Below are 72089 nucleotides of genomic sequence, written 5' to 3'. Positions count from 1 at the left end.
ATTAAATGCAAGACTAACACAATAATCCTTAGAAAATTTAAATAAACCTATTAAATTTATTATTAAATCGGAAAATTAAATTGGGGTGTTACAGATTTCATCTCCGACATCATACATCGGTTTGGTTTCCCGTCACACTATCATTATAGATCTGGGTTCTAACTTTACCTCGCAGTCTTTTTGGTATTTCTGTGAGAATTCATGCATAGAGGTCAAATATGCTTCAGTGGCTCACCCACGAGCAAATGGTCAAGTGGAACGCATCAATGGCTTGGTACTTGATGGCCTAAAAAAGAGACTCTACGACGCCAACTCTAAGAAGGGTGGCAAGTGGATTCAAGAACTACCCCATGTGGTCTAGGGGCTGCGAACGCAGCCCAGCAAAGCAACTAGACAATCTCCTTTCTTCCTCACTTATGGATCAGAGGCTATGCTGCCTGCAGATATCATGTGGAAATGCCCAAGAGTAGAAGCCTATCAGGAAGGAGAAGCAGATGAAGCTCGACAACTTGAGTTGGATATAGTCGAAGAAGCCAGGATCAATGCTTTGACCCAATCGGCTAGATTTCTTCAAGGAGTCAGACGCTATCATGATCGCAATGTCCAGTAAAGATCTTTTAACATTGGAGATCTAGTCCTACAATGAATTCAAGATGAAATAGGACTGCACAATTTAAATTCCAGATGGGAGGGACCTTTCATTGTGTCTAAAGTTACAAGACCCGGATCATACAAAATTATTGATGCTGATGGTAATGAGGTACCCAATTCCTGGAATATCGAGCACTTGCACAAGTTTTATCCTTTATTCAAGTTGTATGATGGTGTCAGTTGAACTCTTTAATAAAGCAACGGTTTCTATCAACTCTCGACTACATTAAAGGCAGTTATCAACCTGACAGCATCAAGATCGACTACTTTTTAAAGGGTTTTCCAACTAGGGTAATCTTTAAAGATTCATACGACCTAGATGACTCAATTAGGATAGCCTACACAGTTTTTTCCGCTGGGGTAACCGATCAAGGTTCATTTGAACAGGAGAACTATATGGACCACATCCTTGTCCTCAGCACAGGATAACCTATAAAGATAACTCCAGCCTTGCGTTAAAGGCACAACTACTCGCTCGCTCGAGTATGTTTTGGATACTGTTAAAATTTGTCCTACTAGGGAAACCCTACGTGGTTCATCCTAACTGGTCAATCTTAATGGTTACTCCAGTCTACAAGCTAGACACTCTACTCGCTCGCTCGGGTAGATTATGGATATCTCTATACAGTTTTTTCTATCTGGATAATCCGACAGGATTCATCCTAACTGATGAACTACGGAGGTTACTCCATGGAAACACTCTACTTGCTCGCTCGAGTAGTTTGTATATCGACTACTTATCCTATGGTATCAGACCAAGTTTCTGAAGATACACCAACAGGATAAAACATCATATATATACAAATACAAGTTTGTACAAGATCCCGGGAGCTATTACAAACATATCATTCTGCCAAGTTCTTCAGGATCTCCTCAGCAATTACTTCTGTCTCCTTACAATACCCCCAGAAATCCTGATCTGAGCAATCAGCGGCTATTCCCTTGGCCACTGGGGCTAAATTGTGCTGAGGCCAGTAAGACTTTACAATTCCAAGCATATCTGTCAGGTAATTCTTGGAGGTTGCTGTCATAAAATTAATAATCTTTCTGGGAGCTTATTTTAAGCGCTTGACCAAAGATCTACTACTCGACGCTTCTCCTTCAGAATCAACCATGTCCATAATAGCTTGAGCTGCAGCTACCAGTCGAACTTGATCGCTTGACACTACGTGGTTTTCCCCCTATAGCCATGAAACGTTTAGGCATCACCACTAATTTGGGTGCAATAGGGGGGGTTCTATGGCACTGAAATAGTGATTCGGTTGAAATATGTGTGCCTATTACGACACATAAATTGTGTTGCGATAGTTATTTTTTGTGTTGCAACAGGGTGATGCTAATGCAGCCATTTTTAGGTTTTGTGTTGCAATTGGTTGGGAATTCTGCTACATCATTTCTAAGTTGCATTAGCATGTCGTGTGTTGCAATAGAAAGGTGCTATGGCGACCATTCTAGCGTTGGTTGCTTCTGAACGGCAATATAGCAACGTCTGATTTGGGTTGCAAATTTCTTGGTGCGTTGTTGCAATACATGGGGGGCTATTGCTTCCTTTCTTGCCTAAAGATGCAATATCATGTACGTATTGCGACGAAATTTTGTGGTTGCACTAGTTGTCGTAGTCGTTGCAATTGTATCAGACTTATGGCAACGAGGTCTTCATTGGTTGCACTTAAATTCTTTTGGGACCCCAAACTCTTGCCACAGGCCATCACCAGACCTGCCATGATTTCATCGGAACCAAAATTCAGACGGCCCTCTTGGGCCCTCGACCCTGTATGGCTGCCCCCCTGGCTAGAAAGGCTGAGGCCCACGGCCTGCTAGCAGCTTGCCCACTTGCCCACGCCCAGTTGCCCGTCTTGCCAATTGCGTGTCTCGTCTTGCGCCGATTCCTCTTCGTTCTGATCTCCACACGCTCAAGCGGCAGCGGCGGCAAGCGCCAAGTGACACGCCGACGATCACGACGCGGCGGTGCAGCGGCTGGCGGTAACGGGGCAGGCAGTGCAGGCGACGTGCATAAGTTTCATCTTTCCCTTTCATGTTTGCTGTTTGCATTAAGGGGAATTAACTTAGGTAATTTTTTATTCTCCAATTGTACAATTCTTGTTGTGTTTCATTTCTAATACAATATACAATGTTTAATATTTGCTTATTCAGTAGGGCTCGCTTTAGAACTTTGTACAGGGCCCCGGTTGTCTTGATCTCATATATATCTCCCCTGCATATATATGCATATTGCTAGATCATCTCTAGCTCGTTTCAAACATGCATGCAGATTAATGGCATCACACGAAGATAGGAGTTGGATGCGCTTGCCTCGACATTCAGAGGTGTGGAAGAGGAATTTCCGATCTTTTATTGAAACCTTTGACACATCATCGCGAGGTGTTGCATCTGTTGTGTGCCCATGTACTACGTGTCAATGCATGATCAGATATCATAACGTGTTTGAGATTCAACTTCATTTAGTGAATAGAGGGTTTGCTGATTATTTCATCAATAATAAAATCGAATACAAAACTAGTTCATCAGCTGAGGGAATCATGATCTCAATAATAAAATCGTGTGAATCATGATGTCAGTCCTGATCTCAATAATGCTGAACCTGAAGATGCACAACCTACAACTGATACAGAACCTTATTTTGGAGAAGACAATGAAGAAGATGAATGTGATAACCCTGCTGCCACTAATAGTCTGATTAGAAACATTATCAGTAGCTCTATACATGGACAAATCATAGATGTTGAAGAGCCAAATAAGAATGCAGAGATATTTCTGAAACTATTAGAGTAGGCAAAGAAGGAATTGTATCCAGGATGCAAAAATGCAACTAAGGTATCTTTTATCGTGGAACTTTTTCAGATAAAGTTCTTGTATGGAATTAGTAACGCAGCGTTGGAGGCCATACTTATGCTGTTTTCAAAGATTCTCCCCGAAGGCCATTGTCTTCCTGACTCCTTGGATAAAGTGCAAAGGGTGGTTCGAGACCTTGGCTTGGACTATGTCAAGATACACGCATGTAAGAATGATTGTGTGTTATTTTTTGAGGAATACGCAAGTCTGGAGACATGTCCCATTTCTAAGGAGTCAAGGTGGAGAGTTGTAGAGAAAACCTGTGATAATGATAGTGCAGGTGGTGCTATTACTGTTAAGAAGTGGTTACCAGTTAAGATCCTACGCTACTTTCCTCTTATTCCTCGGCTACAGAGAATGTATATGTCGAAGCGCACATTAGAGGAATTGCAGTGGCACAAGAAAGAATTGGTCAACGATGGAAAAATGCGTCACCCTACTGACTCATTGGCATGGAAGCACGTGGATAAGGAATATAGCTGGTTTACAGAGGAAGGTCGTAATATTAGGCTGGGTCTTGCTTCTGATGGATTCAACCCCTTTGGGATGCAAAATGTCACATACTCCATATGGCCTGTTATCCTAATACCTTACAATTTGCCTCCATGGTTGTGTCAGAAACAATCTAACTGGTTGTTGTCAATATGTGCGACTGAAACATTGGTCCCACCTGTCAGCGCGGGGTTGTTGGCGTGGGGTCACCGCTAATGTTTCCCTCCAAAAGCTGAAGCCCTTTTGCCTACGACATGTGGGACCCAGCGGCATCACCGCGTGGGTCGCGGCGCACACTGACACAGGAGGTTCGGCTAATTGTTGTTGTACTTTGATTCATAATAAAAACTTTAAATTATTTACAAATTAAACTCGGTGCCTTCAAATGCCTAAGTTACCGGAGTTCGAAAATTCAACAAAAAATGTTTGTGGAAAGATTAAAGTAGAGGTAACAATCTAAGACATGGATCACCCTTGGATCTGCTATGGTTTGATCACAACTAAAAAAGAAAAACAGCCCAAACGGAATGTTCCACTAATTTTAGAGACCAAGAAAAAAATGTAAACATTCATTAAAAATATCACAAATTCATCATTTTACATATAGTATTTGTATAAAATAACATGAGTCATAGTTGCATAATAAAAATGAAACTTGCTTTACATGATGAAGAATGTTGTATAAATAAATATGATACTCTTAAATGAATGTTCCACTAATTATGCCCAAATGATGCTTACGATGGTCAAATGTTCTATTCGAACTCATATCTTGGAGATACTTCAAAAAAAGTGCAAGTTTGATAGGGATAATTCAAACTTATATCTCAAATTAATGATATAGTAATTTAAATAACATCTTAATATGGTCTAAACAATCTATAAATTGATGTGGTGACCTAATTTGGGTCCCTAAACATTACATAAAAATTTCAAATGGTTACGATAAAGGAGGAATTTACATTGTGTACAAATGCCTACATCTCTCATATAGTTCCATACAATGTTACTTGAACATTGAAGTTTTCCATACTTATCAACATGTTCGAACTCATATGCATATCAAATTTGAACATAACCTTGTTCTCACCTTAATATTACAAAATACAATGTTGTATAAAGTAATAGCTATGGAAAACAAAGGCTTTTTCTATACAGCATTTAGAGGAAAGAAGATAAGGCATAGAAATTGGATCTACGAAATAGAATGTGTAATTAAAAACATCATTGACGAAAGGAGAGTGATTTTAGAAAAATTAAGGAAAAATAACCATCAAATTTGGATTAAGTATGACGGAGCAATACTAGTTACAAATTTTAATTCTAGTTTAAAATGATAAATACCAACTCTATCTGCATCCCATAGAACTGGGCCAATCGTGTGCCCACACCTGGCAAGGCTTGAGTATTGCCCGACGTATGTATACTGAAGAGCAGATTGTCTTTGTCACTGATATGTGGGCCATGTGTGAGCCAAGACATAGCTGGGTCCATGCGTCAGGGACATAAGAGGATTAAATTCTGGAGGACTGTCCCCACCCACTCCAAACATAACAACCGGCGCCGCCCCTTCGCCTCCCATTCGCCGCTCTACAGTGCAAAGTTCGATCAGTTCACAAACCACCCCACAGTCGAACCCCCATTGCAATCCCATCTATTAGAGCCTTGCAAAGCGAAGATGGACTCGTCCTCGTCGACGGCGGAGTCCATAGCTCCGGCGCGCCTTCGTGCAAGGAGTCGGGTGCTGAAGCCCGCATTGGCAGCAGCGACCGCATTCAGGAGGGTAGAGACAGAAGCGGCGGAGGTTGCGGGTCCGGCGGCTTTGGAGTGGGAATCACAGGAGGCCATCCCCGATGTTCCGCTGGGGTTCAGGAAAGAGGACGCCGACCCCGCCCGGATGGCCTTGAAGCGCAAGGCCGACGAGGGTTTCCTACAAAACCCCAACAACAAGAAGGCCAAGAACAATGAGGCTTCGTCGGACGAGGAGGAGGACCCGTGCAGATGGCCGAATTTTGACTGGGAACGTCCGGTAAGTATTGTTCCCCCTACCAAATCGCCCCCTTTACAATTGGAGGACTCATTATTTAAGTGATTATTAATAATTTAAGTGTATTTATTCTACAAGTCTCCTGATTATTCAGAGTATTTAAGTGATTCTTGCTGTGTGTGCGAAATTGTTGCCGAGCTAAAATAAATTTTATGACTTCAATTTCTGGATTTATTAGCTAATATACCATGGCGACAATGTGCAGGGGGGTGATTACATAATTTTGTATTAATTCATGTCTCGATTTCTTAATTTAGGGATTAGGGCCGAAGGTGACATATGAGCTCAACTTTCCACGAATGAGGATTTTCACGGAATGCTCTGAAGATAGCGATGAAGAGCACTGCCGGCCCCGTACGCGTAGGGCCCCTCCTAACGCCGAGGTTATTGCTTCATTCCCTCTGTTCCAATAGTTCCATATGCCAATATTGTTGTACTTATCTCTGATAATGCATACTTCTAACATGTCAGATCGAGGCTATGGTGGAGGACCTTCGCGTGGCGATCAACCGTTGGGTTTATTTCTTCACATAGGATAGGATTCAAGTTAAAGCTGTAGGATAGGAGCCATGTTTTAGCTTTTGTGTAATGTCCAAGTAGGAATCATGGCTTTTGTGTAATGAACTAAGGACCAAGTACGTTTGATGCTACTGTCAAGTCCTTTTGTGTAATTTTCAAACATAAAGCTTTGTTACATAACCATGGTGATTGCTTTTGCACCCGGTGTTCCAAATAGAATAATATTCTTTAGAGAAAGCTTGTGCTAGGAAAGGTATTCTCTGGACACAGCTCTAATAAATGCACCATGGCACAAAAGCAACTAAAATTTTTCATCCCAAAATTTTACACCCAAAAACATCACATCGAATGTTTGACCACATGCATTGAGTATTAAATAAGATCTATTTATAAAACTTTTTGCACAGATGGATTGCAAATCGCGAGATGAATCTAATGAGCCTACTTAATCCAACATTTGCAACAGAGATGCTACAGTAACCATCCGCTAATTATGGATTTATCATGGATAAATTAGGCTCATTAGATTTGTCTCGAGATTTTCAATTCACTCGTGTTAAATTTTTTGTAAATATATTTTAATTATTACTCTAAATTAGCAAGAATTTGTGGCCAAATGATCTAAACAACTAGTACCATCTACCATTCACTGTCTCGTGGTCGACAGGAAGGTCAGGCGGCGTCTTGGGAAGGAACCGTCTCTGCACCCTGTCTGATCAGTGCTGACTTCTGAGCGGCACCCTTTTGCCCAATGGCCGAAGAAATGTACTAGGCTCTGCAGCGGTGCAATGGAGGAGGCACACTGCTTGCTGGAAGATCTTTCCATAAGGTCTTGATAGGTCCTCACCCAAAAATATTCAATGTAATGTTTTTGGGTGTAAAAATTTGGGATCCAAACACACCCAAAATGGTAGCTATAAATTACATATGTACCCTATAAAATGTAATCACTGCACCTTGGGTGAAGAGAACCATACGTACTCTAGTCTAGTTTCTTATTGATACAAAAAACTAAACTCTAAAGTATGTCTACAACAATTTATATGCATCCTCTCGGTCGCTTGTGGGCCATGGCTTGCCAGGCCCACATGTTAGTGGCTTTGGATGGGAACAACTGCGGTGTTGCTAGTTTGTTTTAGAAGCCAAACTGCCTCGTCGTCCCGTCCTTTCCCCTTTCTTCCCCCTTCCCCTAATACGTCCCCTCACACAAACGGGGGGTTTTCGCCTTCTTCCTCTCTGCGGACGCCGCCGCATCGCTTCTTTCTCGCCAAACAATCTAAATCGAGGGCAAAAGGGCAAGAGTGCAAGAGGGCAGCGGCGACCATGGATTCCTCATCAAGGAGGAGTTCACAACCATTGATGTTGCTGCCAGAGGATCTCATCATCCGGATCCTCCTTCTCCACCTTGAGGACCGGCTTGGGATGACGCCCTCGACCCGGTACGCGGGGCTTCGTCGCGTCTGCACCATGTTCCGGTGGATCTGCGACTCCCCCGAGGTGCTACGCCACCTGCAGCTTTGGGACATTCGTCAGTACGTAGGCAGTGGCCCTGCGTTAGTTGGTCGCCCTTCGAGGATCGCTTGTGCCTCGCCGGTAATCACGAGGCCATCTGCATCGCTGGGATGAAGATGATGATGGAGTGGTGGGATCTCGCTGGCGGGCAGGCGCTTGTCAACCAAGCCGCTGTCGCTGGGGACTCTTGCGCGGCGTACTTCTTGGAGATGCTACGGTACCGTCAGAACCCCGCGGACCCCGAAGCACTGGTGGTGCTCCACATAATCAGCGGCGGCCCATCGCAATTTGATGGCCGATGGGAGAACCGCGGCCTGCCTGGGCTGCGCCACTCGGTCCAGCGGGACCTCGAGTTCATTGCATCCCAGCTCTGGCTTCCGGACTGCGACGTCGACCTGCTCGTCGCCGATACCCAAGTCTGCACATGGGCGAAATGCTGGCGCTATGGAGATGGGTCCTTCATCATTCGATACTGCAGCGCGGGGTGCCGCATCCGTCATGAGTACGACCTCTAGATGCGGCGCATGAACAGCCAGGTGGAGTACGCCGTCAGCAGGATGTGAGCCGCGTGGAGATGTTTTAATTTGTTTCGTTTTCTCTTGTTTGAAACTGGTTTGCTCTGTCGTTCTGTATATTATTTGTCTGTGAAATTGTGGTGATGTGTCATATATCTATCTGGCATTATCAAACTTTAATTATATATATTTTGGTTACCAAAATTTGGGCATGCGAAAGTGCTGGCAAGAAATTTGAAACTCAGTTCAGTCTAATTTCAGTCTTATATTCAATCTTGAAGGGAATCATTAATTTCCATAATAGAACCATACATGAACTAGCATGTCAGTCTCATAGTACTACTCCAAAACAGAACGCGCGCAAGGAAGGCGCCTTCTGGTCAATGCGACGGGTCGTCGTCCCATCATGGTCTGCGCGACAGGTCATCGTCCCATCCCCCTGGTCAGCACTCTTTGTGACTGATAGATGCAACTTGACCAATTGACGTGGCATATAAAAAAATATAAAATTATTAGGGTAGGGATGTGGACGATCTGCAGGCACAGTTCAAAAAGACCTCCCTGCAAGTAGCATTTTCGATGTACATTTAAAAAAAACCAACACTTTGGAGTGTTCATCTTCTCCTTCAATTTCCACTACAATGATCATATGCACATACGATGAGATACTCATCATCCCTCTAACATTCATAAAAAAATGCACTTCACAGTATCAAAAGATAGCATATAGGTTAGGATTGCCTAGACACCAAATGTCGTTGGCAACTTCACCTTCATTGCCGTGTTGTAACTTAGTGTACGCAATGCTAAGACATATTTCTATTAAGGTATAAAATCGAACTGGATACACTCGATGAAGTTGAATCCATTTGCTATGTGAACATTTTCCAAGAAATTCGCAAAAAAAACTGATTCGGACAAGAATTGAGAAATCTATACAAGTTTAAAGTTTTCATTATGGATCAATTTACAACACGGATTAGCCGAACCGCTGCCCGCTGGTCAGTGTGCGCCGCGACCCACGCGGTGATGCCGCTAGGTCCCACATGTCATAGGCAAAAGGGCTTCAGCTTTTGGAGGGAAACATCTGTGGCAGAACCACCTGAATTATCCCGGCTCAAGTGCGCTAGCCATCACAATAAAGGCAACACCGACACAAATGCACTTCAAACGGAACAATTCTTGGTCTATCGGGTAACATCCTGATACAACCACCGGTTCTTGGATCGAACAAGCATACCCCGAACGAAGGCGAGTCCAGAGATATTACAACCACATATTTTACAACATAGGTATAAAAGTTATTACAAACCAGTTCGAGACAATATTACAGGTCCAAACTTAGTAAAATAGTTATACAAACCATAACTTTAAGTTCAGAGTTTGAAAAGCAGCGGAAAGAGAAAACGACGGCTACAACACGTCGCAAAAGTATACCAAGCTAGCCCAAGCAAGGTATCACTCGTCAGGGTCATTGCCGGCCGAAGACGGATCCCACTCTACGGACCAGCCAGGAGGCAAAGAGCAGGGCCAAGACAAACTAGCGAGCTGGTCCTCAAAACTCATACCTGAAAAAGGGTTTCAACAGCAAGGCTGAGTATTCTAATACTCAGCAAGACTTAACCGTCAATGGGTATACGTAGCCCACCTAACTAGACAATGCAGGGTTCTGTGAGGCTCTGGTTTTCCTTTTGCTGAAAAGTAATAAAGAGTAGGTCCTTACTTCAAATTTTAGCTTCCACGATTCTAGTTGATTTACCATTCTATGTAAGCAACTACTATTTAACCATTGTGGAACTTTAAGCAAACATAATAATGTTGCTCTTATTACTCTGTGTGGCAAAGAGATCAAGCAGTCCCAAACCGTGAGAAGCGGATGATTCGAATCGAATTTGTTAACCTGGCCAGGCAGACCTAACACACACATTTGGAACACCGTCGGGTCGTTCCCAAACAACCGTTTACCTTTCTTTCCGGCTTGTGGATAGGGTCACTCTCCCCGACTATAGGGCACCAAGGTCCAACCTCGTCCCTTGTAGCCGCAGTGTTGCGCAACATAAACAAAACAAAACCTATCCCTAAGAGAGAGTGAAAGGTATATCCACTTCCCGGTCCAATCGGCTACTAGGCTTACCGCGTACCACATTTACGGCATGTGGCTAGTATGTTCAAAAACTTATCCAGCACTACCACACACCGCGACCTTAGCAAGTTCATCAACACAGATGGGGTCTCACACAAGGTCATGATATCGAACACGACCCCGTCCGTCGTCCTTATATTGATAGCAGAAAGTAAACAAGCAATTCCTATAGAGCTCGCGAGTGACAGGCAATCACTCGACTTTTACCGGTCCTATAAGCTTAGCAATTGTTCGAACTCAGGTCTAGTGTTCAGTACATAGGTTCCTAGGATCATGTATCTAGGGTTTCAATTCAAATCCTAAGAACTGTAAATGCACAAGTAAGTAAAATAATAAATGGTAATAATTTGAAATATAGGTTATGTCCGGGGCTTGCCTTCTCGGTAGTCACTAGATAGAGTAGCCTTGGGCTCTTCCGGACTTTGGTCCGGGTCTTTAGTCAGTACGGCAGCATTCACTTGAGTTTTGGGATCACCTCCTTCAAAATCCGGAATCAGCTCCGTCCGATAGAGCAGTCGTATCTATATGTAATGCAATAGATGAAATTACAAACACGCTCATTTCATGGAAAAGTTGTAGTCTACAAATAGCAACACAACTTAGTATATGGGCGATCGTTTATAGAGTAGATAACTAACTTTTCTAACTACACAAGGCATCATGATCAACAGCACAAAAGAAGCTCACTAACTTTATAAACAAGTGGTAGTTGTTTCCTATAGCAAGTAAAACATGGTTTGCTAATAAATCAACCACTCAGTACACATTAAGTAGTAAAATCAGAAAAAATTACATCAAACAGCAGGTAAATAGAGTGATATACCCTGAAAATTTCATACGAAAACATGCAGCCATTTATTCAGGACAAATCATTTATTCAGATAACTCCTAGAACAAGATTGAATTATACAGGTTAGACCAGAGCAATATAGAAGCTAGAAATTTAACAGGAGGTCGACACTGAGCTAACTTAGATATTGTAAATTTTTCAAGATTTAATATACAGATAATTTATTCTGAGAAAATAAACAAAACTGACAACAATCTAAAAAGATCCATTTTCAGCTTCTATTCTAGCCATGAACTGGTTCTCAAATTTTACAAAAAGTAACATATGACTAAAAGAAGGCTTTAAAAATTTTATTAGGATTTTCTAAACAAGGGAACTATTTATCATGATTAAAGATCACTTAAGAAGCATTAAATCAAAGAAATAGAAAAACATGAGGACTGACCACGAAATTTTTATAGAAATACTAGAGTCGCATGAACATCGCACCATAAAACTTTCACAGCAAGACATGGTTTCAATCATCAGTTAAGAAAAAGATAAAAACAACTAGCATTTAAATACTAGTAACACAATTCTATTTTTACAGCAAAAACTTTCAACTAACACCCATCACATTATGATTCTACTGCAAATATCTCTTCATGAGGATTCCAAAACATCAAGATTTACATTTTTCTAATTTTTCTCTGAATTTTTATGGAATTTCAAAGTTTGCAACTAAAATAACAAAGAAGTCCCTGAAGACACTATTCACTTGAGTCACGGGCTTCGCAGACAGCCCCCTGGGTTTTTGTTTGTTTCAACCCGAGGTCCCTGGCCATGGTCAGAGGAAGGGCGCGGGTTTGACCGGCCAAATCCGGCGACGGCGATCGCCGGTGGCGAGAATGGAGGGGCGTAGGTGCTAAAGGAGACCGAGGCGAACCCTTGGGTGCTCTTGGGTCGCGAAGAGATGGCCGGAGGTGGGCGGTCCACGGTGAGCTCGGCTCGCCGGCGAGCGGTTTTGACGGCGGCGGTGTTCTGAGGTCTAGGAGTGGGGAAACGGCGAAAGAGCGAGGGGAACGGATTGCGGGGCTTCTTGTAGTGCTGGTGCGCGTGAGAGGAGAGAGCGGCGGGCTCTATCTTGGCCGGGCCACGGCATCGGCGAGGTGGCGGCCGGCGGGTCGATCTAGGCGCGTGGCAGTGCGGGGAAAGCTCCAGCGCGAAGGCAAAGGGCGGTGGAGAACTTCGGCGCGACGCGTGGGAGGGGCACATCAAGCAGGAGGTGGCCTCCCGGCCGTTCCATGGCGGCGGCTGCGCTGAACAGCGGCGGCGGCAAAGAAGCAGAGCAGGCAGGCATGCTGGAGGAAGGAGAATCTGGACCGATTTGCAATTTCAGAAATTTCAGGGACCTTACTGTAAACCAACAATAGCTTTTAATCTAGGGCTCAAATAAAAAAGTGCCCAACATGAAAGTTGTTCAACTTTTCAAGATCTACAACTTTGATGTTGTGCAAAAATTTATTTGATCAAAGGTTAAGGAGTTATTTTTGAAAACATAAGAGAATTTGAATTCAAAGGACTTTTGTCTTTTTCAATGCAAAATCACTTTAAATCTAGGCTGAAATAAAAGATTTCCTGCCAAGCAATGATTACACTACATTTTGCAAATAAACCCTACACAAAAGCTGTAATCACACATCCTATTCAAATGAAACTATAAAGTTGACCTTGGAACAATTCATAATTACACAAAGGCCCTTAAAGTTTTAAAATAAGCCCTTGCTCAAACAATTTCACACATGAAGCATAGGAAATAAAAGTAGTTTTATTATGCAGACACCTTGGGTGTCACAGCCTTCCCCCCTAAAAGGAATCTCGCCCCGAGATTACAGGAAGACTAAGGATGGAAAGGTTTGGTACCTGGATTTGTTCTAAGAAAGTCGGGAAAGTTTCTTTGGAGAAAATTTTCAGTCTCCCAAGTGGCTTCTTCCTCAGTATGATGATTCCAATGGATTTTGTACATTTTAACTTTCTCCCTTCTAGTACTTCTCTCTTTGGTGTCAGGAACTTTGATTGGATACTCCGCATAGGATAGATCGGATTCAATCTCGATATCTTCTGGTTTAAGGATCTCAGTGGGTACCTTGATGCACTTCCGGGGTTGTGATACATGGAAGACATCATGAATGGCGGCCAACTGAGAAGGAAGACGAAGTCGGTAAGCAACGGGTCCACAAGTTTCGATGATTTCAAATGGTCCGATGTATCGGGGTGCCAATTTCCCTTTCATACCGAAGCGTTGAACACCTCTAGTAGGAGATACTCGAAAAATATACGAAATCCCCTACCTTGAACTGTAAACGATCTCTTCTTTTGTCTGCATAACTTTTCTGTCTTGATTGGGCTACCTTAAGATTAGCCTGGATAACGTTGACTTTCTCTTCTGCCTCAGTAACTAGATCTGGCCCAAATACTTTGCATTCTCCAGCTTGTGACCAGCTCAAAGGAGTTCGACACCTTCGACTGTATAACGCTTCGAATGGTGCCATTTGCAAGCTGGATTGATAACTGTTATTATATGAAGATTCTGCTAGTGCTAGGCACTTATCCCAATTCTTGCCATATTGAATAGCACTTGCCTTCAACATGTCTTCAAGGATTTGATTGATTCATTCAGTTTGCCCATCTGTTTATGGATGATAAGCTGAACTACGAATCAATTTGGTTCCAAGGGATTCCTGCAATTGCTCCCAGAAACGTGCAATGAACTGCGCCCCACGATCAGAAATGATCGTCTTTGGAACTCCATGCAAACGAATAATCTGATCGAGTTAAATCTCTGCATACCTCTTGGCAGAATAAGTTGTATTCACCAGAATAAAATGAGTGGTCTTGGTGAGTCTATCAACGATGACCCAAATAGAATCATGCTTCTGCGAAGTGTTGGGTAAACCGACAATAAAATCCATACTGATGTCCTCCCATTTCTAGGATGGAATGGGTAAAGGTTGAAGAGTACCAGCTACTTTCAAGTGACTAGCTTTAACTCTTTGACAGACATCACACTCAGAAACATATTTGGCGATCTCTCTTTTCATTCGAGTCCACCAAAAATTCTGCTTAAGATCCTGGTACATCTTTGTACTACCTGGATGAATAGAAAACTTTGATAGATGTGCTTCATCAAGAATTTGCTTTCTAAGCTGATGATTCTTGGGTACAACAAGTCGAGATTCAAACCATAGAACTCCTCTATGATCCACACGAAAACACCTATATTTTACTTCTTCCTGGGATAGCTTTTCCTTGATGATCTTGATACCCTCATCATGTAATTGTGCCATGATGATGCTATCATGAAGTGTAGGCTCAATAGCTATATGGTCCAGACTTCCTTGAGGTACCATTTCTAAGTTTAGTTTCATCATTTCCTAGCATAGAGTTTCGTTGAATGGCTCTACAAATAGACAATGGCATTGTGATTTGCGGCTGAGTGCATCCGCAACCACATTAGCCTTTCCTGGATGATAGTGCACTTCTAGATCATAATCCTTTATCAACTCTAGCCAGCAGTCTCTGTCTCATGTTGAGATCAGCTTGGGTGAAGATATATTTGAGGATCTTATGGTCAGTGTAAATATTACAATGAGTTCCCATAAGATGATGTCTCCAAAGCTTCAGAGCGTGTATAACAGCTGCTAACTCCAGATCATGTGTTGGATAATTCTTCTCATGATTTCAGAGAGCTCTTGATGCATAAGCAATAACTCGGTTGTCTTGCATAAGCACACAACCAAGTCCCGTACTAGAAGCATCACAATATACATCAAAAGGTTTGGTACTGTCCGGTGTAGCCAACACTGGAGCAGTAGTCAATCGTGCTTTGAGAGTTTGAAAAGCTTCTTCACATTTATCATTCCAAACAAACTTCACTCCCTTCTTTAATAACTCCATCATAGGCTTGGCTATTCTGGAGAAATCAGGAATGAATCGACGATAGTATCCAGCTAAACCAAGAAAACTGCGAATTTGATGAACTGAAGTAGGAGATTCCCAATCCATCACTTCTTGTACTTTAGTTGGATCAACTGATATACCATCACTGGAGATAGTATGACCTAAAAATTTCACACTATCCAGCCAAATTTCACACTTGGAGAATTTGGCATAAAGATGATGATCTCGTAATCGATGAAGAACGATACGTAAATGTTGCTCGTGCTCTTCTTCATTCTTGGAGTAGATCAAAATATCTTCAATGAACACCACGACGAATTTATCTAGCTCCGGCATGAAGACTGAATTCATCAAGTACATAAAATATGCTGGGGCGTTGGTAAGACCAAAAGACATAACCAGATACTCATAGAGTCCATATCTGGTCGAGAAAGCTATTTTTGGAATATCACATGGCTTGATTTTTATTTGATGGTAGCCAGAACAAAGATTAATCTTAGAGAAAATCTTGGCTCCAGCTAAATAATCAAATAGAATATCAATCCGGGGAAGATGATACTTATTTTTAATAGTAACCGCATTGAGTGGTCGATAATCAACACATAGCCTCAAACTATTGTCCTTCTTCTTCACAAACAGGTCTGGACATCCCCATGGTGAAGCACTTGGACGAATAAAACCTTTGTCAAGAAGGTCTTGAAGTTGGATTTTCAATTCTGCCAACTCATTTGGAGGCATTCGGTACGACCTCTTAGAAATAGGGGTGGTACTGGGTTGAAGCTCAATAACGAACTCGATATCTCTATCAGGGGGGCATTCCAGGTAAATCATCTGGAAATACATTTGTATACTCACACACAACAGGAATATCTTCAAGCTTAACTTCTTTTATGGCATAGGCTCAAGAGTTGAAGCACTTTCGTTGTGGTAGATAGAGTATGGTGGCTCCTTGATATGGTGAATCTATCTCGATAGCTCGGGAAGATATATCTAACAGTACTTTATGTCTAGTCATCCAATCCATGCCCAAAATAACATCCATGCCTTCTAAGTTCAGTAAGATCAAATCTGTCTTTATCACCTTGCTACCCAACTTAATTGCCACATATCTAATAATTTGATTGGAAGCTATCTTCCCACCAGGGGTTGCTATCATGAAAGATCCCTTAGTATGACAAAAATCCAATCCTATTCTTGCTCCAAATTTGGCACTTATAAAACTATGAGTTGCACCAGAATCAAATAGTATAACTGCGGGTTTATTGTGGATAGAGAAAGTACCCGACATGACTGGTGCTCCTTCGGGAAGCTCTGCAAGAGTAGTGAAGTTAACTCGCCCCTGCCGAACTTGCACCATTTGCCTTTTGCCCTTGCCCTTGTTGTTGTTCTGGTTGGAGTTCTGCCCTGGATCAGACCTCTTGGGTTGCGGGCAATTTCTGGCGAAATGATCAGTACTGCCGCAGTTAAAGCACCGATTGTTGCCATTCCCACGATTGAACTGTGGGGCATTTGGCCTTGGGCCAAACTGCTGCGGCTGCTGAATGACTGGATGTCTGAATCCTCCCTGTTGCTGAGGCGGTCTAAAAACAAACCTGCCCATTGGGGTTTTTCTCTGTGGAGGTCTGGGTGGAGTATTTTGCACCAGACGATACCTCGGTGGCTGAGCACTCGAGGGTCCTGTTGGTGCCTTTCGCTTCTTCTCGGCGCGATGTGCTGTAATACAGTCTTCTTGAGTAATGGCCATATTGACCAGCACATTATAAGTATTGGGATGAACCCGGTTCAGGCGTTCCTTGAGCTTGGTATTAAGGCCACGACAAAAACGGTCACGCTTCTTGGCATCAGTATCTGCATGATGGCCCGCATACTGGCACAGGTGATTGAAGGCCTGTGCATACTGCAGAACAGTACGGGTTCCTTGATTCAAAGCCAAGAACTCATTCAACTTTCTTTCAATCAATCCCTCAGGAACATGATGTGTCCGAAAAGCATTCCGGAATTCCTCCCAAGAGATAATATGTCCCACAGGCTGCATAGCACAATAGTGATCCCACCATATACGAGCGGTGCCACGAAGCTGTTGGGTGACAAAGTGGGCCTTGTTTGCATCAGCACAAGGTACCGCTAGCAAAGCAAACTTAGAATCGATAGTACGGAGCCAAGCATCGGCGTCCAGTGGGTCCTCAATCTTGCTGAAAAGCGGAGGTTGGGTACCAAAGAATTCCTGGTAACCCGCTGGTTGTGCATCACGTCCTCCATGCTGCTGGCGTGGCGGATTCTGCTGCCCTTGAATGAGCTGACGAAGCAATTCAGTTTGCATGGCCATTAGCTCGGCCAGATTTGACGGGGGTGGCGGTGGCTACTGAGATCCACTGCTAGCTTCACAACCGAAGCCATCAGGCGTTCCACGAGTATCACCAACCATCTGTAATTATGGAAGACATCCATTAGATACATTTTTCTTGCTCCCAAAATCAATGGTACGTGCAATGATCATACATTGGATATCATAACAAAATCAGCAGTATTTAGCTAGATGCGGTGTAACACAATATGCATAACACCTATTTGTTCAACCAACATAACTCAGAATTGGTTAGCTGTTAGATTAATTCACACTCTTTCATTTCGATATGCATCAAACAGCTTAGAAATGTACCGATGAAAAGACCAGAATTTGGCAAGTAGCAAGATCAAGATTTTCAAACTGATAGCTATTATTCATACTACAACCGAGGTAGTCTTTATAGTACACACCTAGCATCAAGCTTCCTTACCACATATACTACAACAAGTGGTACTCCTTCCTAGGGCTATTTTACAACATTGTCTTCCCTATGTACATATACTACAACAGGAAAAACACAAGCTATCTAGGACAAGTCTAGAAGTCGTCGAGGTTGCCCACAGAGGAAGCACTGCCGAAGGAAGAGTCATCCGGCTGAGGGTTAGGCTCGGCAAGCGCGTGCTCTGAATCTAAATCAGAAACTCCCTCAACCTCCTCTGGGTCTTCTGCTGCTGTAGGCTCGGCTGGAACAACTGGAGCTATTGGCTGCTCATGGAGCATACCAATATGAGCCATAGCATCATCTAGATATGCTTGAAGCTCATGCACCTGCCCCTGAAGAAAACCAATCACTGTATTATGCTGCACTATCTCAGCACCATGCTCCAGAACTTGAAGCTCAAACTGTGCAATGACATGATCTCTCCCAGCAACAGCCTCCTGAAGCCCCTGAATCTGAGTATCTCTCAAACAAAGACCTCGCTAGAATGTCTGGGCCAAGTCTATCACCTGCTCCATGTGTCGCTGCTGAAGAATCTGATAGTGGGACTGAGCATTCATATACCTAGTCACAGCCTGAATAGTCTCCTCCACTACATCTCCAACTAAGTGCCCGAAGTGGGTGGTCCTGAAAAGCCACTCTGCGTTGCCAGCATTGACTGCTGGAAACAAACCAATAGGATACGCTGCTACTTCCTCGAGATGGTGATCACAAAAAGTAGTGATAGCTTTGAGAGCTGCTGTCTCAAAAGCGTCCACAAGACGATACCCAATCACCTCAATCTCAATAGGCGGCCACTCCAAGGTGGGGTGCTGAGGAATGGTCATGGTAACTCTGCTCTTCTGAACTCCATCCTCAGAAAACTGGCGTCCCTTGTACCGGGGTGGGTCTGGGTAGTGAAAAATACGGAGTGTATCCCACAAAATCCTCGGAAAGCCCTCCCATTATAAGCAATCAGTATGAGCACATCCCTCCTCATCCCAAAAGACATTGTGACAGTCCGCCATCTGAATAAAAAAGGATTCAAATGTGAGTAATATGATTATCTCAAGACTTCTCAAATATAACTTTAAGAAGACTGCGGAAAAATGTGATTCTAACTCAAAAGTTTACAAGGCTCAGGAAGTAAACAAATCACAATTGGTACTAGTTCATCATTTGAGATTCTATGGAACGAAAAGATCATCAAGACATCAAGATGGAACTAAGGATAAAGACATGACTCAATCTCCCTCTCTCAAACCATAGACTTCCTTGGGTTTAATCTAAGTGTTCTAATAACATGCTCCCCAAACCAAGTTTTCTTTCAACTCGTTGTTTAACCACACTAAAACATATTCATGAAAACAAACTCTAGAGATTCCTTAAGAAGACTCATGTAACATTTTCCAATTCTAGAAATCAAAGCAAACATCAACCAAATATGCATGCATGTCCTGTTCGTTCCTCACAAGATAAACAATTGCCAACTATGGTTGGGCTTACGTGGTTAGCACGGTGGCATAACATAGATACGGCTCTCCCTATATAGCTAGTCGGTAAAATCTAACGGTTCTTAACTTAATCGAATTGCGGTTAGTGTACCTGCATAAAATTGACAGAACATATATACATCCATTGAACCTTTCATGCCAGCACTCATGAAAGCATTCCCATACATTACCGCTCACTATAGAAGCGGCAACCATACAATTTCTTCCGTATGGCCAACATTAACATACGCCACTGAGATAGCGTATTCACGAGTCCCTTTACTCCCAATATAATCGACCGAAGGTCGGTATATTGGCAGCAGCTCAAGTAGGTCACTGCTTGAGCGCAGCGTTCGGTTCGCATCGCCGACGGGAAGGTCAGACTCCTCAGCTGACTGAGTACACTTTACTTCCAATATAGTCAACTAATAGTTAGTATATTGGGAGCACCTCAAGTAAGCCACTGCTTGAGGGCGGCGTTTGGCTCGCATCACCGATGGGAAGGTCAGACTCCCTCAGCTGACTGAGGATCCTTACCTTCTTTCCTTAACGTAGATGTGTCGTTACAAAAATCAAGGGTTGCTTGTGAGTATGGTTTGACAAAAATGTAAAGTGCTGGAAGTCAGATAAAATAAACCATACATAGATAGCCACCTAGTAATTCCCGTAAATTCCCTAGGACTTTACGTTCTATGCATAACCCTTAATGATTCCAACGTAGTTTCAGAAATTCTTTGTTGTTCCAATTTTATACGGAAATTGATTTTTAAGGTTCCAACACCTCTGGTGTACGCTTGCAGCTCTGATACCAGCTGTGGCAGAACCACCTGAATTATCCCGGCTCAAGTGCGCTGGCCATCACCATAAAGGAAACACCGACACAAACGCACTTCAAACGGAACAATTATTGGTCTGTCGGGTAACGTCCCGATACAACCACCGGTTCTCGGGTCGAACAAGCATACCCCGCACGAAGGCGAGTCTAGAGATATTACAACCACATATTTTACAACACAGGTATAAAAGTTATTACAAACCAGTTCGAAACAATATTATAGGTCCAAACTTAGTAAAATAGTTATACAAACCATAACTTTAAGTTCAGACTTTGAAAAGCAGCGGAAAGAGAAAACGACGGCTACAACACGTCGCAAAAGTATACCAAGCTAGCCCAATCAAGGTATCACTCGTCAGGGTCATTGCCGGCCGAAGACGGATCCCACTCTACGGACCAGCTAGGAGGCAAAGAGCAGGGCCAAGACAAACTAGCGAGCTGGTCCTCAAAACTCATACCTGAAAAAGGGTTTCAACAGCAAGGCTGAGTATTCTAATACTCAGCAAGACTTAACCGTCAATGGGTATACGTAGCCCACCTAACTAGACTATGCAGGGTTCTGTGAGGCTCTGGTTTTCCTTTTGCTGAAAAGCAATAAAGAGTAGGTCCTTACTTCAAATTTTAGCTTCCAAGATTCTAGTTGATTAACCATTCTATGTAAGCAACTACTATTCAACCATGGTAGAACTTTAAGCAAACATCAAGACTGATCATAATAATGTTGCTCTTATTACTCTGTGTGGCAAAGAGATCAAGCAGACCCAAACCGTGAGAAGTGGACGATTCGAAACGAATTTGTTAACCTGGCCAGGCCGACCTAACACACACATTTGGAACACCGTCGGGTCATTCCCAAACAACCGTTTACCTTTCTTTCCGGCTTGAGGATAGGGTCACTCTCCTCGACTACAGGGCACCAAGGTTCAACCTCGTCCCTTGTAAACACAGTGTTGCGCAACATAAACAAAATAAAACCTATCCCTAAGAGAGAGTGAAAGGTATATCCACTCCCCGGTCCAATCGGCTACTAGGCTTACCGCGTACCATATTTACGGCATGTGGCTAGTACATTCAAAAACTTAACCAGCACTACCACACACCGCGACCTTAGCAAGTTCATCAACACAGACGGGGTCTCACACAAGGTCATGATATCGAACACGACCCCATCCATCGTCCTTATATTGATAGCAGAAAGTAAACAAGCAATTCCTATAGAGCTCGCGAGTGACAGGCAATCACTCGACTTTTACCGGTCCTATAAGCTTAGCAATTGTTCGAACTCAGGTCTAGTGTTCAATACATAGGTTCCTAGGATCATGCATTCTAGGGTTTCAATTCAAATCCTAAGAACTGTAAATGCACAAGTAAGTAAAACAATAAATGATAATAATTTGAAATATAGGTTATGTCCGGGGCTTGCCTTCTCGGTAGTCGCTAGCTAGGGTAGCCTTGGGCTCTTTCGGACTTTGGTCCGGGTCTTCAGTCAGTATATGGGCAAAGCTGTAGTCTACAAATAGCAACACAACTTAGTATATGGGCAATCGTTTATAGAGTAGATAACTAACATTTCTAACTACACAAGGCATCATGATCAACAGCACAAAAGAAGCTCACTAACTTTATAAACAAGTGGTAGTTGTTTCCTATAGCAAGTAAAACATGGTTTGCTAATAAATCAACCACTCAGCACACATTCAGTAGTAAAATCAGCAAAATTTACATCAAACATAAGGTAAACAGAGTGATATACCCTGAAAATTTCATACGAAAACATGCAGCCATTTATTCAGGACAAATCATTTATTCAGACAACTCCTAAAACAAGATTGAATTATACAGGTTAGACCAGAGCATCCTAGAATCTAGAAATTTAACAGGAGGTCGACACATAGTATTCTTAGCTACTGTAAATTTTTCAAGATTTAATCTGAAAGGAATTTACTCTGAGAAAATAAACAAAACTGACAACAATCTAACAATATTCATTTTCAGATTCTGTTCTAGCCATAAACTAGTGCTCAAATTTTACATAAAGTAACATATGACCAAAACAAGGATCTACAAATTTTATCAGGATTTTATAAACAAGGTAACTATTTATCATGATTAAAGATCACTTAAGAAGTATTAAACCAAAGAAATAGCTAAACATGAGAACTGACCACGAAATTTTTATAGAAACACTAGAGTCACATGAACATCTCACCATAAAAATTTCACAGCAATACATGGTCTCATTCATAAGTTAAGAAAAAGGTAAAAACAATTAGCATTTAAATACTAGTAAAACAATTCTATTTTTACAGCAAAAACTTTCAACTAACACCCATCATATTATGATTCTATTGCAAAGATCTCTTCATGAGGATTCCAAAACATCAAGATTTACATTTTTCTGATTTTTCTCTGAATTTCTATGGAATTTCAAAGTTTGCAACAAAAATAACAAAGAAGTCCCTGAAGACACTATTCACTTGAGTCACGGGATTCGCAGACAGCCCCCTGGGTTTTCGTTTCTTTCAACACGAGGTCCCTGGCCGTGGTCAAAGGAAGGGCACGGGTTTGACCAGCCAAATCCGACGATGGCGATCGCCGGCGCCGAGAATGGAGGGGCGTAGGAGCTAAAGGAGACCGAGGCGAACCCTTGGGTGTTCTTGGGTCGCGAAGAGATGGCCGGAGGTGCCGTCCACGGCGAACAGGGACGCGGTGGCGGAGGGGCTCGTCGACGGGGATGCTCCGGTGGAGATTGGGCGACGAGAAGCGGTCGGGAAGATGCGTTAAGGTGAGGCGGAGCTATTGGAGGGGTTGGATTGAGCGGAGGAGGACCGGAGCTATGAGCTCCACGGTGAGCTCGGCTCGCCGGCGTGCGGTTTGGACGGCGGCGGTGTTATGAGGTCTGGGAGCGGGGAAACGGCGAAAGAGCGAAGGGAACGGGTTGCAAGGCTTCTTGTAGTGCTGGTGCGTGTGAGAGCAGAGAGCGGCGGGCTCTATCTTGGCCGGGCCACGGCGGCGGCGAGGTGGCGGCCGGCGGGTCGATCTGGGCGCGTGGCAGTGCGGGGAAAGCTCCAGCACGAAGGCAAAGGGCGGTGGAGAGCTTCGCCGCGCCACGTGGGAGGGGCACGTCAAGCAGGAGGTGGCCTCCCGGCCGTTCCATGGTGGCGGCTACGCTGAACAGCGGCGGCGGCAGAGAAGCAGAGCAGGCAGGCAGGCTGGAGGAAGGAGAATTTGGACCGATTTGCAATTTCAGAAATTTCAGGGACCTTACTGTAAACCAGCAATAACTTTTAATCTAGGGCTCAAATGAAAAAGTGTCCAACATGAAAGTTGTTCAACTTTTCAAGATCTACAACTTTGATGTTGTGCAAAAATTTATTTGATCAATGGTTAAGGAGTTATTTTTTAAAACATAAAGAGAATTTGAATTCAAAGGACTTTTGTCTTTTTCAATGCAAAATCACTTTAAATCTAGGCTGAAATAAAAGATTTTCTGCCAAGCAATGATTACACTACATTTTGCAAATAAACCCTCCACAAAAGCTATAATCACACATCCTATTCAAATAAAACTATAAAGTTGACCTTGGAACAATTCATAATTACACAAAGGCCCTTAAATTTTTAAAATAAGCCCTTGCTCAAACAATTTCACACATGAAGCATAGGAAATAAAAGTAGTTTTATTATGCAGACACCTAGGGTGTCACAACATCAGCGGTGTCCCCACCGAATTCCCAACAGTTGTGCCTGTGGCAGAACCACCTGAATTATCCTGGCTCAAGTGCGCAGGCCATCACCATAAAGGCAACACCAGCTCATACGCACTTCAAACGGAACAATTCTTAGTCTGTCGGGTAACGTCCCGATACAACCACCAGTTCTCGGATCGAATAAGCATACCCCGCACGAAGGCGAGTCCAGAGATATTACAACCACAATTTTACAACACAGGCATAATAATGATTACAAACCAGTTCAAACCATTATTACAAAACCAACTTTAGTAAAACAGTTATACAAGCCTTAAGAGTAAAACTTTAGATTTTAAACAGCAGAAGATAAAACACGATGGCTACAATACGTCGCAAAAGTATACCAGGCTAGCCCAAGTGTAGCGAAAATGGCCTCTCATGCCATATTTCAATATAATGTTTTGGCGATTGATGACACACAGAACACTTGGACTAATATGATTGTCAAGACAAACATTCCCAGGCTTTTAGGTTCAAGTGATGACAAAGAGAAGATAGGTGCAGCTCTTCGGTCCAAAGGACAAGAATCGAAGAGACTGTGAAGAAATTCAATACACCGGTTGAACCGATGTTAAGGAAAAGACACACGCCGGTGTAATTGTCCAGAAGCTGGAAACTGAAGATACACTCACCGGATTAACCGACGTTGAAGAAAATGCATACGTCGGTGCATTGTCAAACGAAGACTGATGAAAAGTACATACACCGGTTGAACCGACGATGCATCGGTCAATTGCATCGGTTCAGTTGTCCAGAGAGGTGGTTTTTGGAGGAACGTGAAAAAGTTACAATCACCGGTTAAACCGACGCTAATTTTACATACACCGGTTGATTGCATTGGTTAAACCGGCGATACACCGGTTAATTGCTAACGGCTAGTTTTTCAAGTGGCAGTTTACATACACCGGTTGAACCGATGATGGCTTTTGGGGTACGTCGGATTAACCGGCGTTAAGCACATTTCTGGCAGCTTTTCTCCAACGGCTATATTTGCTTGTGCTGCCTATATATACCCCCAAGGCTGGGTCATTTGAGTGTGCTGGAGGTCAAGGAAGTATACAAGAGCTAAAGATCATCTCCAACCACCATAGAGCTTCATTATACATCATATAGGCTTAAGCACACTTGGGAGAGTGCTTAGTGCTTGTAATAGGGATTAGTTCTTGCGAGAGCTCCCTTGAGAGAAGTCTTGCTGCGGCAAGCAATCCTTGTGATTCGTCGTGTGACCCTCCGACTTGGTGTGGAGTGGCAACGACACATTGTGCGGGGGAAGAGGAGGCCCCCTCCTTGGTGGAGAAGCTCCGTAGTGGATTTCGGCCGGGTGACCGAGAGAGACGGTGGCGGTGCACGAGACTCGGTGTCTTGTGGGCACTTGCCTTTGCTTGCCGGCATCGCCATTGGTGGCGTAGTGCAAGACGGTGATCGGAAGAGCCTCGGTGTCCCGTGGACGTGTAACACCCGGGTTATAAAAGGACATAAACCGAGCAATCATATACGTGCCAGGATCAAGTCTCACGTATATACAACAGAATGAACAGTATATCATAGCACATATCACGAATAAGACATAATAAATCGAAATACGAATGTTATTTATTACATTAATGACAAAATGTCTGATACTGCGGAAGCGAAGTACAAAATACGAATAAAGCTCTCCGAAGCTGAAGCAGGGCGCCACAGGGACGTCGACTGGGAGACGAACGCCTAGAAGTCCTCGTAGTCCTGGTAGCGCTGGACGAACTCCCTCGTGTCGGCAGGAACTGAGCAGCAGTAGCGTAGCCAAGAGGAAAAAATAGAGAAGAGGCAAGAGTGAGTACACAACTTGTACTCAACAAGTATAACACAAACTATGAGGCTCTAGGCTGGCTGACTCAACTGCATTAGCTTTTAAGTGTTGGCAAAATTTTATTAAAGCTATTTACTACGAGTTGATGAATTACCATTAACCCAGTTACATAGTTATTAATCAAGTTTAATCATGTATCTACTGAAAAACCAAACCAAAACCAAGCCACCAAGGTAACCCCGAGAAGCACCTCCCTCGTCGGAAGGAGATAACTCCACTAATCAAAAGGAGGATCTGGGCCGCTCATAACCGTGAGCACGGCTAGTATACCAGTTTTACACTCTGCAGAGGTTGCACATCTTTACCCACAAGTCGTGAGCTACGCCAGTTGTTCATCACACTTCCTTAGGTGAGATGACTAGCGACTCACTACGAGGCCTTTACAAAGAAACTCAGTTGGTAGGGAGTAACCGCGAGGGTGGATCAGCGACTATGGAGCAGGTCTAGTGGGCGTCAAGACACGAAGCACAGACGAGGCCACTCAGCACCAGGGCCATAGAAGCTTACCGCCCCTGCCCCGCAGGTAAGTTACTCCAAACCAAAAAGATCTAATTATTACGCCAAGTCTATCCCATTCTAGCCTTGTGGTAGCGCTGTTGTCCCAGGTTGTCGCTCTATGAACCGGTCCTTATAGAGAGTGGCCAACCAAGCACTAAGCACCGTGCTGGCCCCCTAAACCATGTTTCTACAAAACCATATTTTAACGAGACGTGAGCCACTCAAGCACGAAGCACAGAGGGCCACTCTCAGACTTAAGTTCAAGTAAACCATTAATCAAATTAATTAAAAAGGACCAGAGTGTGTTATGGCGCAGCAACCTAGCACAACTAACCAAAATGCAACCCAAAGGATATATATAAAGGATATAAAGTGGCTAGGAATGTCCTTATAGGCATACAGTATTAAAATGCAGTATGAAAATGTATTTAAAAGTGATAGGTTGTTCATGTTACACTTGCCTTCCTCGTACTGCTCTGGCTGCTGCTCAAAGTGCTCAGAAGACGGCTGCTCCTGGTACTGGTACTGGGGCTCCTCAGATGGATCAACGTCTACTCACGAACACATGGCCAAAACAATGCACAATAATAAGCATTCAAGCAAACTCTAACAAAAGCTAAAGAAACAGTACATCAATACATAAAAATAGCACACTTAAACTAATCTAAAACTATTCTACGCGTTACAACGATCGCGTGGACATAAAGAACGCTAAAAACGGAGCTAAAACGCATAATCTGGGCCAAAAACAAGTTCTAGGGGCTTATTTGTAAGAAAACTGAAGTTCCAGGGGGTTTTCTGCTAAAACCGAGGGCATAAACGTAAATAACGGTTAGATCTAAGGGCTAGCGTGCAAAAACTCAAAGGCTGGTCTGCGGGCGCTATTTCTAAAGAGCTCAGGGGGCTATGTGTTAAAAACAGGGACCTAACTGGAATTAATTTTTGATCTGGCTGGGACGGCGGGTTGATATTGCAAAAGCCCGAGGGCTCTTTAGCAAAGTGGGCAGGGCGAAGCGGTATCTCTAGATCTCGGCCGTTGGATCCTGTCCTAGCGGTTCAGATCTAATCATCCCACGATCTAATCCTGGCCGTTGCTTCCTGATCGGGCGGCCAGGACCCGGGGAGCGCGGGTCGTCGGCGAGCTCTCGCCGGAGACAGAGCTCCCATGGCGGCGCCGCGCGGGGCTCGCCGGTGTTTGCCGATTCCGGTGTTCCAGGGCTCAAAATAGAGAGGGACTGGGTTTGGGAGGACCTACGCGTCATGCGTGATCCACCCATGGCATTCTCTGGGCTCGGGGCGGCTTTGGAGCGGGGATGCGATGGCGGCGGAGGCGCTGAGGGGTGAACCTCGCCGGCGCGCAGCGTACTGGCGCCCAGGACAGGTCCTGGCCTACGGGCACTAGCGCAAAAGGAGGAGGAGAGGGTACTGATGCTCACCGAGGGGTTGTGTCGAGCAGGGTAGACCCGCTGGGAGGTTGGCGTCGAACTCCGGCGGCGTCGATGGCGTGGTGGTCGCGGACCGGGCGCTGCGGAGATCTTCCGGTTGTCTGGGCTCCATGGGAAGGTGTGACGTTGAGATGTGAACACAACCGAGGGTCAGAGAGGGCTGGAACGTGCCGGTGGCGGGGAAATTGCTCGGCGCTCAGAGCTTACCGGAGTTGGGGCTCGGCGCGATTCCGGCGGTGTAGCGACCTAGGGCCGACGCAGAGGATTCGGAGAGCTTCGTGGTTCTTCAGCGGAGCAAATGCGGGGGTTGTGGGTGCTCGAGTTGCGGCGGAGCAGTGTGGCCGCGGCGGCGCAGTGGAGCGGCGGCACGGCGGGGTGATACGCTAGGGTTCTGGGCGGCGCTGCGTGGAGGATAGGGACGCCGGGGGTCGCGGGGTGATTTAAAAGGGGAAGCCGGGGTCGCGGGGCGCAGAATGGGGAAAGGAATCCCCGGCAATCTCGCCGGTGAAGTCGGGGTGGTTGCGCAGAGAGGAGGCGCTGAGAGAGGAAGGGGAGAGGAGGGGGATGACAGGCGGGCCAGCGTTGTCGGTGAGCGCGGGCGCGCGTGAGCGGCTAAGCGGCTCGTGCGGGGCTGGGCCGGAGTGAGGTCGGGCGCGGGATAGGCCGGGGTGGAGCGGGGGCGCGGTGGAGCGGGCCGCTGAGAAAGTTCTGGGCCGGGTGTGTGGGGAGGAAGGAAAACGGGTTGGGCCCGGGGTGAGGGGAAAAGGTTTGGGCCGCGCAGGAAGAGAGCTGGGTTTGGGGTTTTGGGAAGTGGGCTGGGAAACTGAGTTTTGGGCTGGATTGGGGCTGAGAATAGTGGGCCGCGGGAAAGAGTTGGACTGGGCTGAGGTGGGTTCTTGGGCCGGGTCTGGTTGGCTTGTTGGGTTTGGATTCCTTTTCTAATTTCTTTCCTCTTTTATAATTCTACTTCAAACAAAGTTTGAATTCAAATACAAATTTGAATTCAAACCACACTCAAATAAAAGCATGCACCAGCATAAATGCAACACAAATTTTTAAACCTATGATAAAATTTTAATTATTTAAGGAACAAAAATTTAGATTAAATGCAAGACTAACACAATAAACCTTAGAAAATTTAATAAAGCCAATTAAATTTATTATTAAATGCTGAAATTTAAATTAGGGTGTTACAGGACGTAGGCGTTTATGCCGAACCACGTTACATGACCGTGTCTACTCGGGAGATTGCATCCCTCTTGCACTTACCTCTTTACTTACCGCATTACGTTTCCGCACTTACTCTACCTTGCTTACCTTTACTTTCCTAGTTAGTTTGATTAGGATTAGCTAGGTTGCAAGTCTTTTTAGGGGTAAGTAGAGAGTAGCAAAGATAAACCTTAGTCATAACTAGCATGTGTAGGACGTGTTAGGTTTATCTTATGCAAGTAGTTTGAGCCCTAGGTTAAAAAGCGATTAGCGACCCTATTCACCCCCTCCCCCTCTAGGGTCGGACACCCCGGTGATCCTTACAATTGGTATCAGAGCTTGGTCTCACACCTCTTATGAGGATTAGCCAATTCTATTGGTAAATTTGTGAGGAAGCTCGTAGGAGACCCGTCGACTTAACCGTCGAGTGAGTATCATGTCCGGGGAAGGGATGAGTACCGATAGGGCTCCGTTTTTCGATGGCACGGGTTTTCCACGTTGGAAAGTGCTTATGCAAGCACATCTTCAAGCTCGGGGGCTTGATGTTTGGCGTGTCACCAAAGAGGGCAAGAAAAATGAGAATAAGGCCGAGAGACAATATGATGCCATTGCAAAATCAATTCTACTGTCTTCTCTATGTGATAGTGTGTTTAATCGTGTTTTTGCTAATGAAAATGCTCATAAGCTATGGAAGCAAATTGTCGAGAATCATGAGGGCACAAAGGATGTTGCCAATCAAAAATATCATATTCTCAGCGAGGAACTAAGTAGCTTTAAGCAACTTCCAAATGAAAATGCTCATGACATGTACTCACGATTAAATACTCTTGTCAATGAAATTAATGCCTTAGGTCTCAATCAAGTTGAAGATGGGGAAATTAACCGCAAGATTCTCCGAAGCCTTCGCAAGCCCACTACGACATCATCAATACACTCTTGCAAAAGGAAGACTTGGTCAACCTCACACCCAACCAAGTCATCAATCAAATCATTGCCCATGAATATAGTATGGGGATGACAAAGAAGAAAGAGAAAGAGTCCACCTCTTCTTCAAGCAAAAAGAGTCTCGCCGCCAAGCACTCATGCAAGCACCAACCAAGGCAACAAGACTCATCAAGCTCAAGTGAAAGTAAACAAGAAGAAGAGGATGAGGAAGATAGTGATGATGAATCAAGTTCAAGTGATGAAGAATACCCAAGGGCCGTGCTATACCACCACCGCAAGATTGCCAAGCATGTACATGAGCTCTATGAGCTTGGGTACAAAACACTCATTAGAGGGAGTGCGGTTGGGATGGAGAAGATGGCGAAGAAAAAGAACAAGTCAAGAGCCCAAGCTCTCTCCGCCATCCACAAACCCAAGAAAAGTGGTGAAAGCTCAAGTCACAAGAAAAATTCCAAGAGCTCCACCACTCATCGCCCTCGGAGATTATCACCACCACCCATGTGTCTTATGGCACTAGGTAATAACGATGTAAGTGATGACTCCTCCTCAAATGATGAATCCGATGTTGAAACTGATGAAATTAGTGAGATGATGACACTCCTCCATAATCAACAAGAATATCTCACTAAACAAAATGAAGAAATGAAAACTCTCAAGGCTAAAGAAAAACTTCATGCATCATTTGTCTCAAGATATGAGAACTTGCTAAACAAATTCAATTTGTTAGACAATGAGCATAAAGAACTTAAAATGAAATATGAGAGTCTTGAATCTAAAAATGAATCATCATCGGATACATCATTTCCTTGCAATATTCCTTGTGCTATTCCCATTGACAAGGTAGATGCGTCTACCTCTTGTGATCTAACCCCTTGCAATGAGAATGTGATTATAGAAACATGTGATGATCTCATTGCTAAGGAAAACGATGAGCTTAAACAAGAGGTAGAAAGGCTAATGACAGACATGAGGCGGCTCAAAGGAAAGTACACTCAAGAGCAAGTCCAACCTTCTCAAGATAACACCTTCGCGGGCGTGAAGAAGCTAGAGAAGGGAGAAACCGTGACTTGCTTCAAGTGTTGCAAAGAAGGCCACAAGTCCTACCAATGCAAGGAGAAAGAGGGCAAAGCAAAGGGCAAAGAAAATAGCAAGCCCAAGAACTTGAACAAGAACAAGAAGGCTAAGGAGATCAAGAAAAACACATCTCCATACTTGAAGGCGTCCTACATGTACACCAAGCCCACCCACAAGAACAAGCAAAAGAGCAACCACTACATACTTGAAAAGAAGAAGAATGGTAAGGTGATGGCTCATGTCATGGGGTGGAGAACATATGGATGGAACCAACCTATTTGGGTGCCCAAGGATATTATTCATACCATGGATGGCTCTCAAAAGGTTTGGGTTCCTAAGACTTAGGCACCAAACAAGTGCAACTGGGGGATTTGGATGCTTAGCTTACAAGTTAAAGTGAAGGTTCAAGCCAAAACAAGCTAAGCTCACAACTTGGACATTTGTTGCCCAAGTCCCCCATAAGGTAATGGTAGCTAGATTTCAATTCAAGCATCATGTAGCTCCATTGTTTTTGCTAGGATGTTTGCTTGTTTTGCATCTCCTAGTGTTATATATGGTGGGTTACTTGTGTCATGACTCTAACCCATGAGCAACCTACATGGTTTGATAAGTGTGTAGAAAGCTACACAAGGTTACCTTTCATGGTACACGGACTTCATGAGGTATGTATTTCATATGTGTACCATGAACACAAGCTATAGGGTAAACTTCCCAATTGTGTCAAAATCAATGTGCATACATTTGCTTGGTGATTCAAACACTAAATGCACACATTTAGGGGGAGTTCACTTTATAGCTTGTGATTTTGAGACTAATGTGTTCGCTAGTTTATCTTTTGTAGTCTCATATGGAGTTAACACTCTAAGAGAATGTTATTCACGATCAATGTGAACAAACAACTCTATAAGAGTGGTTAGATAATTTGTGCTTTCATGCATATTGAGCCATGCTTTATTGAACTTAAATGCTCATATCTAAGTTCATAGGCTATGTGCTCATACATTTGCTCAACCTTGTGTACCAAGTACTCTTCTTTCAAAGACTTTCATTTGGTTGCAAGTCACTCTCAATTTGGTACATGAAAGGTAAACTAAGTTGTTCCCCCGGAGGTATGCAAGGTTCTAAACTCATTCAATTGGTATAATTGTCAAATCCTTATATTTTTAGAGCTACCTCCGTGCATGATATGATTTAAGCCTTCTAGCTATAACTTCTAGTTGTGCACTTGATTTTCACATTATCTTTTTGTGCACATACTTGTGGAAAGCTTAGCTCATGTCATGCTAGTTTCGTGATTTTGTGATCCACCCTAGTAAATTCTCAATTGGTATCTTCATTGATATCATACAATTGGATCATGAGTCATGGAACTAACTCCCTAGGATACTAATCTTGTTTGAGCTATATTGTTTTGCAAGACCTTTTTAGGAGCAAGACCTTTTAAGTGATTTGATTCCAAAGGAAGAGAAATGTGGATCAAAGAAAGATATTTTCTCAAGGAGAAAAAGCATATCCCAAAGGGGGAGAAATACCTAAGTGAATCAAGTCATAAGGGAGAATCAATGGGGGAATCATGGTTTTAGAGGGTGGCCAAGCCATCATTGGATGGTGGTAAGCACCCAAGTAACGGGGAATTTGGAGGCTTGACAAGGTTTGGGATGCATGAGTAGGGATGCATCATGCAAGGAAAGCCAAGTTATGGATTAAATATTAGTGACCCAAATTCCCCTCCCCTACATATGAGGTAATGAGCAAGGTAAAAGGATGATCTCAAATTCATTTGATATCCTTCATGCATCATTGTAGCTCAATGCCTCTCTAGGAATGCATGACCTTTTCTTTACAATTGGTATTTACATTTGGTATCTTTTATGCTTTCCTAGAAATATCATATGGTAGGTTGTTTTTAGTACTAACTTCTTATCTAGTGCAACCTACATGGGCGAAACCGTTGCTTCTCCATGACACATATGTTTCGAAAGAAAATACCAAAGTCTACAATCGGTATCAATCCTATTTTTGGTATTCATTTGGTGTCATGTTTTCAAGTTATAGAGTTTGATCCCCATTATGTGAATTACAAGTGCATACATTTGATTAAGTGATTCAAACACTATTGCACACATTTAGGGGGAGCTAACTCTATAGCTTGTGTTTTTGTGACTAACATGCTTTCAAAGTGATATTTGTTGTAGTCACACTCCTTTTTTTCCATATGGTAATACAATCAATCCTTCGATATCAAGATAATACACATTGCAATTAACCTTACATTTGGTATCAATGGATCAAGAAAGATTGGACAAGGGAAGAAGACCAAGCCATAACTCCCAAAGGTTAAAGAGATAAATGATATAGGGAGGCATGGCTAGTCACCTAGGGGTATCTCCATAAATTCAATTTCTTTTGAACACTACCCCTACAAGTCACAATTGGTATTACAATGGATGTCAAGATAGGAGGTGCCACAAGCTTTGAAAAAGGGGGAGCTTGTTCAAACAATGGGAGATATGCCTAATCTAGTTGGTATAACACTCTATCACTAGTGAATTTTTTTTGCTACTAATGATCCTTGTTGCTAGTGGTTATGAGGCTTTTAGGTGTTTGATGACAAAGGGGGAGAAATGTACCCTAAAAGCAAGCAAGTGATGCCATTAGCAAGGGGGAGGAATGGAAAATGCAATGCAAAAGGATGCATGGTGATAGGGGGAGGTACTTAGTCAATATGGGGGAGAAGTGCAATTTGATGATCCCATGGACTAAGGTACAAAAATTTTCATTGCTCATATGGTTCAAACCTCACACAAGTCATTGTTCTACAATTGTTTCTACAATTGGTATCAAGGGCTTTTAAAATGAGCATTGAAATGTCATCCAAGCAAGCTAAGTAGTTTCTAACTTTTCAAATTGGTATCAATTTCATATTCTTGCAATTTATCTTGCTTGCTTTGGTTGTGTTGTCATCAATCACCAAAAAGGTGGAGATTGTAGCGAAAATGGCCTCTCATGCCATATTTCAATATAATGTTTTGGCGATTGATGACACACACAACACTTGGACTAATATGATTGTCAAGACAAACATTCCCAGGCTTTTAGGTTCAAGTGATGACAAAGAGAAGATAGGCGCAGCTTTTCGGTCCAAAGGACAAGAATCGAAGAGACTGTGAACAAATTCAATACACCGGTTGAACCGATGTTAAGGAAAAGACACACGCCGGTGTAATTGTCCAGAAGCTGGAAACTGAAGATACACTCACCGGATTAACCGACGTTGAAGAAAATGCATACGTCGGTGCATTGTCAAACGAAGACCGATGAAAATACATACACCGGTTGAACCGACGATGCATCGGTCAATTGCATCGGTTCAGTTGTCCAGAGAGGTGGTTTTTGGAGGAACGTGAAAAAGTTACAATCACCGGTTAAACCGACGCTAATTTTACATACACCAGGTTGATTGCATCGGTTAAACCGGCGATACACCGGTTAATTGCTAACGGCTAGTTTTTCAAGTGGCAGTTTACATACACTGGTTGAACCGATGTTGGCTTTTGGGGTACGTCGGATTAACCGGCGTTAAGCACATTTCTGGCAGCTTTTCTCCAACGGCTATATTTGCTTGTGCTGCCTATATATACCCCCAAGGCTGGGTCATTTGAGTGTGCTGGAGGTCAAGGAAGTATACAAGAGCTAAAGATCATCTCCAACCACCATAGAGCTTCATTATACATCATATAGGCTTAAGCACACTTGTGAGAGTGCTTAGTGCTTGTAATAGGGATTAGTTCTTGCGAGAGCTCCCTTGAGAGAAGTCTTGCTACGACAAGCAATTCTTGTGATTCGTCGTGTGACCCTCCGACTTGGTGTGGAGTGGCAACGACACATTGTGCGGGGGAAGAGGAGGCCCCCTCCTTGGTGGAGAAGCTCCGTAGTGGATTTCGGCCGGGTGACCGAGAGAGACGGTGGCGGTGCACGAGACTCGGTGTCTTGTGGGCACTTGTAACACCCCGGGTGTTTGCACAGTAATTTAATTAGGTGTCTGCGCAGTAATTTTGTATGTTTACTATGCATCATGTGCTTGAAATGCTTAAAAAGGATCTTTTTGTAATTATGCAAGGTTATATGTGTAATTATGATTTTATGCAAGGTCCTTTCTTTAGTTAATTCTGAATATAGCTTTTATAGAGGGTGTTTTTGCAAAATTTCAGTGCATTTATTGCATGGCATCCAATTTTGCTTGAAGGTCTACATTTGAAGTGAAATTGCTTTGAAAAAGACAAATTTCCTGGAATTCAAAATCCCTTCAATGATTTTAATTTTAGCTCTTGAATCTTTGGTCAAATAAATTTTTGCACAACATCAAAGTTGTAGCTCTTGAAAAATTGAACAACTTTCATGTTGGGCACTTTTCCATTTGAGCTTTGGTTTAAAAGTTCTCGCTGTTTTACAGTGGGGTCCCTGGAACTTTTGGTAATTGCAAAACTACCCTTTTCTTCCACCTCCACCCCCCCTGCTCTGCTTCTCGCCGCCGGCCACCGACAGCGCCGCCCGCCGACGCCTTCCCGGCTTTCCCGGCCATTACTCCGCCGTGCGCTGGCGCCCACGCGTCGCGGACGACCACCTCCCCCTCCTGTTGCCTCGCGCTGGCCCTCTCCTTCCCGTGCCACGCGCCCCGCCGCGCCCAGAACCTCCCCGACGGCCGCCACCGCGACGTCGCCGTGGAGCGCCCCCTGCAGAGCCCGCCGTTCTCTTCTAGCGAGCGCCAGAGCAATAGAGGAACCCCAAGACCCATTCCCCTCGCTCTCTTGCTCTCTCCTCGCTCCCACACCGCAGAACACCGCCGCCGCCCCGCTTGAACCCCGGCGAGCTCCACCCCGCCGCGGAGCCGCCACTGCAAGCCCGCTCCATCCCTACATCCCCCACCATTAGCCGCGCCTCACCCTCGCGCAACTCCCAGACCGTTTCCCCTCGCCCGAACCTCACCGGAGCACCCTCGCCGTTGCTCGCCTCCGCCGCCAACCCGCCCTGCTCCGCCGAGCCGCCGCTTCCGAGCCTCTCCCCGCGACCCTAGGCCACCCAGAGGTGCGCCTTGCACCCGTGAAGCTCACGCACCCCTCCACTCTCGCCGCCGGTGAGCCCCTCGCCGGGAAACAGCCGGTCAAACCTCGCCTCCCCTCTCTGACCCGACCCAAGGACTGCGTGCTTGAATTTGAGAAAGCCCAGGGGGTTATCTGCGATGTCAGTGACTCATTGCAATAGTGCCTTAGGGACTGGTTTGCAATGTTTTTCAGTGATCTTTGAAATTCAATATCAATTCGTAGAAAATTCGTAAATTAGCAAATCTTGATGTTTTGGAATCCTCTTGAAGAGCTTTATGCAGTAGAACCATAATATGTTAGGCTTTAGTTGCAAGTTTTTTCTGTAGATTTTGTTTTGTGTTACTAGGTGTATAAATACTAGTTCTTTAATCTTTTTCTTATGTGATACTTGAAAGCTGATATTGCTCTGAAATTTTGGTAGTAGTTTACTCTTGTTACAGTAGCTTTGCTATAAAAATTTCATGATCAGTTCTTTGTTGTAGCTATTTATTTGATTTAATCTTTGTTTAGTTGACTTTAATCATGGTAAATAGTTTCTGTTCTTAATAAATCGTGAAAATATTCCTGAGTGTTCTTTTGGAGAATATTAGCTTGTCCAGGAAGTTTGAGCCTTAGTTCATGACTAGAACAGGAGCTAAAATTGAATCTTGCTAAACTGATGTCTGTTTTATTTATTTTCTCAGAATTATTTCGTTGAAGATAAAATCATGAAAAAATCACAGTAGATAAATCATCCCTGTGTAGATATCCTGTTAAATTTTGAGCCTCTTCTTGGCTCTAGTTTGATCTGTATAATTCAAGCTTGTGCTAGGTGTTGCCTGCATAAATGATTTGTTGTGATTAAATGACTACATGTCTTGGCATGATTTTTACAGAGTAGCTGAGTATGTTCATATTCTGTTTAGTGTAATTTTGGTATAATTTATTTCTATTTGTACTCTGAGTTGTTGTTTTATTTGTAAACCGTGACTTAATTGTATAGGAAATCACCCCCACTTTTTTATGAAGTTAGTCAACTTCATTTGTGCTGTTGATCATGATGCCTTGTGTAGTTAAATTTGTTATTTAACTACTCTATAAACGATTGCCCATGTTTGTTTATAATGTTGTTCTTGCATTGCATATAGACACGACTGCCTTATCGGACGGGACGTACGAGCTGATCCCGGAATCTGACGGAGGTGATCTCGAAGCTCAAGTGAACACTACGGAACTAACTGAAGCCCCGAACCAAAGTTCGGAAGAGCCTAGCGCTGAAATAGTTAGTAATTTCCGAGAAGGCAAGCCCCGGACACAACCTATACTTCAAATTAATTTCATTTACTGTATTATTTTACTTGTGCATTTACAGTTCATAGGAGTTGAATTGAAACCCTAGATGCATGATCCTAGGAACCTATGTACTGAACACTAGACTTGAGTTCGAATAATTGCTAAGCTTATAGGACCGGTAAAAGTCGAGTGATTGCCTGTCACTCGCGAGCTTTATAGGAATTGCCTGTTTACTTTCTGTTATCAATATAAGGACGACGGACGGGGTTGTGTTCGATATCATGACCTTATGTGATACCCCGTCTGTGTTGATGAACTTGCTAAGGTCGCGGTGTGTGGTAGTGCTGGTTAAGTTTTTGAAAGTACTAGTCACATGCCGTAAATATGGTACGCGGCAAGCCTAGTAGCCGATTGGACCGGGGAGTGGATATACCTTTCACTCTCTCAGTAGGGATAGGTTTTATTTTTATGTTGCGCAACACTACGACTTCGAGGGACAAGGTTCGGCCTTGGAGCCCTGTAGTCGGGGAGAGTGACCCTATCCACAAGCCGGAAAGAAAGGTCAACGGTTGTTTGGGAATGACCCGACGGTGTTCCAGACGTGTGTGCTAGGTTGTCCTTGCAAGGTTGAATTTCGATTCAGAATCGTCCGCCTCTCACGATGAAATGAGACTGCTTGATCTCTTTGCCACACAGAGTAATAAGAGCAACAATATTCTTATTAATCTTGATGTTTGCTTAGAAGTTCCACCATGATTGGATAGTAGATGCTTACTTAGAATGGTTAATCAACTAGAATCTTGAAGCTAAAACTTGAAAGTAAGGACCTACTCTTTATTGCTTTTCAGTAAAGGAAAACCAGAGCCTTACAAAGCCTTGCATAGTCTAGCTAAGGTGGGCTACTTATACCCGTTGACGGTTAAGTCTTGCTGAGTATTAGAATACTCAGCCTTGCTGTTGAAACCCTTTTTCAGGTATGACCTTTGAGGATCAGATCGCTAGCTTGACCTATCCTTGCACTTTGCCTCCTGGCTGGTCCGTAGAATGGGATACGTCTTCGGCCGGCAATGACTGTGACGAGTAATACCATGCTTGGGCTAGCTTGGTATACTTTTACGACGTGTTGTAGTCATCGTGTCTCATCTTCCGCTGTTTAGACTCTGAACTTATAATCATAACTTGTATAACTGTTTTATTTAAGTTGGACTTGTAATAATGTTTTTAACTGGTTTGTAATCATTACTATGCCTGTGTTGTAAAAATTGTGGTTGTAATATCTCTGGACTCGCCTTCGTGCGGGGTATGCTTGTTCGATCCGAGAATCGGTGGTTGTATCGGGACGTTACCCGACAGACCAAAAATTGTTCCGTTTGAAGTGCGTTTAAGCTGATGTTGCCTTTATGGTGATGGTTTACGCACTTGAGCCGGGATAATTTAGGCGGTTCTGCCACAGCACTTGCCTTTGCTTGCCGGCATCGCCATTGGTGGCATAGTGCAAGACGGTGATCGGAAGAGCCTTGGTGTCCCGTGGACGTAGGCGTTTATGCTGAACCACGTTACATGACCGTGTCTACTCGGGAGTTTGCATCCCTCTTGCACTTACCTCTTTACTTACCGCATTACGTTTCCGCACTTACTCTACCTTGCTTACCTTTACTTTCCTAGTTAGTTTGATTAGGATTAGCTAGGTTGCAAGTCTTTTTAGGGGTAAGTAGAGAGTAGCAAAGATAAACCTTAGTCATAACTAGCATGTGTAGGACGTGTTAGGTTTATCTTATGCAAGTAGTTTGAGCCCTAGGTTAAAAAGCGATTAGCGACCCTATTCACCCCCTCCCCCTCTAGGGTCGGACACCCCGGTGATCCTTACACCAAGTATGGTATCACTCGTCATGGTCATTGCCGGTCGAAGACGTATCCCACTCTACGGACCAGCCAGGAGGCAACGAGCAAGGATAGGTCAAGCTAGCGATCTGATCCTCAAAACTCATACCTGAAAAATGGTTTCAACAGCAAGGCTGAGTATTCTAATACTCAGCAAGACTTAACCGTCAACGGGCATAAGTAGCCCACTTTAGCTAGACTATGCAAGGTTCTGTGAGGCTCTGGTTTTCCTTTTGCTGAAAAGCAATAAAGAGTAGGTCCTTACTTTCAAGTTTTAGCTTTCAAGATTCTAGTAGATTAACCATTCTATGTAAACAACTACTATCCAATCATGGTAGAACTCTAAGCAAACATCAAGATTGATAATAATATTGTTGCTCTTATTACTCTGTGTGGCAAAGGGATCAAGCAGTCCCAAACTGTGAGAAGCAGACAATTCGAATCGAATTTCTTAACCTGGCCAGGCAAACCTAACACACACGTCTGGAACACCGTCGGGTCGTACCCAAACAACCGTTGACCTTTCTTTCCGGCTTGTGGATAGGGTCACTCTCCCCGACTACAGGGCTCCAAGGCCGAACCTTGTCCCTCGAAGTCGTAGTGTTGCGCAACATAAAAATAAAACCTATCCCTAAGAGAGAGTGAAAGGTATATCCACTCCCCGGTCCAATCGGCTACTAGGCTTGCCGCGTACCATATTTACGGCATGTGGCTAGTACTTTCAAAAACTTAACCACCGCTACCACACACCACGACCTTAGCAAGTTCATCAACACAGACGGGGTCTCACATAAGGTCATGATATTGAACACAACCCCGTCTGTCATCCTTATATTGATAACAGAAAGATAAACAAGCAATTCCTATAGAACTCGCGAGTGACAGGCAATCACTCGACTTTTACCGGTCCTATAAGCTTAGCAAGTAGTCGAACTCAAGTCTAGTGTTCAGTACAAAGGTTCCTAGGATCATGCATCTAGGGTTTCAATTCAAAATCTAAGAACTGTAAATGCATAAGCAAGTAATCACAGTAAATGATAATAATTTGAAATATAGGTTATGCCCGAGGCTTGCCTTCTCGGTAGTCGCTAACTATTTCAGCGCTAGGCTCTTCCGAACTTTGGTCCGGGGCTTCAGTTAGTACGGCGGTGTTCGCTTGAGCTTCGAGATCACCTCCATCGGAATCCGGGATCAGCTCGTACGTCCCGTCTGACAAAGCAGTCGTATCTATATGTAATGCAAGAACAGTATTATAAACACACATGGGCAATCGTTTATAGAGTAGTTAAATAACAATTCTAACTACACAAGGCATCATGATCAACAGCACAAATGAAGTTTACTAACTTCATAAACAAGTGGGGGTGATTCCTATAACAAGTAAGTCATGGTTTGCTAATAAATAAACAACACAAAGCACAAACAGAAATAAATTTAGAAAAATTACCCTAAACATAACATGAACAGATTAAGCTACCCTGTAAAAATCATGCCAAAACATGTAGCCATTTAATCACAACAATTCAATCATTCAGATCACACCTAGAACAAATTTGAATTACACAGGTTAAACTAAAGCAAAACAGAAGCTCAAAATTTAACAGCAGACCTACGCAGGGATTAATTAGCTACTGTGAATTTTTGATGATTTTATCTACAAACAATTAATTCTGAGAAAATAAACAAAACAGACATCAGATTAGCAAGATTCATTTTTAGCTCCTGTTCTATTCATTAACTGAGGCTCAAACTTTATTTACAAGCTAAAATATTCAAAAAGATCACTCAGAAATATTTTCATGATTTATAATTAGCATAAACTATTTATCATAAATAAAGTCTACTAAACAAGGATTAAATCAAAGAAATAGATACACATGAGAACTGATCACGAAATTTTTATAGAAATACTAGTGTCACATGAGTAAAGCACCATAAAAATTTCATTACAAGACATGGCTTCAATCATCAGTTAAGAAAAAAAATAAAACATCTAGTCTTTATGTACCTAGTGACATAAATTAACTTGTACAGCAAAACTTTCAACAAAAGCCTAACATATTATGGTTGTACTGCATAGAGCTTTACACAAGGATTCCAAAACATCAAGATTTGCTATTTTACGAATTTTCTTCGAATTTCTACTGACTTTCAAATTTCACTGCTAGAAATTACAAAGAAGTCCTTATAGCACTATTCAACTGAGTCTATGGCTATTCAAATAACCCCTTGGGGTTTTGTTTATTCCAACCCGAGGTCCCTGGGCCGGGTCAGAGGGAGGGGGCATCGGTTGACCGGCCAAATCCCGGCGAGGGGCTCACCGGCGGCGAGGGGTAGGTTGGGGAAAACGGAGAGGAAGTCGAGGCGAAGCTCTGGCTGCTCTTGGGACGCGAAATGAGGGTTGGAGGAGGTCGGTCCACGGCGAGCGGCGGCCGTTGGAGCTCAGAGCACGGCGGCGGGGTGGTTCCCGTGGGGTTTGGGCGAGGTGAAGGGGCTGGGAAGCTACGCTAGGACGAGGCGGAGCGAATGGTGGGGTTGGCGTGGGTGGAGCGGATCTGTGGTGGCGGGTCGACGGTGGGGGTGAGCTCATCGGAGTTCAAGCGGGGCGGCGGCGGCGTTCTGAGGTGTGGGAGCACAGAAAAAGCGAAAGGAGGAGAGGAATAGCTTGAGGGGGTAGAAGTAGTGCTCGTGTGCGCGAGAGCTGAAGCCCTGGGGTGCTGCAGCGGGCGCTCCACGGCGGCGTTGAGGTGGCGGCCGCGCGGGCGGCTCTGCGCTCGGCGGGGGCGCGTTGCAGATCAAGGAAGCACCAGTGCGAAGCCAAGGGCGGTGGAGGAGGAGCCGTGCGACGCGTGGGCGCCAGCGCGAAGCAAGAGGGGCCGGGCTACCTCTCCACGGTGCCGGCGGGCGGCGTTGCACTGCACACGGCGGCGAGACAGAGTAGAGGGGCTGGAGGAAGGGGAAAAGGGCCGATTTGAAATTTCCAAAATTTCCAGGGACCTGAATGTAAAACAAGGATAACTTTTAAACTAAAGCTCAAATGAAAAAGTGCCCAACATGAAAGTTGTTCAACTTTTCAAGATCTACAACTTTGATGTTGTGCAAAAATTTATTTGATCAAAGATTCAAGAGATAAATTTGAAAACATAAGAGGGATTTTGAATTCTAGGAATTTTGTCAAATTCAATGCAATTTCACTTCAAATTTAGGACTGAATTGAAAAGATTCCTGCCATGTAATGATTACACTACATTTTGCAAAAACACCCTCCATAAAAGCTATAATCACACATTCAATTCAAATTAAACTATAGAAAGACCCTTGCATAAAATCAATATTACACATATAACCTTTTATAATTACAAAAAGGTCCTTTTTCAAGCAAAACAAGAACATGATGTATAAAAGGTATGCAACACTAATGTGCAGACACCTAGGGTGTCACAGCCTTCCCCCCTAAAAGGAATCTCGCCCCGAGATTACAGGAAGAAAAGGAATGGAACCGATTGGATACCTGAAGTGGTCCTAAGAAAGTCAGGAAAGTTTCTTTGGAGAAAATTTTCAGTCTCCCAAGTAGCTTCTTCCTCGGTATGATGATTCCATTGGATCTTGTACATTTTAACCTTTTCCCTTCTAGTACTTCTTTCTTTGGTGTCAAGAATCTTGATTGGATACTCCGCATAAGATAGATCGGATTCAATCTCGATATCTTGTGGTTCAAGGATCTTAGTAGGTACTTTGATGCACTTTCGGAGTTGTGATACCTGGAATACATCATGAATGGCGCCCAACTGAGAAGGAAGACGAAGTCGGTAGGAAACGGGTCCACAAGTTTCGATAATTTCAAATGGTCCGATGTATCGGGGTGCTAATTTTCCTTTGATACCGAAGCGTTGAACACCTCTAGTAGGAGACACTCGCAAATATACGAAATCCCCTACCTTGAACTGTAAAGGATCTCTTCTTTTGTCTGCATAACTTTTCTATCTTGATTGGGCTGCCTTAAGATTAGTCTGGACAACTTTGACTTTCTCCTCTGCCTCAGAGACTAAATCTGGCCCAAAGATTTTGCGTTCTCCAGCTTGTGACCAACTCAAAGGAGTTCGACACCTTCGACCGTATAATGCTTCAAATGGTGCCATTTGCAAGCTGGATTGATAACTGTTATTGTAAGAGAATTCTGCCAGTGCTAGGCACTTATCCCAGTTCTTGCCATATTGAATAGCACATGCCCTCAACATGTCTTCAAGGATTTGATTGATTCGTTCAGTTTGCCCATCTGTTTGTGGATGATAAGCTGAACTACGAATCAATTTTGTTCCAAGGGATTCTTGCAATTGTTCCCAGAAACGTGTAATAAACTGAGCCCCACGATCAGAAATGATCGTCTTTGGAACTCCATGCAAACGGACAATTTGATCGAGATAAATCTCTGCATACCTCTTGGCAGAATAAGTTGTATGCACTGGAATAAAATGAGCGGTCTTGGTGAGTCTATCAACGATTACCCAAATAGAATCATGCTTCTGAGAAGTATTGGGTAAACCGACAATAAAATCCATACTGATGTCCTCCCATTTCCAGGATGGAATGGGTAAAGGTTGGAGAGTACCAGCTACTTTGAAGTGACTAGCCTTAACTCTTTGACAGACATCACACTCAGAAACATATCTGGCGATCTCTCTTTTCATTCGAGTCCACCAGAAATCTTGTTTAAGATCTTGATACATCTTGGTACTACCGGGATGAATCGAAAACTTCGATAGATGTGCTTCATCAAGGATTTGCTTTCTAAGCTGATGATTCTTGGGTACAACAAGTCGAGATTCAAACCATAAAATTCCTCAATGATCCACATGGAAACATTTGTATTTTGCTTCACCTTGGGATAACTTTTCCTTGATGATTTTGATACCCTCATCATGCAATTGTGCCATGATGATGCTATCATGCAGTGTAGGCTCAATAGATATATGGTTCAAACTTCCTTGAGGTACCATTTCTAGGTTTAATTTCATCATTTCCTGGCATAGAGTTTCATTGAATGGCTCTACAGATAGACAATAGCATTGTGACTTGCGGCTGAGTGCATCCGCAACCACATTAGCCTTTCCTGGATGATAGTGCACTTCTAGATCATAATCCTTTATCAACTCTAGCCAGCGTCTCTGTCTCATGTTGAGATCAGCTTGGGTGAAGATATATTTGAGGCTTTTATGGTCAGTGTAAATATTACAATGAGTTCCCATAAGATGATGTCTCCAAAGCTTGAGAGCGTGAATGATAGCTGCTAACTCCAGATCATGTGTTGGATAATTCTTCTCATTATTCCGGAGAGCTCTTGATGCATAAGCGATAACTCGATTGTCTTGCATAAGCACACAACCAAGTCCCGTACCCGAAGCATCACAATAGACATCAAAAGGTTTGGTACTGTCCGGTGTAGCCAACACTGGAGTAGTAGTTAATCGTGCTTTGAGAGTTTGAAAAGCTTCTTCACATTTATCATTCCAAACAAACTTCACTCCCTTCTTTAATAACTCCATCATAGGCTTGGCTATTCTGGAGAAATCAGGAATGAATCGACGATAATATCCCGCTAAACCAAGAAAACTGCGAATTTGATGAACTGAAGTAGGAGATTCCCAAACCATCACTTCTTGTACTTTAGTTGGATCAACGGATATACCACTACTGGAGATAGTGTGGCCTAAGAATTTCACACTGTCCAACCAAAATTCACACTTGGAGAATTTGGCATAAAGATGATGATCTCGTAATCGTTGAAGAACGATACGCAAATGCTCAGCATGATCTTCTTCATTCTTGGAGTAGATTAAAATGTCATTGATGAATACCATGACGAATTTATCCAGCTCCGGCTTGAAGACTGAATTCATCAAGTATATAAAATATGCTGGGGCGTTGGTAAGACCAAAAGACATAACCAGATACTCATAGAGTCCATATCTGGTCGAGAAAGCCGTCTTTGGAATATCACAAGGCTTGATTTTTATTTGATGGTAGCCAGAACGAAGATCAATCTTAGGGAAAACCTTGGCTCCAGCTAACTGATCAAACAGGATATCAATGCGGGGAAGAGGATACTTGTTTTTAATAGTGACCGCATTGAGTGGTCAATAATCAACACATAGCCACAAACTGTTGTCCTTCTTCTTCACAAATAGGGCTGGACATCCCCAGGGTGAAGAACTTGGACGTATAAAGCCCTTGTCAAGAAGGTCTTGGAGTTGGACTTTCAATTCTGCTAACTCATTTGGAGGCATTCGGTACGACCTCTTAGTAATAGGGGCAGTACCGGGTTGAAGCTCAATAACAAACTCGATATCTCTATCAGGGGGCATTCCAGGCAAATCATCTGGAAATACATCCGCATACTCACACACAACAGGGATATCTTCAAGTTTAATTTCTTTTGTGGCATAGGCACAAGAGTTGAAGCACTCTCGTTGTGGTAGATAGAGTATGGTGGCTCCTTGACATGGTGAATCTATCTCGATAGCTCGGGAAGAAATATCTAACAGTACTTTATGTTTAGTCATCCAATCCATGCCCAAAATAACATCCATGCCTTCTAAATTCAACAAGATCAAATCTGTCTTGATCAAATTACTACTCAGCTTAATTGGCACATGTCTAGTGATTTGATTGGAAGCTATCTTCCCACCAGGGGTTGCTATCATACAAGATCCCTTAGTATGACAAAAGTCCAATCCTATTCTTGCTCCAAATTTGGCACTTATAAAACTATGAGTTGCACCAGAATCAAATAATATGACTGTGGGTTTATTATGGATAGAGAAAGTACCTGCCATGACTGGTGCTCCTTCTGGAAGGTCTGCAAGAGTAGTGAAGTTAACTCACCCTTGCCGGACTTGCACCATTTGCCTCTTGCCCTTGCCCTTGTTATTGTTCTGGTTGGAGTGCTGCCCTGGATCAGACCTCTTGGGTCGCGGGCAATTCTTGGCAAAGTGATCAGTACTGCCGCAGTTATAGCACCGATTGTTGCCATTTCCACGATTGAACTGTGGGGCATTCGGCCTTGGGCCAAACTGCTGCTACTGCTGAGGCACTGGAGGTCTGAATCCTCCCTGCTGCTGAGGCGGCCTAAAGACAAGTCTGCCCACTGGGGCATTTCTCTGTGGAGGTCTGGGTGGAGTGTTCTGCACCAGACGATATCTCGGTGGTTGAGCACTTGAGGGTCCTGTTGGTGCCTTCCGCTTCTTCTCAGCACGATGGGCAGCAATACAGTCTTCTTGAGTAATGGCCAGGTTGACCAGCTCATTGTAGGTGTTGGGCTGAACAAGGTTCAGGCGTTCCTTGAGCTTGGTAGTGAGGCCACGAAGAAAACGGTCACGTTTCTTGGCATCAGTATCAGCATGATGGCCCGCATACTGGCACAGGTGATTGAAAGTCTGTGCATATTGTAGAACTGTGCGGGTCCCTTGATTTAGTGCCAAGAACTCATTCAACTTTCTCTCTATCAGTCCCTCAGGAATATGATGTGATCTGAAGGCAGTTCGGAATTCCTCCCAAGAGATGACATGTTCAGCAGGCTGCATCTCACAATAATGATCCCACCATATACGTGCAGGACCATGAAGTTTTTGGGTGGCAAAGTGGGCCTTGTTAGCATCAGCACATGGTACCGCTAACAGAGCAAACTTGGAATTGATTGTACGAAGCCAAGCATCAGCATCCAGTGGGTCATCAGCTCGACTGAAAAGTGGAGATTGGTTACCAAAGAACTCCTGGTAACCCGCGGGTTGAGCATCCCGTCCTCCATGCTGTTGGCGTGGCTGATTTTGTTGCCCTTGGACCAACTGACGAAGTAATTCAGTCTGCATGGCCATCAACTCGTGCAGATTCGACGGTGGTGGCGGTGGCTGCTGAGACCCACTGCCACTCTCACGGCCGAAGCCTTCAGGCGTTCCACGAGTTTGACCAACCATCTGTAATTACGGAAGACATCCATTAGATACATTTCTCTTGCTCCCAAAATCAATGGTAAATGCAGTGATCAAACATTGGATATCAAAATAAAATCAGCAGAATTTAACTAAATGCAGTGTAGCACAATATGCACAACACATATTTGTGCAACCCCTAAAACCCAGAATTGGTCAGCTGTTAGATGGCTTCATGCTCCATCGTATTGATACTCAATGTTGAGAGCAAAAGGGTAAAGAAGATAATCTAGCAATTCACTCTTCATCGTTCTGTGCTACGCTGCTAATCAACAGAGATCATAGAAGTGATTGGACTAAAAATATAGTCTCAGAGACTCAATAGGCAAAAATTTGATGAGCACACATGCCACAAAACTTGCAACACCTTTAGTATTCATCAAACGGCCTAGAAATGCACGAATGAAGAGATTTGGCAAATAGGAAGATTATGATTTCCAAACTGGTAGTCGCTACTTATATTACATCCAAAGTAGCTTTTTCTTACAATCTAGCATCACATACCCTTACCACATATAAAACAACAAGTAGTACTCCTCCCTAGGGCTATTTTACAACATCATCTTCCCTATATACATATGCTACAACAAGAAAAACACAAGCTATCTAGGACAAGTCTAAGGAGCCTAGAAGTCGTCGAGGTTGCCCACAGAAGAGGCACTACCGGAAGAAGAGTCGTCCGGCTGAGGGTTAGGCTCAGCAAGTGCGTGCTCTGAATCTAAATCAGAAACTCCCTCAACCTCCTCTAGGTCCTCAACTGCTACTGCAGGCTCGGCTGGAACATCTAGTTGCTCCTGGAGCATACCAATATGGGCCAAAGCATTAGCCCAATCTACCTGAAGCTCATGCACCTGCCCCTGAAGAAAACCAATCACTATATCACGCTGCACTATCTCAGCACCATGCTCCAAAGCCTGATGCTCAAACTGTGCAATGGCCTGATCCCTCCCAGCAACGGCATTCTGAAGTCCCTGAATCTGAATATCCCTCAAACGAAGACCTCGCTGGAAAGTCTGGGCCAAGTCTATCACCTGGTCCATGTGTCGCTGCTGGAGTATCTGGTAGTGAGACTGAGCATTCATATATCTAGTCACAGCATGAATAGTCTCATCCGCTACATCTCCAACTAAGTGCCTGAAGTGTGTGATCCTGAACTGCCACTCTGCATCGCCAGCACTGACTGCTGGAAACAAACCAATAGGATACGCAGCTACCTCCTCGGGATGGTGCTCACAAAAAGTAGTAATTGCTTTGAGAGCTGGTGTCTCAAAAGCATCAACAAGACGGTACCCAATCACCTCAATCTCAATCGGTGGCCACTCCAAGGTAGGGTGCTGAGGAATGGTCATTGTAACTCTGTTCTTCTGAATTCCATCCTCAAAAAACTGGCATCCTGTGTACTGGGGTGGATCCGAGTAGTGGAAGGTACGAAGTGTATCCCAAAGAATCCTCGGAAAACCCTCCCAGTACAGACAGTCGGTATGAGCATTTCCCTCCTCATCCCAAAAGATACGTGGACAAGCCGCCATCTGAATCAAAAGGATTCAAATGTGAGTAATACGATTACCTCAAAACTTCTCAAATAAAGCTTTAAGAAGACTGAGGTAAAGCAAATGTGATTCTAATTCAAAAGATGATATAGTTCCAAACTCAGAAAATAATAAACCACAATCGGTACTGGTTCATCATTTGAGGTTCTAAGGAATGAAAAGATCCTTAATACAACAAGATGGGGCTTAGGATGAAGGCATGACTCAAAATCATCTTTTTCATCCAAGAAAGTCTAAGCATTTTAACAAGCATGCTCCTAAAATCAAAATTTAACTCACTTATGGTTTAAGCACACTAACACTTATCTATGAGGATTCATACTAGAAATTCCTTACAAAGCTTATGTAACAACTTCAAAGACTATGAATTAATTCAACATCAACCAAATATGCATGCACGTCCTGACCGTCCTCACAAGATAAACAATTGCCAACTATGGTTGGGCTTATGTGGTAAGCACGGTGGCATACATAGATACAGCTCTCCCTATATAGCTAGTCGATACATTCTAACCGTTCTTAACTTATCGAATTGCGGTTAGTGTACCTGTAGAAGATTGACAGAACACATATATATCAATTGAACCTTTCATGCCAGCACTCATGAAAGCGTCCCCAAACATTACCGCTCACTATAGAAGTGACAGCCATACAATTTCCGCCGTATGGCCAACGTTAACATACGCTACTCGGAGGCATATTCACGAGTTCCTTTACTCCCAATATAATCGACCGAGGTCGATATATTGGCAGCAGCTCAAGTAGGCCACTGCTTGAGCGCAGCGTTCGGTTCGCATCGCCGACGGGAAGGTCAGACTCCCTCAGCTGACTGAGTACACTTTACTTCCAATATAGTCAACTAATTGTTGGTATATTGGGAGCACCTCAAGTAAGCCACTGCTTGAGGGCAGCGTTCGGCTCGCATCACCGACGGGAAGGTCAGACTCCCTCAGCTGACTGAGGATCCTTACCATCTTACCTCAACGTAGGTGCGTCGTTACAAGAATTAAGAGTTGCTTGTGAGTATGGTTTGACAAAAAGTAAAGTGCTGGAAGTCAGATAACATAAACCATACATAAATAACCACCTAGTAATTCCCGTAAATTCCCTAGGACTTTACGTTCTATGCACAACCCTTAACGAATCCAACGTAGTTTTTCAAAATACCTTGTTGGTCCAATTTTATACGGAAAACGATTTTTAAGGTTCCAACACCTCTGGTGTACGCTTGTAGCTCGGATACCAGCTGTGGCAGAACCACCTGAATTATCCCGGCTCAAGTGCGCAAGCCATCACCATAAAGGCAACACCAGCTCGTACGCACTTCAAACGGAACAATTCTTGGTCTGTCGGGTAACGTCCCGATACAACCACCAGTTCTCGGATCGAACAAGCATACCCCGCACGAAGGCGAGTCCAGAGATATTACAACCACAATTTTACAACACAGGCATAATAATGATAACAAACCAGTTCAAACTATTATTACAAAACCAACTTTAGTAAAACAGTTATACAAGCCTTAAGAGTAAAACTTCAGAGTTTAAACAGTGGAAGATAAAACACGATGGGTACAATACGTCGCAAAAGTATACCAGGCTAGCCCAAGCATGGTATCACTCGTCATGGTCATTGCCGGCCGAAGATGTATCCCACTCTACGGACCAGCTAGGAGGCAACGAGCAAGGATAGGTCAAGCTAGCGATCTGATCCTCAAAACTCATACCTGAAAAATGGTTTTAACAGCAAGGCTGAGTATTCTAATACTCAGCAAGACTTAACCGTCAACGAGCATAAGTAGCCCACTTTAGCTAGACTATGCAAGGTTCTGTGAGGCTCTGGTTTTCCTTTTGCTGAAAAGCAATAAAGAGTAGGTCCTTACTTTCAAGTTTTAGCTTTCTAGTAGATTAACCATTCTATGTAAGCAACTACTATCCAATCATGGTAGAACTCTAAGCAAACATCAAGATTGATAATAATATTGTTGCTCTTATTACTCTGTGTGGCAAAGGGATCAAGCAGTCCCAAACTGTGAGAAGCAGACGATTCGAATCGAATTTCTTAACATGGCCAAGCAAACATAACACACACGTCTGGAACACCGTCGGGTCGTTCCCAAACAACCGTTGACATTTCTTTCCGGCTGGTGGATAGGGTCACTCTCCCCGACTACAGGGCTCCAAGGCCGAACCTTGTCCCTCGAAGTCGTAGTATTGCGCAACATAAAAATAAAACCTAACCCTAAGAGAGAGTGAAAGGTATATCCACTCCCCGGTCCAATCGGCTACTAGGCTTGCCGCGTACCATATTTACGGCATGTGGCTAGTACTTTCAAAAACTTAACCACCGCTACCACACACCGCAACCTTAGCAAGTTCATCAACACAGACGGGGTCTCACATAAGGTCATGATATTGAACACAATCCCGTCTGTCGTCCTTATATTGATAACAGAAAGGTAAACAAGCAATTCCTATAGAACTCGCGAGTGACAGGCAATCACTCGACTTTTACCGGTTCTATAAGCTTAGCAAGTAGTCGAACTCAAGTCTAGTGTTCAGTACAAAGGTTCCTAGGATCATGCATCTAGGGTTTCAATTCAAAATCTAAGAACTGTAAATGCATAAGCAAGTAATCACAGTAAATGATAATAATTTGAAATATAGGTTATGCCCGGGGCTTGCCTTCTCGGTAGTCGCTAACTATTTTAGCGCTAGGCTCTTCCGAACTTTGGTCCGGAGCTTCAGTTAGTACGGCGGTGTTCGCTTGAGCTTCGAGATCACCTCCTTCGGAATCCGGGATCAGCTCGTACGTCCCGTCCGACAAAGCAGTCGTATCTATATGTAATGCAAGAACAGTATTATAAACACACATGGGCAATCGTTTATAGAGTAGTTAAATAACAATTCTAACTACACAAGGCATCATGATCAACAGCACAAATGAAGTTTACTAACTTCATAAACAAGTGGGGGTGATTTCCTATAACAAGTAAGTCATGGTTTGCTAATAAATAAACAACTCAAAGAACAAACAGAAATAAATTTAGCAAAAATTACCCTAAATATAACATGAACAGATTAAGATACCCTGTAAAAATAATGCCAAAACATGTAGCCATTTAATCACAACAATTCAATCATTCAGATCACACCTAGAACAAATTTGAATTACACAGGTTAAACTAAAGCAAAACAGAAGCTCAAAATTTAACAGAAGACCTAAACAGGGATTAGTTAGCTACTGTGAATTTTTCATGATTTTATCTACAAACAATTAATTCTGAGAAAATAAACAAAACAGACATCAGATTAGAAAGATTCATTTTTAGCTCCTGTTCTATTCATTAACTGAGGCTCAAACTTTATTTACAAGCTAAAATATTCAAAAAGATCACTCAGAAATATTTTCATGATTTATAATTAGCATAAACTATTTATCATAAATAAAGTCTACTAAACAAGGATTAAATCAAAGAAAATAGATACACATGAGAACTGATCACGAATTTTTTATAGCAATACTAGTGTCATATGAGTAAAGCACCATAAAAATTTCATTACAAGACATGGCTTCAATCATCAGTTAAGAAAAAAAATAAAACATCTAGTCTTTATGTACCTAGTGACATAAATTAACTTGTACAGTAAAAACTTTCAAAAAAAGCCTAATATATTATGATTCTACTGCATAGAACTTTACACAAGGATTCCAAAACATCAAGATTTGCTATTTTACGAATTTCCTACGAATTTCTACTGAATTTCAAAGTTCACTGCTAGAAATTACAAAGAAGTCCTTAGAGCACTATTCAACTGAGTCTATGGCTATTCAAATAACCCCCTGGGGTTTTGTTTATTCCAACCCGAGGTCCCTGGGCCAGGTCCGAGGGAGGGGGCAGTGGTTGACCGGCCAAATCCCGGTGAGGGGCTCACCGGCGGCGTGGGGTAGGTTGGGGAAAACGGAGAGGAAGTCGAGGCGAAGCTCTGGCTGCTCTTGGGACGCGAAATGAGGGTTGGAGGAGGTCGGTCCACGGCGAGCGGCGGCAGTTGGAGCTTGGAGCACGGTGGTGGGGTGGTTCCCGTGGGGTTTGGGCGAGGTGAAGGGGCTGGGAAGCTACGCTAGGACGAGGCGGAGCGAATGGTGGGGTTGGCGTGGGTGGAGCGGGTCTGTGGTGGCGGGTCGACGGCGGCGGTGAGCTCGTCAGAGTTCAAGCGGGGCGGCGGCGGCGTTCTGAGGTGTGGGAGCACAGAAAAAGCGAAAGGAGGAGAGGAATAGCTTGAGGGGGTAGAAGTAGTGCTCGTGTGCGCGAGAGCTGAAGCCCTGGGGTGCTGCAGCGGGCGCTCCACGGCGGCGTTGAGGTGGCGGCCGCGCGGGCGGCTCTGCGCTCGGCGGGGGCGCGTGGCAGATCAAGGAAGCACCAGTGCGAAGCCAAGGGCGGTGGAGGAGGAGCCGCGCGACGCGTGGGCGCCAGCGCGAAGCAAGAGGGGCCGGGCTGGCTCTCCACGGTGCCGGCGGGCGGCGCTGAACTGCACACGGTGGCGAGACAGAGCAGAGGGGCTGGAGGAAGGGGAAAAGGGCCGATTTGAAATTTCCAAAATTTCCAGGGACCTGAATGTAAAACAAGGATAACTTTTAAACTAAAGCTCAAATGAAAAAGTGCCCAACATGAAAGTTGTTCAACTTTTCAAGATCTACAGTGTTGTAGATCTACAGTAGCCAAGGCCCACAAGCAAGTGACATCACACCGCATGGCACTCGATTCGCCGACCAGGAGAGGCGCCTTCTGCACGTGCGGATGCGGCTGTGGGATTGTCTAGCGGGTCCCACCTTGTCCATGAGTTGTGCACTCAGTTGTTCACTCACGTTCATTTTTTTTTGGATTCTTAATGAAAACTACAAACATGTAAAGATTTGTCATCTGTATTCCAAATCAGGTTTTTTTCCTAAATTCTTAGGAGAAGATCATCTATGACTTCGAGGCCATAGCATCGTGTTACACTAGTTTCATTTACTAGTTTAATCAAAAAAAGTTTCATTTACTAGTTTGTTATAAATAGATTATCCTAAAGACTTTGTATTTTGGCAATGTGCTTTTGTTTTTAAGCATAACTTACACCTCCCTGGAAGTTGCATTTACGATGCACCTTTAAAAAAGAACCAACACTTTTATAGTAAGCCAAAATCATGTGTTTTTTCTAACTTCGTAGAATTACATTATCCACCAGGTGCACTAGATTTTAGAGTAGAATATGAGTTCGATTTCTAACATTCTATGATAAACATGATCTTTGTTCACCATAGTCTCCAATATAGATGTTAATTGACAAGTACCTTTTGGGAATATGGACATCTTATATATCCCACCACACATTTTAGTTGTCATTAACCTTGTCAAAGAAGCAAGACTTGGAAGCATGGTCAACTATCCTAGCACAACACCACAAAGAGCCATAAGGATTTTTGTTATGAATCAAATTACAAAAATAACAACTTTGCCAAGAATTGACATGAATTGGGGATGAACACGCACATATGCACAAGTGGGATCCATGAGTCAGTCATACAGCCGGTAGGCACTGGTCAACCCTGCACGCAGTTTGCCCCCCTCCTCTTCCGGTTACACAACATACCCAATTGTGTCTCTATGATGTGTGGGTCCAATGATGCTGGGCCCCAGGAGTCAGTGATTGATCACTAGACATCGCCCTTTACATGCACTACCGAAGCGGCGCCGGCGGATACTACCAATCCACCCCCACGTCTCGCCCCTTCACCGCGCATTTCTCCCCAATCTGTCCCATCAATTCCTGCTCGCCGCCGTGCTCTCGCCGCCGTGCTTCCTCCATCGGCGACATGGTTGGCGCTACCCACTCCCGCAGCTACACTCCCGACTCCACGACGGGCGTAGAGGCCAGCAGGCGCCAGGGTCACCCTCTTGTGCCCACTTCCCCTACTGCGGCCGACATTATTGTTGCGCCGCCTGTAGTGGAGCACCACTCCACCCACCAGAGGCGCGACCGGCGAGGAAGGTTCTCAAGGACCAGCAACGCACGCCCGAGGAGGACCAACAAATCTATATCATTTTTGTGACTGAAACGTGGGTCCCACCTGTCAGCGCCAGTTATTCACTTGTTCTTTATCGGTTCTTAACGACGCTTATTATATTTGGATTGAATCCAAAGCAAAAACTTTAAACAAGTATAGATTTCCCATATGTAGGCCAAAATCATGTGTTTTTTTTCTAACTTCGTAGAATTACATTATCCACCAGGTGCACTAGTTTTTATTGTAGAATATGAGTTTGATTTTTAACATTCTTTGACAAACATGATCATTGCTCACAATAGTCTCCAATAGAGATGAAAATTGACAAGTACCTTTTGGGAGTATGGACATCTTATACCCCACTACTCATTTTAGTTGTCATTAAACTTGTCAAAGAAGCAAGACTTGGATACATGGTCAAGTATCGTAGCACAACAACACAAGAGCCATAAGGACGTACTCATCCTTTCTGACACATTCATGGAAAATATGGACTCAACAATTGTTATAAGTTGTATAAGGTTGGATTTGTTAAGGAGCATGATGCAAACAACATAATTACTTTATAACTACATTTGTTCAAAATTAAATCTATGGCAAACATTTGAAATTGATAATAATGGCTGCTTTACGTGTTCTCAATATGGAAGCGTAATTTTGTTTGTCACCGATAGGCGGGACCCACGACAGTGTGATTACGTGTCCGCCCTATAAAAGCGCAATCTTCTTAAAGCCAGTACCGTGCGACCCCCTAAATCTAATTTTCCGTGGATCCAATATTTTCCCTCCATCTTCCTCCAATAATTTCATTTCAAGTCTAAAAGTCCCACCCCTAATCCCTCACATATTAGCCATCCGATCCCGTCTCCCCTGGCTTCTCGCCTTCATCTGCTACCTAATCTTTGTAGGAGTGCACCGCCTCGCATATCCACTCCCCCCGCGTGCGTGACGAACTGCAATCGCTCCATGGAGAAGGTCGCTGCGACACGCTACGAGGCGTCGAGGCTGGTGCAACTCCCGACGGAACTGACGATTGAGATCGCCTCCTGCGTCGCTGCTCAGTCAGAGGACGCCATGGCAGATCTCGGCAATCTGCGCGCAACCTGCAAGGCAATGTGCGTGGTGTGCGGCGCCGCCAAGGTCGGCCGACGCCTAGCCCTGCGTCGTGTGCTGCGGCGTCGATTCTACTTGGGACCGGAATATCGCGCGACGCTCATCACCGGACTGGCCACCATCGACAACCCGGAGGCCTGCTTCCGCAGTGAGATGTGCCTCGTCTTCGGGAAGCAGCGCGGCGCAATCATGCCGTGCCTCGACCCGCTTAGGTGCGCCGCGGAGGCAGGCCACAAGGTAGCGATTTACACCCTCGGCCTCTTGCTCTACTGGCCCAACAGCGGCGATGGCGACGACGACGAGGCCCGGCGGCTCCTGTGCTTGGTCGAGGGACCCGAACCGAGCATGCCGGCGCTTCCTTGGAACAACAAGACTTGTACGAAATGCCGCTCCCAGATCATTTCGGCGCTGTGGGACTTGGCGCCGTTGGCGGTTGGTGTGCCGATGCCCGTGCATTGCCAGGGCAAACATCAGTGTGCGGGAGGTGGCTGTGGCGAGCACGCATGATGGTATGCTTGGTACTCGTGGCGTAGGTTCTGCAGCGAGGAGTGTCGGATCCACAACGAGTGTGATTGGTTCTTCTACACAGTCATGGAAACGTTGAATGAAAAAAAAATCCAGGTAAAAATCCCCATGACTCTACCAAATGCAAAAGACCAAATTCCTAGTGTCGCAACTTCTCCTATCTTAAGCGACAGCTGAATAGACCAAATTTTATGTGTACTAGTGTGGTATGAGGTAAAAAAATTGTAATATTTTTGTTGATGATAGAATCGTATGAAGTTTAATTTCTTTAGTTTTTTCCATTGTGTTAAACCAGTGCTGTTTGGTGAATACTTAAATTTGAAGTTCTTTTTTTTACTTTAATCTGAATTCCCCACTTCAATCTTCGCCTCCGTATATTCCAATCTAGTTAATGCGGCAGGTCCCACAAGTCGGCGCCGCTGCTACTGTTCCCGCGCTCAGAAACCGAGGAGACGTGGCGGAACCATCAAGAACACGCCCTTCCCCTTCCCCTTACCCTACCATCAAATTGGGGTTTTCTCATCTGTTTGTCGCATCCAATCGATCAGCATCCCCTCCTCACAGCGCGCGCCCTCTGCATCTCTCGTCTTCCTCACATCTGATGGAGAATCTCCCGACCGAGATTGCAGTTGAGATCGCCGCCCACCTTGCCGAGTCTTCAGACTTCGCGGTGGCCGAGGTCGGCTCCCTGAGGGCGACCTGCAAGAAAATGCGGCAAGTTTGCCGCATGCCGGAGGGCTGGCGGCACCTTGCAGTGCATCTCCTGCTGCCGATTGGGTCATGGGATTTGTACTATGACAACGGCTTCCGCCAGAACCTCATCATCAATCTGTCCAAGGTCGGCAACCCGGTGGCATGCTTCTTCTTGGGGATGCGTGTGGTCTTGGTGGAGGCGCGCGGCGATCTCTGGCCTAGCCTCGACATGCTCAAGTACGCCGCCAAGGCCGAGCATCAAGTCGCCATGAACGTCCTCACCGTTTACAAGTACAGGCCCAACAGCGGTGCCGAAGAAGATGCCAGTGCCATGGAGCTGTTCAGGAAGATCGAGGGCGACGATGCAGGGGCGGGAGCACCAGCAACATGGGCGAACATGGCTTGTGCGCGGTTACGCCAGCAGGCCCTGCTAGTGTCGGTGAACGTCGTGCCCCTAACTCGTAGGGTTCCCGTGCAGAAGCCGGTGTCTCGCGTTCATCGGTGCGCCAGCCGGCCCATGTTTGGTTGGGACGCCGCTTGGGAAGGACGCCAACTCTTTTGCAGCAAGGAGTGTAGGATTAGATCAGAGAGTGCAGCTTACTTCAATTCAGTGTGGCCTTGATTATTGTAGCTAAGGTAGCAATGCAGGTTGGTTATCTGTGTGTGGTGATATATTTTGCTGAAGATCTTGCAGACTAGATGAACCAGAAAAGGCATTCAGTAATTCAGTTAACATCAGGAATTCAATTGTTATGACAGTTCAGTTGACTACTTCCTTTCTTTCAGTTAATAGGATTTCAGATAATATCAGGAATTCAGTAAGGAGAGGGATGACGAAGACAAGAGGTTGTTAGATCCTTTCAGGTGATGGTCCTTCACTTGAAGCGGTTCAGCGTGCTCTCGGGCGGAACTTGAAGAAGTTCAGCAAATAAACTCGAAGCATGTCCCTGAAGTTGTGTCTTTGGTCCATGTGTCTCTGAACTTAATTATGTCGATGTGGATCATGTTTGTGATCCTTAATTAGTGTGGTGTCCTTGTGGCTCGGGAAGCCTATGTGTAAACTCAGTCGTCATATATCGTATGCACTGGTTGCATATCATTAGTTGGTTACTTAATTTGTGTGATGCATGTTATTACTCTGGTACTAAATTTTTGTGATGCATGTTATTCTGGTACTGTCTATCTGGATGATCTTGTGTGATCTAGAAGAATGTTATTCTTGATGATCTTGTGTAATCTGGGTTCAATTAAATAGTTAAATAGTTAACTAGTTTAATTTATATTGAAATGTTATTAATAAAACTCGATAAAGTTCAATCAATCGTCTTTACAAATATAAATTAAACAGAGTGGGACCCGCATGTCAGCGGGACACACGAAAACGCACTCCTCAAATACGCCTAGCATTCCGAAAATTTTGTAGCCAGCAATTTTGAAAGTGGTGCCAGTTTTTCCATCCGAAATTTTTAAGAAAGCGCCAAACTACCACGCTACCATCACTGGACCCACGTTGTTGCGAAACGCCGCATTATTTGACTACTACTCGTGCATTTTTCCCTCCCTAATCCCCTCGCTAAACCAATCTACATCGGTCAGTTAGGGTTAGTCGACGACAGGCGGCGCCAAGTTGGTTCTCTTCTTCCACCACGCAGGCGAAGAGGATGTCAACATCGAGCGAGGCAGCATGGGGGACCCCTTCCTTGTCAGAAATGCTGCACACACCTGCGTCGGCGTCGGCGATGCTACCACCAATGTTCACACCAACCTCTTGCACGGCGACTGATGGAGCTCCCATCTCCAGCAGGCCGGCAGCGACGACTTCGCTCTTTGGGTCATCTTTGTCCCAAAGAGCATCACAACATTCGGCCGATGAAGATGCGCACGACGATGGCCAAGATCCACAAGATTTGCTACCTTCGTCTTAGGACGAGGCCTAGACTAGGTACGATGTTTCCCCTTTCGATCATACCCTGCTACTGCCACCCTAGGTTTCATGCATTTGTGCAGGCACTTCTACCATAGATTTCATGCATTATTTGTGCACGCGATTTACTGCAAATAATTGAAATGCCACCGATGAATACGCAAAACAAATGATAGTTGGATCATGCATGTCATTTGCAAGGGGAGTGAGGAGGGAGAAGAACGTGTTAAGACCTATAGAGCTTACTTGGGTCAAATCACGATTGCTAACTTAACAACAATGAAATCAAAATTGGGGTATCGATCCAGGGACTACATGTACTACAAGAAGAGAAGTCTTGAAGCTCCTGCGCAAGCAACACTTAATGAGATCGAGTTTGATTATGATGTAGAAATAATGATACAGAGTAACGAGGAAGATAGGAAGGTCAGAATAGTTTTGTCAAAGAATCCAATAGCAGACCCGTCTGTGGCCATAACACCAATAAAATCCAATAGAGTTTCCTCAGATCATGATGAAGAAGAAGAAGTGCAAGAATCTAAATTAGATGCATACAAAGATTGGCTAGCTTATATGCATACAAGGAACCAAGCCATGGGTGAGTTATGGTAAAGCCCAATATATATATTTACACATGGATTTTGCAATTCACTCATGACTGATATTATGGATCCTTTCTCAGAGTTTCAAGACATATACAAGGAGGACACAATCAAGACATACCAAGAATTGTTGGGGGTTGACGGAAAACTTGATGACATCAGTAATATCCCTCTCCTAATTGTCAAACAAATTACCATTCTTTGTCAGACTTCAAATTATGCTAGCTCATCATGTGACAAAATTGTTTGCAGATGCGTATTTGAATCCTACCATTCATATGCATTCCAGTCAAGACAGCAACCCAACACCTCCAATGCAGCCACCATCTCATGCTCGGCGTTGGACACAGAAGCAAGGAAATGGTAACTTGTGTTTAATAGGAATTAATTGTGTATGCATATTATGTCGTTTAGTGTCTATTATTACATTTTGTTCCCATGGAATAGGCTCAGAAAATGGGCAAAAAAGGGGACGTGGTCCCCTAAAAGGCTCGAAGGAAATCTCCAAGAGAATCAAGGCGGGCAATCAGAAGATGAAAGTTGACTTCTCCAGACTTGGAGGACCGGTAGGTGATAACTACCGCTCATTTGTTGATGAAATAGTAATGTATACAAGGAAAAGGACGCCACTCATTGGGGTGAAATCGTGGAAACATGTCCATGAAGATGTAAAAGAGTCAATAGCATATGATATATTGGTAATCAAAATCTTTGCTTTTGTATACATTTCAATTTTAAACTAACGTAACAACTCACATAGTATTTGCATGTTCTTGTAATTAAATAACAGGCTAGGTGGGACATTGAGGATAATGATCATTCAAGGAGAATCATATGGGACATTGCTAAGGAGTGTTACAAAGGATGGCGTTCAACTTTCAGTGCTACGGCCAAGGCATACAATAGCTACCACCAGAGAATGCTACATAAGCCTAAAGAATTAGATTTTGCTGAAGGGCACTATCTGTTGAAATATTTTAGGACTACAAAATTCCAGGTTTGTTCCACATTGTTACTATTACTGAACAATACCAATTTCATACAAATGGCTATGTCTGAGTCATTAAGATTATTGTTGAAATCTTGACATTCTATAGGCAAAGAGCATACAAAATTCTGGGATTCGAGCCCAACAAAGGACCAGACATTTGTCAGGCTCTAAGCCTTATGCTCAGTGCAGCTATGAGAAGGTAATAACTGGAGAAGCACATCTACAAGCTTTTTTGCAGGATGAATTACTAATTTATTATGTTCTTGGCATATCAAAGAGATCCAGAAACTGGTGATGAGCCCAATGATATGAAACTTTGGTTTATAACTCACACAAAGGATCGGCACTGGAAAGACCAACAATCTAGGGATGTCTACGTGAGTTCTCACTGAATTTGTACATACATTACTATATATAGTCCATGCAAATATAGAATGCATGCTATTTCTTGTTCAACTAACTCCTCCATCTGTGCCTTGTAAATGTTAGGACAAAGCAAGCAGCCTTATTATTAAGGCGGAATCAAATGCAGAGGAAAACTTCGTTCCCCAAAAGGAAAAGAATGAGATTTTCCAGAACGCATACAAGGCAGTCACAGAGTGCAAATCAACCAAGTTGCATGGTAATGGGTACCTAGCAAAAAACCCAACTAGAAGATAGCTGCTGAATGCGGATCGCCAGGAACAAATTCGTAGGGAGGAGCAACAGCATCAGGAACACATCGAGCTCATGGAATCATTTGGGCAGCTACAACAACAAATGTCAACATGGGAAGCTGACAGGGAAGCAGAAAGGAGAGAACATGCACGACAAATTGAAGAAATTAACAAGGCAAGGCAGGCTGATAAAGAAGAGCTTAGGCAAGAGTTCCTATCAATGATGCAAGCAGCAAATGGACAGGCACCACCTCAGCAGGTACTAGTCAAGCTAGTTATTGAATGACTTTCTTTCCATAGGTTCTATATCTAAATGTCTGTATCCTTTCATAGATTGTCCAGCCAAACAACAATGTCACTGCATCTGCAGAGGTGGCGGCGGCTCAATCAAACATGAGTACTGAAGAAGTACAGACAAACTCACCGAATGAGCTCTCTTCTAGTCAGGTTGTTCGTGAATTGACAACTTTTTACTTCCATCATCAGATATAGAACAAAATCGAACCTAATTTTTTCCTTCCAAATTTTTTGTTCTAGGAGAAGCCTCAATGCCACCCAGAGCAATCTGAAGTAGGTTTTAAAGCAAGGGCAGCTAGCATTTGCACTGCAAGAAGTAGTAAAGCTGGTGAAGCACATTCTGTCCCGCCCGCGGCATACGTTTCATCACAACAGATACAAGAAAGAGCTGCAAATAGGAGATGACAAAACGCCAAGATGACAGGAGGTGAAATTTTGTACTCTACATGCTGTGAATGTTTTTGTTTCAGCGGTCAAAGTGTTTATAGTTGTGTTAGTTATTTGCTGTCATTCTGATAATTTTATGATTCGCAATGAAACTTTGGTTTGATACATGCTGTTGTTGCACCCTTTCCATTATTACAGATTATTTGATGCTTACAAATGCTATTAATTCTTTTCAGGAAACTAAGCCATTTTGAATGGAACAAACAGGTGATGGGACCTTCTTGAAGTCACTCTTTGCTGATCAAGTGATGGGATCATCTTGAAGTCATGCCAATAATGTGTTGAAACAATGTCCTGTTGAAAACTTATTAGTATTATCAGTGAATGGTTGAATGGTTGAATGTTGCTATGTGTTGCTACATGCTGTTGTTGAACGGAATTTATCAGTGAATGGTTGAATGTTGTTTCATGAATTATAAATGCATAATTATTATTGATCCTGTAGTTTAATGTTTTAAATTATTGCTGCTACAAAAATGAGCGTGGCAGAATAGACATATGGCGACCTACAAATCTATGGCAGCAACACCTTTTGTTGCAAAAGAGAATTCATCCTATCGCAACCCATATTTTTCGGTGTCACAAAGGCTCGTGGCAATAGTAAGTTCCACTTGTAGCAACCCTATATTATGGTGGTTATAGATACATGAATTTTTGGCAACCAAAACATTTTCGAAGCAACAACGTAGGAAACATCTTACAACCAATCAAACTAGGTGGCATTAGCGTGCTCCACCTATTGCCTTCAACCTATATATTTTGGTGGTAATAGAATGTTCCACCTATAACAACCATCCCTGCTGCGTGGCAATAGAGGACACCACCTATAGCACCATAATCAACTTTGTGGTAATAGAGGGAACCACATATAGCAACCAAACAACTTTTGTGGCAATAGATCACACCACCTACAGCACTAAAATCAACTTCGTGATAATAGAGGGAACCACATATTGCACTCAAAACACTTTCGTGGCAATAGAGGCGCTCCCCCCTATAGCAACCACAACTAGAGTGTAGCAATACAATACTTTGCAACGCAAGATGTTATAAATTGTAACGCGTTGGGTACGATGCAATTGCACCTATGGAAACAGCAGATGCGTCGCAATATGATAATTTGCAACCAACTCGAGTGAGCCCATAGATGCTAGTTGCAACGCCTCATTGTGTTGCAATAGAAAAACTAATGCAACATAAAAAAGACATGCGTCGCTACAGGCTAATGCAGCGCGACATATAGCTGTGTTTTTTTTATGAAACGAATTGGTTGCAATTGCGGCTATTGCAACCAAATATGGCATATTGCAACACATTTCGTGCGTTGTATTAGGGGGAAAATCTAGTAGTGTGAGGGACCTGATACAATGATATTTCAGTGATTATGCAATTACTAGTCAAAGACTATCAAGCGGAGATCAAGTACTTACAAGCCTGGGCAGCTTGGAGTTGTTCTTGAAGCTTGAATTTTTCTTCTTCAAGGCTCTTGATCTGTTGTTTCATCTTGTAAAGTTCTCGCGTGTGCTCACGGTTAGCTTCATAAAGCTTGTTCCGTGCAGCGAGTGCTTCACCAAGATGTTTTGCAATCTCTGCATTCTTTTGCGCCAAGGTGTTCCGATTATCTAAGGTCCGATATAAAGCATGGGACTTAAGGAATGACCGATTGGCAACATCCTACAAACACAACATATAACATGTCAGATATCATAAAACTACTCAATATTGGGAAAGACTAGACAGCAGAAGACTTACCTTGGTGATTTTGAAGCTCCATTGCATTTAATCTGCAAGCTTCTGCACATTTTCCACGGTGAGCAGTGGATCATCAAAGAGTTCTTTTCCCAACACTTCTTGGGCAGAATCAGGGAGTGACTGGAAGGGTACTACTCAAACTATGGATTTGCCTTACCCTCCAGCCTCTCCACCACCAGATCCAGCAAAAGCAACAGTGTCACCTCCCTTGGTGGCTATAGATGGGGAAGTTTTTTTTTCTTCGGGAGTGGATTCCTTTGGTGTGCCAGAGGTGCCTGTTTCTTGGCACGCTATAGCATCGGAGTTCTCGATCAACCCAATTATTGGTGACTCAGGGGCTGATCGAGTAACTGAATCTGGGTCTTTATGCACCCTGTTACGGAAGTCCTGAACCTGATCCTTCTCATGCTCAGGAAGGTATTGAATCCTAAACAAATCGGATTCAGCACAAGATAGTCGAAATCAAATTGGATCTAATGGAGAAAGCAAGGTACTTACTGGCCACTGTCGAGTTGAAATGCTTTCCTCTACAATAGTGATCCAGGGGCTACCTTCCGCTTCTTTTCATTTTCGCCACTAGTTTGGGCGGCATAATTTGGAGATGGAGGCATGCAGTACCATGTTTTGTAATTCTTCTGCAAAAGAGTGGTTTCATCAAGAAAAGCAAGGGGAATTACTCATGCAAGTACTCGAAAATGTTTATTGACACTTACCCAGGATTTCTTGGGCGGATTGCCTGCCCAGAAGAGTGCCGGAAGTGTTAAGGAATCTTCGAAGTTGTCGAGTAATTTGTAGCACCTTCTTACTACCTCAGAATGAGACATCGGTTCAGAGGTAAATCCAGTTGGATCTTTTACACCTTCATATCTGAAGGCGGGATGCTTTCGATGCTGCAAGGGTTGTATTCGACGACTCACAAAGGAGAACACCACATGGTTTTCGGTAATTCCTTTCTTCTTCAATGTTGCAAGAGAGTCAAGGAGGCATGTTACTTGACCGCCACCAGGACCAGGACCAGTACTCGACCAACTTGCTTGGACTTGGGGGGCGCCAGGAGTTCTCTCAAGAAGTGGAGATTCAAAGTTCCCGACATGAAACTAGAAACTTTTCCACTCAACTCCTTTATCAGATGGTTGATAGGATAGGTACTCGTCTCGACCTTCAGGACGGAGTACTAACTCACACCCTCCAATGATGGCAGGTTTGCTAGCACTCAGAATTGGTACAAGGATGAAAATATGCTGGAAAAGATGAAAATGAGGGAGGATGCCAAGGAATGCTTCACAGAAATGGGTGAATATTGAAAGATGCAAGATGGAATGTGGGGTCAGATGATGCAATTGGATTCCCCAGAACTGAAGAAGGGCATGGAAAAATTCCGAGACAGGTACTGCGAGACCATGTTCTATGAAATCGCGGAACATGACGGTTTCAAAAGTACCTTCATATGGGTGATCCTCTCCTTGAGCTGCACGCCATTGAATTACAGCTTGACTTGGGAGTAGCCCCATATTTTCCAATTCTCGTACAGCCGCGTCGGACATTTTACTCTTTCACCAACCCGTGGAGAGATCAGCTACTTCCTCAACATCAAGCTTGGACTTGTTCTTTTTGGGAGCCATCTCAGTGCCACGAGCGGTGATCTTGGCTCGGGGGCTATGAGAGGGGCTAGTGGAAGGTGAACAAAGAAGGCGAAAGCTTGGGGAGTTTGGATTTAAAATTAGCAGCGGCGTAAAAACCCTAAAAGTTACCGCAAGGTTTAATAAGGTTTCAAATGGCAATTCTGTGAATATTTGGAAGCTCAAAGGTCGTTGACTATTCTGAGCGGTTTCTAAAAATCGCAGTATGATCGTTTGTCACGAGTTTTGGATCCTTAAATCTAAATTGAAAGATTTAAAATTCAAGGCTTGGGAGTTGCCGGACTTGTGCATCAGAGATTTATTTTTCAAATTTTTTGAAAAATAAAAGAAGAAAAAGATTGAAGTGACCCTCAGCCTGGTTCTGCGATTCAACCTAAGGCTTGGAGGCTACTCCATAGGGAGCGCGAGTACTTCGCGTACCATATATGATCAAGATTTCAGGGCTTGAGCACCTCATAGCCTCGAAGCAACTAGAAGTACTTGGAAGACTACTCGACGAGAGAAAGCCTAGAAGTAATCAGAAGGATCTTCTAACTACTTGAAGTACTCGAAGCCAAGTACTTGACGCCTGCAGGACTCGGCAACGAAGAGCTCGGGGGCTCGTCAGATCCGGGGCAGCGGGACTACTCATAGTCATAGAGTGTTCTAGAGTAAGGGATAGCACATGGATGTACCTTACCTCCCTTGTAACTACCCGAATAGGTGTAGTACTAGATGTAGTACAAGGAAACTACCCGACCGTGTTATAGTAGGACTCCAACTGTACTCGGCTAGGACTTTCCATGTAACCCTGTCCCCCAGATATATAAGGGCGGGCAGGGACCCCCTCAAAAGACATCAACATCTAAGGCAATACAAACAATCACACAGGACGTAGGGTATTACGCAACTCGCAGCCCGAAGCTGTATAAATCTTTGTGTTCCTTCCACCATTGAGTTCCAGAGCAGTCGATCCCTATCTACAATCTTACTGCTAAGGGTATCCCTGAGCAGGCTTGGCGGTAAACACCGACACGAGCGGCCCAAACCTGTTCAACCCATGCGTCACCATGTAACGATCAGGCTACTGTCTCCGGAATCCTCCCCTCACCTATAAATCTACCGCCATGCATACCCGTGCTGGATAAGCAATCTGACACATACCTATCAGAAGATCGAGTCAGTGCCACATCAGACACTAATATAATGAAAACCACAACAATGGGAGCTAGGAATACCATGAGAATCCATGACTCCACTAGCTTAAGATTGGTGCTAAAAACACATATATATTAGTCATAATAATTATTTTTCATTACTTAACAAAATTAAAATAGGGACATAGTAGCTCTTCTGAATATTACAACACTCTTTCGGCAAAAAATTACACCATCTAAAATTCACTGGCGAGTACAAAGTACTAATATGTTTTATACTTCTTTTTTTGGAATACTTGTTCCCAGGGAGGTAAGAGAATTATGGGCTTGAGGCAGCTTGGTCTATCAAGTACAAGGGCCAGCAAGAGTAAAGGCCCAAGCATAATGTTGTTCTCCAATTTAATATTTCTTACACTGCTAGCACTGAAAAAAACAGCTTTTGAAGGACATGGAAAATGAGCTTGGCATAATTTTGGAAATATTTTGGAAGAGGCTTGGATGGAAGAGCGTTCTTCCCCAAGTGGCTCCATAATCAATATCTTGACTAATATAATTGATCTTGCTTTATGTATATCACTAACCTTAGAGTGGCATGTCATTCTACAACATTTCCCCTACTAAATAAATTTTTTGAATCCTTATACATAACCTTTCAGTTCATTCGTTATGGCTTCATTCATAGTTCTTGAGCCGACAAAATAAAATCATATAGCTTAATATATGCACCGCTCAAGTCGCCGGAAATCGGTGCTTGATAACTTGATGGCAGCAAGCGTGCTTTATTAGTCGACATAGTGATTTGACGAACCATTATCTGCCTAGAATCCCGAGACGTCCCTGTACCTCTCGCCATCACGTGTCACCGATCCGCTGGACCGTATTGTCCAGCGGTTTCATTGATGAGGAGGCGGGGCTCTGTCTGCGCGCGTGGCCCCAACAGGCGACAGGGACCGGCTCCGGCGCCTACCTCCTACTATGACCGGAACGGACGGGCCAGGATACGGGCGCAGAACTTGTGGCTGCCGCGCGCGCGGCGAAAGCCGCAGCCGCAATAATCTCTCGTTAATTCTGCTGCCGTTTGCGTGCTTCGTTTGTTCATCCGTACCCATTTACTTACGGGAGGGACCCAGGAGAGAGGAGCGCGAGAGGCAAAGTTGAGGAGTTTCCTTTTTAGGTGAGCAAACTTTGGTTTTGAAAGAGTATAAGTCTCTGAGAAAATAATGTGAGATAAAGCAGTCAATCTGCAAGACCTAACCATTACCCAATGCTGATAGTTAAAAACTTTAGCAAATTATAGGTTAATCTTGTGGCGAACACTACAAATGCTAACCAAACGGTTGTCCAGCACCCTGAACAAATATGCAAACACACACACCACGCCGAATTACATCATCCACAGGGACACAGACGTTCATCAGTTTGTGTGCCCAACACATGGATCCACAGACTAATAGGCCTGAGGATGAATGCATATGGTTTGCTCTTTCAGCATTATTAAACGTTCAAGCCTGTGGATAATATAATCGTCAAATTGAGAGAAAGTTTCGGATACTAATTCTCAAAACTATAGGTGTAATGGAGGCACAGTTGTTTCCCCGACTCGTGATTACTCGTAGTTCAATTTATTTTTCTTTGTGGAAACCAAAAAAAAAGATCTTTCCCTGCTTGCTGTCTCCCATCTAACAGATCTGCCAGCAAGATTCATCATGCCAGTAGATCTAGGTTGTTTTTGTAATCCAAGGAAGTATTTGCAGAACACATGGCTCAAGAAATATCTCCTTGTACTGGCTGCAAACCTCTTTGGACAAACTATGTATAGCAGCAAGTTGTGCGTATGGTCCAACTAAAGCTGCCGGGTTCATAAGGATGGTCATGATGCATGCCCCATTCTTGGAATTTTCTGCTTCACCTCTTGCAGGTGGAGTTTGTACTTGTATCTGCGTGCACATGTTTCGACTGCGTGCGAAAACAATATCCAAGGCTGAGGCTTTAACATTTTTCCTTTTGGAGCTCAAAGAAAGCATATTTAACTGTGATACATACAGCAAGAATATTCTTGTTGAAATAAAAAGGCATCAGAAAAAGTTGTGTCTACTATAAAGCTCCATCCATGTGTTTAGGAGTCCTTCTCCATTCACCGTCGTCGCTATCCGGTGCCCAGTTCACCCCACGGATGAGTTGTCCAGTGCATTCTTGAGAGTCCGGGACCTCTGTATTGCCGGCCATTGAATCCATCACGAACCGGACCTCATCAGACTCTTCGCCGTCATCGCTGCTATCCGATGCAGTGTTCAAAATTTCGGCGAAATTTCGCGAAATTCGCTGATTTCGGCCTGGAAATAATAATTTAAATATATTTAAAAGTATTTTTAAAAATAGTCTAAAAATAAATTTCGGCCGAAATTTCGCGAAATTCGCTGATTTCGGCCATGTCGGATGCCCAGTTCACCCCAAAGATGAGGCGATCACCTTCCATACTTGTGGATGCCACAGGCGCAACTGAGAGAAGAGGAGGATGCAAAGAAATGAAGCAAGAAAGGAGCAGAGTAGTGCTGCGTATAGAGGAGGATGGAAAGAAAGAAGTACGGAATGAAGCTAACAGTCGGCTGTATAAGAAGGAAAGGGAAACAAGCTAACGGGCATATCCTTGCATGCGGCATGCAAACGGGCATGCAAACGGCTGTCTCGCACGTGCGATGCGTTAACGCGCGTGGCCAGTCCAAAGCATTAACGCGCACGGAACCCCAACAGACGCGGCCTCGCTCGGTGCGAAAAAAACAGCTGGCAAAGCAAATACGAAGATTACTTCCGAATACTTTTCCAGAGGTAATACGTAGCTTATAACCGAACGGAGGGAATATCATGACATGCCATCAAATTCTCTAATGTGGCACCTTTTTAAATATAGATGAAACTCTCATAAAACTCGCACTGAGAATGGCTTAACTGGGTTCTTAAGTTGATTTGAACTTGAAGACATTTAACGGGTGTTTGGAAGATAGAGAGGTTCCCTGCTACATTTTTCGGAGAAGCTTGGGCCGGCTGGTGAAGCCAAAACAAATTGGATTCAACATCTTTCTAGTTCATTTTTTTTCTTTGAGAGATGGCTCTATCGCTATAATCAGAGGCCAAGCTAGATCCAAGAGTACCCTGGCGCACTTCCTCTTGATGTTCATAGCAACCTTATAATTATCCACTAACATTCCACTAAATAGCTTGAAATTTCCATTTGTTCCCTGGTGCACGTGCACCAGGAAAGATGAACGGTAGCAGATGGAAGCCGGAATAGACAATCCCATGCAGGGCCTTGTTAGCAATGAATAGCCAAGCTTTAGATGCCTGATGTCATGGATAGTAAATCAAATTAAATATAATTTTTTATAAAAATACTACTGAGTCACAATACTTTCTAGTATTGTATTTAAAAATGTCAGGAAAAAGTATGTTAAAGATATTGGCATGGAGAATATATATATGTCCAAAATGTCAGGTAAAAATAATAGAGCTAGTATACATTTGTAATAGAAGTAGTCAAGCTTACGTATTTGAAATACATAGGAACCAAAGACATGTACATGTATACCAATGTCTTGAAACTATAATATATACTAGCCTATTCATTTCTACCATCGGTACTAAATCGCTACAAAAAGCATTTGTACAAGTGGTTAAAATCGTTCCATCAGGGTGTAAAACGTGGCAGTATCTACCAATTGCCACAATGTCACATTTGTTAGCAGGGACCACAACTACGTGCATATATGGTTAAAAAATTGGGTCATTATTTTTTATTTTGTTGCAATAGCTATGCTAATTGCCACGCTATGAAGCATTGCATTATAGATAATAGTCGATGTCATGGAAATAGTATATTAATACTGAAACAACATTTGATAAATAATTCAAACAGATACGAATGTGGTAATAAAGGTGCTATAACCACATTTTTAGTAAACTGTACCAAAATATAATCTTGAGGTTGTTAGCTAAAATGCATTTCTAGAGGTGGTGTCCTATACATAAAGGAAGCATTCCACCATTTGTTTTCATACACAATATCAAAATGGCAACACAAAATTCCCAATAAAGAGGTGCTGCTCCACAAATAATTAATATCTGATCTTTGTTCCCCTATTCAAGTAAGCCAGCTCCTTAGGATGTGAGACAGAGTTTGGTGGTGCCAAATAAAAGGAACTTCTAACTAGATACACATTTCGAGAAGGCTAAAGACCATATGTCAGTAAAATAGAGGACAAACAAATGAAAGAACTGTTATCTTGTATGAAATTAAACGTCTGTTCCCGTTACATATAGCTCTAACGTGAAAACAGGTTACTTACATAAACCAAGAACCAGCAACAGCTACATATAGGAACTCCATTCTCTCCGTGTGCAGTGGGGAATAGCTCATACGGATTGGGACACATTTTCACCGTTTGTGAGACTGCAAGATGCAAAGGAAATAATAAAATTAAGGAAGTGACTGCGAAACGCAAGGAAAGGTGCGCCATGCAATTTGAGGGAAATGAACACCTCTCTCGGGTCCCATGACAACAAGGAGCCAATTCTGGGGGCCCCCGCAATTTGTATTATTGGAAAGACTCCCTTGCCCACTATGGGAGACACTCTGTCGCACACTAAGATGAATCCGTCACGTCCACTATCCGTAGTTTTTGAAGAAAGGTCATGTGCTTTTGAATTTTAGAATTTAATCGAAAGGCCGAGTAATAATTATGTGAAGACGCATGCGGTTACACAAACTTTGTACCCTTCTAACCACCTCGAGGAGATTAAGCAATGCAAGCAGATCTTATTAGAGTTAGGGAAGCCACAACAAGCATCTCATTATTGACATGCATAACGCGCATGTCACAACCATTAAAAGAATATAATGGTAGTGTTGATTTTGTTTAATAAATCTAGGAAAATACGAAGACTCATATATGGATGTATATGTTCCACAACAACAATGAAGTTAACCAATTGAGCTATGCTTTCATTGCTAAAAAAAAGTATGGATATGAAAACGGGACTTCTTACTACTAGGAAAAGGGCTTATAGTACCGGTTGAAAAGGTACTTTAGTACCGGTCTTACAATTGGTCCTTAACAATCAAGACTAAAAAGTCTCGGTCAATAATATTGGTTGT

Source organism: Panicum virgatum, chromosome 4N (genome assembly GCF_016808335.1).
Source record: "Panicum virgatum strain AP13 chromosome 4N, P.virgatum_v5, whole genome shotgun sequence".
NCBI lineage: Eukaryota > Viridiplantae > Streptophyta > Magnoliopsida > Poales > Poaceae > Panicum > Panicum virgatum.
Note: the sequence above shows the minus strand (reverse complement) of the source record.